General features: G+C 32.5%; 6 protein-coding genes across 10 annotated transcripts; 3 read left to right on the forward strand and 3 right to left on the reverse strand.

Moving 5' to 3' along the window:
- The first annotated feature begins 641 nt into the window (after positions 1-641).
- On the forward strand, positions 642-9,725 carry LOC133701919 (uncharacterized). Of its 2 annotated transcripts, XM_062126117.1 has the most exons (20): positions 642-933; positions 1,023-1,057; positions 1,143-1,264; positions 1,351-1,440; positions 1,525-1,644; positions 1,751-1,834; positions 2,140-2,217; positions 2,753-2,878; positions 2,961-3,050; positions 3,518-3,553; positions 3,651-3,706; positions 4,441-4,588; positions 6,845-7,289; positions 7,380-7,471; positions 7,582-8,131; positions 8,299-8,425; positions 8,633-8,674; positions 8,825-8,990; positions 9,178-9,261; positions 9,341-9,725. In XM_062126117.1, the coding sequence occupies exons 1-20, from the start codon at positions 704-706 to the stop codon at positions 9,479-9,481; spliced, it is 2,862 nt and encodes a 953-aa protein (XP_061982101.1). In that variant the 5' UTR covers positions 642-703; the 3' UTR covers positions 9,482-9,725. The 2 variants fall into 2 exon arrangements, 1 of the variants encoding a protein (XP_061982101.1); XR_009843634.1 differs by lacking the exons at positions 9,178-9,261; positions 9,341-9,725 and having other exon boundaries at positions 8,633-8,731; positions 8,825-8,954.
- An 11,055-nt stretch (positions 9,726-20,780) lies between these two features.
- On the forward strand, positions 20,781-26,214 carry LOC133701688 (uncharacterized). Its single transcript, XM_062125711.1, has 7 exons — positions 20,781-21,509; positions 21,617-21,927; positions 22,161-22,892; positions 23,276-23,404; positions 24,033-24,236; positions 25,139-25,339; positions 25,730-26,214. The coding sequence occupies exons 1-7, from the start codon at positions 21,230-21,232 to the stop codon at positions 25,850-25,852; spliced, it is 1,980 nt and encodes a 659-aa protein (XP_061981695.1). The 5' UTR covers positions 20,781-21,229; the 3' UTR covers positions 25,853-26,214.
- A 4,499-nt stretch (positions 26,215-30,713) lies between these two features.
- Positions 30,714-36,049, reverse strand: LOC133702204 (uncharacterized). The gene is made up of 7 exons (XM_062126474.1): positions 35,484-36,049; positions 34,305-34,440; positions 33,988-34,069; positions 32,966-33,141; positions 31,874-32,011; positions 31,663-31,802; positions 30,714-31,254 (listed from the first exon to the last, which is right to left on the reverse strand). The coding sequence occupies exons 1-7, from the start codon at positions 35,599-35,601 to the stop codon at positions 30,992-30,994; spliced, it is 1,053 nt and encodes a 350-aa protein (XP_061982458.1). The 5' UTR covers positions 35,602-36,049; the 3' UTR covers positions 30,714-30,991.
- A 13,447-nt stretch (positions 36,050-49,496) lies between these two features.
- On the forward strand, positions 49,497-54,709 carry LOC133702174 (boron transporter 4-like). Of its 4 annotated transcripts, none has more exons than XM_062126428.1 (14): positions 49,497-49,615; positions 50,182-50,287; positions 50,375-50,457; positions 50,972-51,164; positions 51,253-51,391; positions 51,496-51,661; positions 51,754-51,920; positions 52,062-52,235; positions 52,327-52,422; positions 52,513-52,629; positions 52,906-53,213; positions 53,551-53,830; positions 53,920-54,057; positions 54,239-54,709. In XM_062126428.1, exons 2-14 carry the CDS (start codon positions 50,184-50,186, stop codon positions 54,269-54,271), a joined length of 1,998 nt encoding a protein of 665 aa, XP_061982412.1. In that variant the 5' UTR covers positions 49,497-49,615; positions 50,182-50,183; the 3' UTR covers positions 54,272-54,709. The 4 variants fall into 4 exon arrangements, with proteins under 4 accessions (XP_061982412.1, XP_061982413.1, XP_061982411.1 ...); XM_062126427.1 differs by having other exon boundaries at positions 49,511-49,969; XM_062126429.1 differs by having other exon boundaries at positions 49,510-50,287; positions 54,213-54,709.
- A 451-nt stretch (positions 54,710-55,160) lies between these two features.
- LOC133702175 (BIIDXI-like protein At5g11420) lies at positions 55,161-57,455 on the reverse strand. The gene is made up of 3 exons (XM_062126431.1): positions 57,299-57,455; positions 55,992-56,504; positions 55,161-55,908 (listed from the first exon to the last, which is right to left on the reverse strand). The coding sequence occupies exons 1-3, from the start codon at positions 57,366-57,368 to the stop codon at positions 55,367-55,369; spliced, it is 1,125 nt and encodes a 374-aa protein (XP_061982415.1). The 5' UTR covers positions 57,369-57,455; the 3' UTR covers positions 55,161-55,366.
- A 6,932-nt stretch (positions 57,456-64,387) lies between these two features.
- On the reverse strand, positions 64,388-65,461 carry LOC133701363 (uncharacterized). The gene has a single exon (XM_062125254.1). The coding sequence runs from the start codon at positions 65,192-65,194 to the stop codon at positions 64,799-64,801; it is 396 nt and encodes a 131-aa protein (XP_061981238.1). The 5' UTR covers positions 65,195-65,461; the 3' UTR covers positions 64,388-64,798.
- Positions 65,462-71,039: the final 5,578 nt, after the last annotated feature.

Consider the following 71,039-nt stretch of genomic DNA (forward strand, 5'->3'; position numbering starts at 1 on the left):
TAAAAAAACAAAAGTCAACAGGTTGCAACCATGTTTTTGACCGGGTCAACTGACTTTTCATTTTCCTATTTTTTCTTAAACTTGACTCGATTCCAACCCCGAGTAGGCCAAGTCTCAGGTTAACCCGCCAAGCTGGGTATGGTTTCAAAACTATGCATATATGTTAACGCGATGTTAATACTGAAGAATGCATATATTATATTATATTTAAAAATTATAAGGATTCTATATATACATAAATGTATACTTATATAGTACTAATGTATATATCTCAAATCAAGTGTAATGATATTTATATTATATTTATTATTTATAAGAAGAAATAAATATAAAAAATAAATCTATACGTTTAAATTGATTTGGGTAAATAAGTATCATCCTGAGGTTAACTTGACATCCATGGGCAATGAAAGATGCTTGACATCTCTCTCACGGTCACGGATCGCTTTCATGCCCCCCCCCCCCCCCATCTCAAGGGCACATTGGCCATATACAAAAGCCCTCAAGGACATTTAGATGGGCTTGCTTTCGGGCTTTTAGCCTGTTGTCCTAGTCCTGCATAGCTCGGCCCGGCCACAAATGTAAATTTGAGCAGTTTCTTTTTTCTTCCTTTTTTTTTAAATTATTATATTTTCATTTTTTTTCATTTGATTCAGCATCACCGCCGTGCCTCAACGACACGCGACTTCCCTAGTGACGCGAAATGGGGAGACGTTGGTGGATGAAATGGTACAGCTGGGTGATACTGGTGGCTCACGTGTTTGCAATACTGATATTCACTAGAGGATTCTTGCTTACTCGAACAGAACTTCCATATTACAGCCACGGCAGCGACATATCTCAATCTCCCTGCTTCTCCTCTACCAGCACTAATCACAGTTGGAATAAACCAGTTGTGGATCGCCTTGTCATCATTGTTCTCGATGCAATCAGGTTCTTCATCTCAGTTATCAACCATTTCTTATTTATTTACTTCATTTATTTGATTATTGTTATTTCTTTTATTTTATTTGCATTTTCAGGTTTGATTTCGTTGCTCCGAGCGTATTTTTTCAAGGTTAGAGGAGCTCTACTCATTCCTGTTCAAGGTTTTTAATTAATTAAATCTATATTATCTTTGTGTTGATTTATTGTTGTTATAGAAAAGAAGGCATGGATGGACAAATTATCTGTGCTGCAAAAGATGGCATTTGCTGAAGGATCGTCTGCCAAGATTTTCAAAGCTATTGCTGATCCTCCTACCACTAGCCTCCAGCGTTTGAAGGTCTGCTTTTATTTTATTTTTATAATTTTTGAATTGCAATGCATCCTCCTTTATGTATTTATTGTGATGTAATTGTAATGTTTTAGGGTTTGACAACGGGTGGATTGCCGACTTTTATAGATGTTGGAAATAGCTTTGGTGCTCCTGCCATTGTTGAAGATAACTTTATACATCAGGTTATTTATTTATTTTATTGCCTTCTACAACAACAGTTTAATTGCCATGTTTGTTGTTATTGACCTGGTTGGTCTCACTGGCAGCTGGTTGAAAACGGGAAGCGAGTAGTGATGATGGGTGATGATACATGGATCCAGTTATTTCCTCATCATTTTAATAATTCTCATCCTTACCCGTCTTTTAATGTTAAGGATCTTCATACGGTATGCAATTTTTAACAATTTGCCTCGCTTTTCTCATTTCCAAGAGCCTTCATGATTAATACTTCTCTACACATTGACAACCTTGGTGAAAATCTAAATCTTTTAGGTAGATAATGGATGCATCGAACACCTATTTCCTGCCCTATATCAAGACGACTGGGATGTTCTTGTTGCGCATTTTCTTGGCGTGGTGAGATTCAAGATGCTTTATTTCTGCAAGTGACTAATATGTCTGGTCTGTTATTGAATTTATGTGTGCTATGAGACATACATTGTTATCAGCTTATGTTCCAAATATATTATGAAATTCAAAAGAGGGTTCTGGTTCGAGTTATGTACCAATTGAACTTTGAAAAGAGCACCATCCTAACCCCCCCATGATTTTCTTTCTAGCATCAAATTTCTCCATGTCCTCTTAAAACTGGAACAATTTTTTCATATCAGTAAACACACAAGCTTTGACTGGATCTGAATTGTGTGATCTATGTGGCATAGGATCATGCTGGGCATATATTTGGTGTTGATTCCATGCCAATGATAGAAAAGTTGGAGCAGTACAATCTCATGTTAGAGGTAATTTTCTCAATTATGATTATCTAAGTTGCATCATATACTTGATCTTGCAGCTTGCTTTGAATTATCCCACTGTTGATTTTGTTGGTTGGTTTGGCACTTTGCACCTCTGTGATAAACTGGTCAGATATTTTGAATTTTGAGTTTCTTGGACTGCCTTCTTTTTTAGATTTAGCTGGAGTAGGTGCATATCAGACTAGTGCTGTACTACATAAGTTATGGGAAAAACGATATGTCTACAACAATAAGCTGCAAATGTAACCTTTTAGTTATCCTCTGTGCATTTAACTATATGTAAGCTTTATTTCTTTAACTTAAACCCGGATTTAGGAAAATCAATTGATTGCTATTTAAGCCATTACACTAGTAAAAACTATATTTGCCTTAGTAATTTCCTATAACTACAATAACAATTGTAAAAAGGAAATAAAGAAAATGCATAATTAATAGTAGTCCACTTGTGTGTGATTGTGTGTGTAAAAACATATGTATGTATATGTATATGTATATGAGATGACCATGTTTTTTGCTTCAGAAAGTAATCAAAGTCCTCGGGAGCCAATCTGAACCAGGTGGCTTACATGAAAATACTTTTCTTCTGGTTATGGGTGACCATGGACAAACATTAAATGGTGATCATGGTGGTGGAAGTGCTGAAGAGGTATGCTATTTGTCTTGTTCTCAAAGAAACTTGATTGGCTTTGTTTTTGCTGATTTCTGAAAATTGGAATTATGCTATGCAGGTTGAAACGTCAATTTTTGCAATGAGTTTTAAGAAGCCTCCAACTTCCATTCCATCTGAATTAGATACGTCATCTTGTAAACTAGATTTGGTACTTCCGCACTCTTCAAATGAACGCATAAATTTTGCCAAGCACTGTATATATTAATGTCTATTTCACTTGAATCAGCTCTTCCTTCCACCTTTTGAGTTTCCACTACATTAATGAAGCATTATATTCCTAGTTGTTTTAGCTTTGACTATGTTACTTCTTCCTGATTACTCAACAATGAATAAAAGAGGGGGAGAAGAAAAGGAGCACGAATTGTTTCAAACAAGTAAACAGAAATGCAGCTTTGTGTTCTCTATACAGCTCTACTTATTTAGTGGCAAAAGTAGACTGGGCATCTTGCAACTTTGATAGACATGAAACTTCTTTCTAACTTGCAATGAAAGAATCTGGAAAATCAGATAGAATACCAAATTGAAAAGGAAAATAGGTAGAATTTAATCAGTACATGTGTCAGGATTCTTGTTGGTCCTTCTGACTGGATTGAGCTTTATGTATTCCAATTTCAGGATGGAAAGAAGAAATGTACCAGCTCCATCCAACAGGTAAAAACTATCATTTCAATTCTGTGATTCTATTGCAATTTCATTTCAATTATGTATTTACCTCATGATAAGTACTTATTGATGTCATTTTATGCAGCTTGATTTTGCAGTGACAGTGTCTGCTCTGCTTGGTATTCCATTTCCTTTTGGAAGGTGCCGTGTAAGCATGGTTCAGTTTTAACATTTGATCCATTGTATGTTTATAATATATCCTTATTGACTGATGGTTTTCTAGGTAAACGAGATCACTTTCTTTACTTAGTTTGGCAGTTTCTGTTCTCTCCAATATGTCGTGAAAGTCATTGGTGTTGACAGAATGCTACCATATGTAGATTATTCTTAGACTTTCTATACTGGAAAAAAAAATTTGGCCGCGGAGATGAGGTTGATCTCCTTTTCCATCCATTACTTTGATCTGTGATCTTTATTCCAATGAACACTTTTGCTTGTGATAATATTTTCCCTGATTGCTCCTTTCTGTCATTGTACATAACAACATAATAATTATTGCCAGCAAAACTGATCAGTGTATAATTGATGTGCAGACTAGCATTATTGTGTTGGTCTATAATCTCACAACTGAATGTCCAAATATTGGATGTTTATTAATCTTATTTTTTAAAAGAATACTACTACTAAGCTGTGAAAGATATAAATTAACCAGCTTTGCTCTTTTGTATTAACTAATCTCTGGCTTGTAAAAACTTGAAAATTTCCACTTGCTTCCAAAGTCATTTATCAGTTTTTTCACCTAGTAAAAGAGCTTCTTTGTCGCTTGGGATCACCTTTTCAAGTTTGAGCTATTGCCTGTTGTCATTTACATTGCTTTTATTTTGTTGCAATGGAATTTTCATCCAGAATAATGCTTGTAAGTTTTGTTTTTTCAGCATCGGACGAGTTAATCCTGAGCTATATGCTTTAGGTGCTGGTACATGGAATTTGGATGGCATAAATGCGAGGGATTCCTCTAATCTGTCAGAATTGGAGGAATGGTTACTGAATTATGTCAATGTACTCTGCATCAATTCCTGGCAGGTACATTTTCTTTACTGGTCCCGAATATTAAATACACTTAAATAGCATGATATAAATTACATTTTTTATTGCTAATCTAGTTATTTTTCTAAATTTTAAACTGCATGGTTGTTTCATCTATACATTCCAAAGGGATCATGCCATTCTTGTGTCTTCTTTCACTGTTACCTGAAAATTTTCAGTAAATTGAGGAAGAAGATAGTGAAATCTAAAAATAAAACAATGATAAGATATTATCCTAATATCAAGAGATAAGAAAAAAATAAGAAGCGTGTGCCATCTCCTTCAAGTATCTTCTAAAGACACCTAAAAGGGTTGTAAAGATGCCTCCATAGAGTTGCCAAAAACATATTCCTTGGCTTTAATTACTTGAGGAAAAAAAAAGTGTAGTCCTACCCACAAATCCTCACAAAAAAAAATGAAGTACATGTCTACCTTTTGTATCATAGGAGGGAAGAAAAAAAGAAGGATATACATATGAGAGCTTCTTCGGTTTGTAGCACTGTGAAAAAAATAATCGGTAAAGTAACATAGTAGAGAAAATATTTAGGAAAATAACACAGATTAACGAGTGGCAGATGCCAATTGCAACTGTCATTGAAGCATTTTTCATTACCAAGTGGAAGATTTAAGTAAAATTGTCTAAGAAAATGAGTTCATTTAGTGAGTCGCAGATGCTATATGCGACATGAGAGTTGCAGTTAGCATCTGCGACCTCTTTGAAGTATTATTCCATAAAAAATTATTTTGAAAAGGAGTTCGTTACTCACGATACAAGTTATTCCAGCAGAAGAAAATTCTAAAGTTGAATAAAAAATATAATTTACTGAGATATGAATTAAAAATTAATTGGTGTACGGTGCCTCACCACATAGCAATCACTTTTTTAGGTTTGTATCACAGTGGAGAGAACTCAGTCCAACAAATTAATTGGTGTACAGTTTACATAGTTTAAAAAATTGATATATAGGCAAGATGTCCTTAACAGGAAAGCCAACTCCTTTTTGGCCGACCAAACCTTAAAAAGGATAGAGCATGACAAATATTAAATTGCGACTCTTGAGTCATATATATCATCTACGACTTATTAAACTGTGTTATTTTCTCAACTATGCTACTTCACCAATTATTTTTTTTCACTGTGCCACAAAACATAAAATCTCATACGTGTGATATACAAGAATTTCTTTGGACTCGCATGAGCAATAGAAGTTATCATGGTAGCATTTTAAACATTTACAGGGGACTACAATTGTTAGTGACCTTATTAGATTTTGGATTCTGGTTTGGAACCCCCATGATTGGCTGACCAGATCCATGTAGTGATCGGAAAAAAAAAAAAGACTCCATTTGAATAAGTTGAATGAGCTCTGAACTGCTGTCAACCACTTTTCAAAAAGAGGTGCAGGTTTCTGGTAGTTCCTTTGGCCATGTGTTAAAAAGATACAGAATTGTGCATGTAAAAAATAATGAACAGTGTGTTATGTGGATGCACAACACTCTCCTATCTCAAAATATTTGTATGGTGTTATACTTGTGATATGTGGATGTTGTCAAAATGCATGATCACACTTTGACCTATGAGTAAATGACATCAATGGAATGTAATTCAAATATTTAATCCCATATGATTATATATTTTTTGCTGACATGTGTCAGAAGGTCTGATTTTATGTTTGTATTGTATAATTTGTATTTATATGAATTTGTACAATGGGATCTGAGCAGTTTGCATGTATATCTACCTTGTTGTAAAGATTCAGTTTTTAAGGAAAATGCCATAACCACTTACCTGACAAAGCTAAAGGCTGTACCCAAATCCCGTAGACCTTAAGTAGCAGCACATTTCCTCCACATCAGACCTGAGAAAATGTCTCATCATCACCCTCTCCGATCTTAGAAGGATATAGATAACAGAAAGGAATGCTAGACAAACAAGGCAGAATAAGTGTTATCCACCTTAGGTAATACCAATAGCCTTTCAATTCTCGGTATAGGAATTTTTAATTATTTGTTGCTCATTTGGTTGTGGATTAGCTGGAGGTGGTATATTGTCATCAACCGTGAAGATAATGTTTTTATCTTTGTTTTCAACCATTTATATATTCCTTTTCTTTTCCCTGTAGGGGATGGGGGTTGGTGAAATTCGAACCACCACTGTTGCCTGTTTTCCACTTTGACTAATACTCTCTTAAGGCAATCTTGGAGTTATTCACCATCTCTATTTTCCAATGTGATGTTAATTCTCTTCTGCAGGTGAAAAGATACATTGATGTCTATTCAGCTTCATCTGTCATTGGATTTTCCTCTGAAGACTTGTTGCACATATCAAATGCATATGTTCAGGCAGAGCAGAATTGGGCAAACAGTACTAAGAACTTACTATTGCATAGAAATGAAAGAAGCCACACATTGTTACCTGCTCTTACAAGGCAAATTGATTTTTATTTTAGCTTCCTATCAAATGTTTCAGAGCTGGCTCGCTCCAAATGGACTGAATTTAATCTGAAGCTGATGGGAATTGGTCTCGGGACCATGTTAATTTCACTCCTTATAATATTTCTTGCCATTCAAAGAGTGAATAATCTGTATACGACTTCTCTTTTGTCTCCTGGAGGTTCTGGAATTTCCTTTGAATTAATATTTGCCTTCTTTGTTGTGGCAATACGTGCATGTAGCTTCCTGTCAAACAGTTTTATTTGTAAGTTCTCAGCCTGGCCAGCTTTTTCATGGTTTGAGAAGTGCTTTTCCTCCTTTCCTGACATCCCTTTTTCTTAAACCATGATCTCAGTGGAGGAAGGAAAAGTGGCAAGTTTTCTTTTGGCCACCACCAGCATTGTCAGGCTACGTTCTTCAATCATGAAAAAGAAGATGCTGTTTGAAGTACGTATTGGTGGCCTTAAAAGTTTGTCACATTATGTTGATGTTTATGATCAGAAAATATATCATAGATTCTTTTTGTGATGCTAATTTTCATGGGCTTCACCTTGCAGGCAGTAAGTTTTCTACTGTTGATATCCATTCTCAGATTTACCATTGAAGTTGGGCTGTCAAAGCAGGCTGCCACTTCTTTATTCCTGAGCGCGTCTCCTTCATGGGTGCTTGGGGTTGCCCCAGGTCATCCACTGTGGACATACATGGCTGAAATTGGCCCAATTCTTGCCGTCATATTATTGGCATGCTTGCTATGCAGGACCATCGCCAGCAGCATTTTTGGGGGACTTTGGAAGTATATTACCATGGCAACCATTTTAAGCTATGTGCTTATAGCAGTTTATTGGGGAGCTGAAAGTAGCATACCGACCCTAGCACTGTTGCTTCAAGGAATGGCAAAAGGTCACATCCCAAGAATGATTTATGCAATTGGGCTGGGTCAACTGCTTTTATTTGCGGTTGCACATTTGTTTGATAAAGATAGAGAGTTAGATTACAAGAGGAGCTTGGTAGTGAAAACAGTATCCATTTTATCTGCTTGGAGTCCAACAATCATCATTCTGTCAGGAAAACAAGGTTCCTTGGTAGCATTGGCGCTGATAATTGGAGGTGCTTATTTTCTTAATATTCTTTTGGTATTACATCAAATTGCATCATGTTGAGCAGTTGTCTTACTTGAGTCCTTTGTTTTTCTTCTGTTTAGTAGTATTTTCATAATTAATTAGTGGTGCACTATTTTATAAAGGATTAGGCTCATAGAAAGTCTCTGTTTACAGGTTATTGCATAGTGAAGTTGGAAAGTATGGAAGACAGTGACTGTGATGCTATTTTTACTTTCAATCCTCTTGCTATTACACAGTGGAACCTCTTAGCTGTGTGTCTATTTTTTGCCACTGGTCATTGGTGAGATGCTTGTGATCTACTCTGATGCTTCTGCATATGTTGCGTATACTTTTGTCTTTAATTTTTTTTATTATTATTCGTGACTCTATGTAGTTGACTAACACTGGAAGCAGATTTACTTATCATGTAGTTTTGAAACTCTAATTTAAGCAGCTTTACTAATCCATCCAATATATATTTCATAACCTCACACCTCTCTCCCTGCAGGTGTGCATTTGATGGCCTGCGGTATGGTGCTGCATTTATTGGGTGAGTCTTGGGTATGGGAGTGCATGCAGACATATTGCGCGATTCTTAAAGTAATTGGTAATGATAATGCAGATGATGTGGTAGTGCACCATCTGCAGGGGTAAATTACCATTGCCAATTGACTTATTTTTAACCTATTCCATATTTCAGGTTTGATGAATTTGTCCTTGTTCGTCAAGCGATCCTTCTTACAATAGATACATTTGGCTTTTCTCACATTCTTCCTGTTCTTGCACTTCCATTTCTGGTTGTCTGCAATTTTTTGTTTGGTCAGAATGACCATGGGAAGGATTTTCGTTTCACCCAGTTGTCTCAGGTTAGTTAATTGCCTGAACATCACTGTTGGTCATGCTCCCTGTGATTTTTATATATTTCTGCCCATGATCACATTTTGAGATGTTCGCTTTTAAAGTTCTTGTGTGATTTTTATTTTTCTTCTTTTATTTTCAAGAATGTCATAACCAGTGGCAGAGACTTATTATAGATCTTCTTCCATGTTTCAGATGTATATGATGTATGGACTTATTACTGCCACCACGGTCACTGCCACCATAATATGCGTTACCATTCAAAGGCGCCATCTAATGGTATTGGATCGTTTAAACATTCCGTACTAGCCTGCATTGAACACCTACTGACATTTTGTTTACTTCCGACTCCATGCAGGTATGGGGACTATTTGCTCCAAAATTTGTTTTTGATGTGGTCGGCCTTATTCTTACCGATGCGCTGATTTGCCTAGCTTCACTTTTATACTCTGGTCGACTAGAGGATGATGATAGATACACAGGCGGTTCAGAAAACTGAACAGTAAATTTCTCAAAAGTCACAAGGGATTAACCACTGCCCACTCCATAGGGATTTATATGCAAGGTTAGTATGAGAGAGAGAAACATTAGATATCCGAGTCAAATTTACTTTATAATAATGTCTGTCAATCGGTCTGTTCATATTAACACAAGCATTCTTGCTGCTCCCTTTTTATACCTAGGAGCAGGTCCAATTTTGTAATGTTGTTTCATGGGATAATGAGATGGATGACTTGGCATACTGTAGTCTGTGTACGTGAACTCTGCTAGTAGTGGATTCCATCCCAGCCCATTATTAACCATTTCCAAAGGAGCCCAATCTACAACTTGCATAGATTAGAAATTGAGATTCTCAAGTGATAAAGCAGTTTCATGGTTGATTTTGAGGAAAAATCTGAGCTTCTAAAACCAGGGACAGCAGAAATGGTTCGAAAAAACTAATTTGTAGGATAATTTAATCAAGCCCGCCCCTGTTGCTTAAAAGAATCCGCCACTGCTTGAAACATAGAGCCTTTCCTATTATGATGCCTTATCTTGGATGGTTAGTTTCCAGCAGCCAAGTTTCGATATATATATATATATATATATATATATATAAGCAACTTTCTAATTATTTTTTTTATCTGGAACGGTGGATTCCCAGAGAGTACAAGGGACCTTGTTTATGGATACTTGACAGTTGACACTAGGGTGGTAAAAGATGCTCCCTCTGTCACGGTAACAAGAGCTAAAGGACAAAATGTTCGAGTGAGCTATTTAAACACTTGTCTCTAATAGTTGTTTTTGTTTTTTTAAGATGTTTTTAAATTTTATTTTTTTAGTTTTAAATTAATAATTTTTATGTTTTTATATTGTTGTGATATTATTTTAATATATTTCTGAATAAAAAATAATTTGAAAAATACCCCCAATTCTAAATACGCACTTATCCTAAACTGATTTGGCAGGTTAATGGAAAAACCTGGCGATCCATGATCTGATATTGATGGGGTAACTTTTCCTGGTTGATTTATTTATAATCCAACCGAGCTAAACCTAATAAATTGACTCAATGGCCAATATTATTTTCATACGAGTTGTCGAATCTAGTTTTAACAACTGTAACTCCAATATGAATGGATGACGTCATTCCTTCTCTAACATTCCCTTCCCAAGTAAGTTTTTGTTTTTGTCGTTGTCGAAGCACGTACTCCTCCAAAGGTGGCCGTGATGCTAAAAATCTTACCAAACAAGCGACGCGAACCTTTCACCAATCTCTATGCTTGAGGACAAAATCTTAGTATCCCTTCGAAGTTCATGTACAGCTCAACTACTTGTCGTTTTACATATATTTCGGTTACTCCACTCCACTCCACTCCAGTAATACATGCGCCTTGGCCAGCTTCAACACACCACAATGTATGGAAATTATTTTGAAATATTAATGTAAAAAAATAAATAAAATATTAGTTTAATATATTTATAAAAACATCTTCCATTATACTGCCATGATTACCGACAGCGTCAAGCACACCTAATATTTTCATTTGCAGATAGAAAATGACAAGCACACAGAGGGAGATCTTTCAAAGAGATTAGAGCCATCCATGTTAAGTAGAGGTCGACAGTTGATTAGGTCCTTGTTTACTAACTTAACTTTAACAATATGGACGGCTACGCCACTGGCCCCTGACTGCATCACTCCGAGCCTTTCCACCTCACATTGAAGGGACAGCTTCTTCCGACGAAATCTCAATTTCGCCTCTGAATATATTATCCCATTATCTTAATGTTAAACAACACCACTCTTCAATTCAATTCATCTGGAAGTTGAAACGTTACTGGAACAATTTTAGAGCCGTCGTTCATGGCAAATTCCCTCAACTCCCCTCCCTTCCTATCAATAAAGTTGACAAAGTGAAGCCATATTTATTATTATGATTTGACGATAAGATTATCTTTTAGGTATATTAAAGCTTATTTTTAGAATTTTTTATGAGATCATTTAATGAGCAATTGCAAATTCCACAAAATCTCTTAAATGTCATTCGATTAGGACTCCACTAGACGCCCGCTATAATGTTTGGTGGATAATTTTTTAAAAAAATATATAAAAGAAACATCCAAATGCTATTAACGTTTTTCTTGTTAAAAAAAATTAAACCATTTAAACATTAATTTGATGGAATTTAATTGACTTAATAGGTTTAAAAATAATTTGAATAACCAGTAAAAGTATAGTTTGATTCTAAAAAAATTCAAGACAATACCCGCGATTCAAGTCATAAGATCAAGATAACCTTATAAAAAAACCAAAATAAATCATGAAATCTAATTTTTAATCAACCTATAATAAATTATAAAATGCAATCTATAATAAATTAATTGTTAAAATTTTAAAACTATTATAATGCATGGGAGGGCGTGCTACCACCTCTTTTTTTAATTCATTGTTAATGTTAATTTTGTTGTTCGAGAAAAAAAAATCGGTGTAGAGGATACAAACGGACCGACTATACATCGAATACAAAATATAGTGCCTTTTTTTACACGCATACATTTGAAAGGATCCCACCATATCTATATTGAAACCAAAACAGAGATTACCTTATCAAGATACGGATTAACTGGACATCCTCATCTCTTTTGTGGGATCAGTTAATGCATTATTTAATTTTTAAACTAAAGTCTTGAGAAGAATGTCCATGTCCCAGCTTTCTGGATATTTTATTAAGCATATTTGAACGTAAGCATGCTTATAGTTGTTTTTTTAAATATTTTTTACTCAGAAATATATTAAAATAATATTTTTTTATTTTTTAAAAATTATTTTTAATATCAATACATCAAAATGATCTAAAAATATCAAAAAGTATTGATTTGAAGCGAAAAAAAAAAATTAATTTTTTTTAGAAACATTTTTGAAACATCAAAACAAACAAGGCAGTATATAAACATTAGAGATGACCTAAATGATGCATCTTTATTTATCCTTTTATTTTTTATTTTGGGTAAAAAAATTTGTTTTCGCGTACTCACATGTTTGCACCAAATTCATGGTTAAATGGCAATTAATCCCTACTTTTGTTTACAACTTTGATATGCAACAGATTGATCCATCCTTGTGTTTATATTGATGATCGTTTGTGAATTCAATGATCTTCCAGAAAATTCAAATTTAGAATAAACGGCTTTATTTGTTGAATATATATGAATTCTTTAGAGAATAATAATTCTAAAAAGAACTCCTGCATGTTATATTATTAGCTCTTTAGTGAAAATGCTTAGACAATTTAGGTGTTTGATAGTATGGCTAAAACATTATTTATAAAACCGAGTTAATTGTATATAAAAAAATATTATTTTAATATATTCTTAAATATTCTTAAATATGTTCATATCTAACATACCTTGGTACAACGTACATGACCCCAACGCAAAAATCAAATTCAGAACGTTTAATTAATCAAATTTATATATATTATAATATATTGCTATAAAAAACAAAAAAAAATGTAGCTTTTGTTTCGTATTGCACGAAGATTGTTCTTGTACAATGAGTTCAAGGATAAAATCCTAAGAAAGATGGTTATTGTCAAGGCTGCTGGGTGCAAAAGGCTCCCAATAAGCACTGGCCATCTGACGTAGTGGCCTAGTGAAAAAAGAAACTTGTTTTTATTGATTTTTTTGTATATATTTGTTATTACGTGGTGTTTTACTTGTTCACTGGATTTGTAGAATATTCAATGAACTCGAAGATTAGTCATGATACGTGTAAGTTGATCCGAATATTCCAGATTATATATATATATATATATATAAAGCTCCCAATGGGACCATTAAATTAGTGATTGAGTTGCTTGGCTACACATAAACGTATATAGCAATGAGATTTCTCAGCTTTTTTTGCCCCCCTCTTCTGTTGGAAGCAGCTGTAAGAAAAGGCCGGAAGAGTGGTAAAGTCGATTATTAATTTAATCGTGTACAGCAGGACATAAGGTCCCATAAGGATTTTTTTACGTTTTCAAGATGTTTTTTTTTAAATAATCTTTTTTATTATAATTTATTTTTTATATATTTTTAAATCATTTTAATATATTAATATTAAAAATTCTAAAAAAATAATCATTAAGAATCTATTATTTTTATCGAAATTCTAGTGCCTAAGCACTTGGAGCTAGAGATTTATAAGAGATGAGAGCATTGGCAAGCAAAAAACATGAATTTATATTTGAGGTTAACAAATTAAAATAATTTAAAAATATTAAAAATATATTAATTTAAAATAAAAAAATCAAAATTTTAAAAAATACTATAAGAACATAGTGACAAACACACCCAGCCTAGTCTAATAAACAGTGGGATTGTGACTTTGATATGGCTTGAATGTCAGCAAGACTACATCTTAATAGTCAAAAGGCATCAATTATTAAGATGCTGAACAAATCAATCCTCTTAGGAATTCAATATAATAAGCTTAAACTGCACTTCTTGGCAACTTGCTGGAGAAGTACTGCAATGTTCTCCAACATGTACTCTTACTGACACAAATCCTATCTCTAAAAGAAAAATTAAAGGATATCCGATAGATAAAATATTTAATATTATAATATCAAATATTTATTTGGTTGTATTTATTAAATTTATTTATTAAAATTAATTATTTATTAAATTAAATAATAATAAAAATAAAAACAAATAAAACTAGTTGAATAAAATAAAAAAAATGTTTTCTTTAATATGTTCGGAGGATGATGAAAACGAGTGGATCTCGTACTATAATTTTTTTAGTCGAAACTAGATTATTGATCCACACTACAATGCAAGTCAAAGCAAATATTTTCTTTTAATGTAAAAAAAATAGTGAGGCATTGCAGATGCTTTTTCTAGCAGAAAAAATAAAAACCATATGGGAACTGATCCCATATGTCTTGATTGTCTTTGCAGGTTTTAAGGCAAGCTGGATAACCAATATAAATATAATTTGACTCAAAATAAATATTTAAGATAAGATTGTTTTAATAAATATTGAAACAACAATACATTGAATTGATTCAAATCAATCCGGGTTAACTTGTTAATACGTATACCAAGTCATGAGATCATGATAAGCTCATGAAAAGCAAAATAAAACATATTACAAAACTCAATTTCCTATAAACCTAATGTTGAGGGATGAAACTGAAAAAATAATTAATTAAAAAAAAAGACAAAAAAATAACTTAAGTCAACCCGAGTTAACCTAACAAACCCGCGATCCAGGTTATAAAACCGGGATAACCCAGTAGAAAGAAAATTAAAACAAATTATGAAGTTCAACTCTCAATCAACCAAGTGTTAAAAGAAAAAAAATAGATTAAGAAAAGATAAAAAAAAAATTTACTCAAGTTAACTAGGATTAATCACCCGTTAAACCCGCGACTCAAGTCATGAGATGATGATAACCTTATAGAAAGCATACTGAAACAAATAAATAAACTTAATTTCTAATCAATTCAATATTAAAAGATAAAATTGAGAAAAAAATCAATTAAAAAAACTCGAATCAACCGAGTTCACCTGTTAAACTCGTGATAGGATATGAGTTTAGGATAATTTTACAAAAAATAAATTGAAAACAATTATGAAAATCAATCCCCAAAACCTAATACTGAAAAATGTAATTGAAATTGAAAAAAAAAAGATTAGAAAAGAAAAAAAAAAAGAAAAAAATATTATTATAATGAATAATGCTACGTAAAGAATGGTACAATAAAATATATTTTTTTTAATTTTTTTTTGTTAAGAATTGATTTGATATGTCTTAATTGTGTTGGTGGATTCAAAGACAACCTGGATAATCGATAAAAAGATAATTTGACTCAAAATAAATATTTAAGATGAGGTTGTTTTAATAAATATTTAGATGATAATACATTGAATTAATTCATGTCAACATGAATTAACTTGCCAATGCACATAACAAGTCATGAGATCATGATAAATCTATAAAAAACAAAATAAAATACATTAAAAAATTCAATTCCCAACAAATCTAGTGTTAAAAGATGAAAATGAAAAAAAAATCGATAAAAAGAATCAAATTCAACCCGAGTTAATCTACTAAACCCGCGATTCAAGTTATAAGATCAGGATAACCTAATAGAAAGAAATTGAAACAAACTATAAAGTTCAATTTTCAATCAACTCAGTGTTAAAAGATGAAATTATATAAAAAAAATCATTCAAAAAAATAAAAAAATGACTCAAGTTAAGTAGGATTAATCTGTCAAATCTGTGATCTAGATCGTGAGATGATGATAATAACATCATCATAGAAAGTATAATAAAACAAATTATAAAATTTAATTTTTAATCAATTAAAGTAGTTTGTTAATTATAAAAAATAAAATGAAAAATTAATATGTTTTGAAATAAAAAAATATTTTTAAGAAATAAAAGTTCTCCCGACAGAAGACACTTAGGCCATGTTTGTTTCTCGGAATTCATTTTCCGGGAAACCACTTTCCAAACTTTCATGTGTTTGTTTGCCATTAGGAAAGTTGGTCAACGGAAAACACTTTCCGGTCAACGGAAAACACTTTCTGGTCAACGAAAACACTTTTCGGTCAACGGAAAACACTTTCCAGTCAAATAAAAATTTGGTTTAATTTCTAGGAAAGTGTTTTCCCTTTTGGCTGTGTTTGTTTTCCGGAAAGTGGTTTCCGGGAAACCACTTTCCAAACTTTCCTGTGTTTGTTTGCCATTGGAAAAGTTGGTCAATGGAAAACACTTTCCAGTTAAAGGAAAATTTGGCATGGTTTTCAGGAAAGTGTTTTCCTGAAAAATTTGGGCGGAAAACACTTTCCGGAAGTTGTGAAAAATTTAGAAATATCATTATTTGCTGATTATATCAAATTTGATCCTCAAACTTTTGATTGCTATATATAATTTGTTTTGAATATTTATTTTTCAATTTCATCTCTTAAAATTTAATTTTTATATTAATTTTGGTCCTTATTTTTATAATTGCTATTTGCTTTTTTCTTATCATTTTTTTATTGAAATTTTTTATCTATCAAATTTGGTCCTCATTCTTTTGATTTTTACTTATTTTATTTGAAATAATTTATGAAATGTTAATTATTATTATTTTAATTTCTTCACCTTTCATTTTTTTTAATTTTTTAGATTTGATCTCTATTATTTTGATTATTATTTATTTTATTTGAGATAATTTATGAAATTATATTTTTTTTCAATTTCATTCTCATTCAACTTTTTAATTTGTAAGATTTGTTCCTCATTATTTTAATAAACTTGAAAAAATAAAACATTAATAAGTTATTTTCCAGCTCATTTTCCATAACATAACCAAACACTGGAAAATATTTTCCAACTTATTTTCCATTATACTACCAAACATCGGAAAATACTTTCCCGGAATTCATTTTCCTGGAATTTACTTTCCAAAAAAAAACTACTTTCCTGCAAACAAACGGGGAGAGGTCATTTGATATTTGCTTTTTTTTTTTCATGTCTTTATTTCAAAAGTTCTAAAAACAAAAACAAAAAAGTGGTTTTGTTTTTGTTTTTTTAAATGTGAAAGCTGACAACTGTTGTCAAATTTATTTTTAGAACCGGATAAAATCGATGGTGGTAGTCGGATTTGTTTCAAGAAAAACCCAAAAAGAAATAAATATAATTTAATGGTTTTTTTTTTTTTTTTGAGTTCTATAGATGATTGGAAAGGTGGTGTGTTTCTTACCCGATAAAATACGGGAAAGCCAGACAGACAGGGGCGGGGCCCACGGAACGTCATCTTCAGAGGCAGAAAGGACAGAGAATGAGTCACCTGCGATATACGTCTGCCATCTGCAGCTGCCTTTGTGTACCATTTTCATATTTTTGGTCTTCCTTTTGTCTCATACGCTGCCATGAAAAAAGCTTCGTTTCTTTTGACTTTTTCTGTAATAAAGGTCCGAAAAAATAAATAAAAATTATATATATATATATATATATATATATATATATATATATAGAGAGAGAGAGAGAGAGAGAGAGAGAGATTCATGTACTGAAAGAAACGACAAGTAGTTTTCATATGGGAAAGGACCACGACGGCCTTGAAAGTTGAAATTGAAGAGTTCTTCTGTATTTAATATTCCAGCCAATTTGAATCTCATCCCTCCTTTCCCCGATGATTTAGGTGAAATGATTTTTTTTTAAAAAAAGAATTAAGCAATCTTTAACTTTCAATCATTTTTACCCCAAGTTATCATCATCCAAATAGTTAGTTTTAGTGTAAATAAGGAAGTTGTTTTAAGGTGTTTTTATTTAAAAATATATTAAAATAATATATATTTTTTAAAAAAATTATTTTTGATATTAACAAAATCAAAATAATCCAGAAATATATAAAAAATTCATTTGAAGCAAAAGAAAAAATCTAAAAAATAGTAAAATAGCGGTTTAACCACAATGCCTAACAAGCCTCTGGTGTATTTGTTATTATGGTGCATACTATTTTTTAAAAATATTTTTCACTTAAAATTATATATTTTTAATTTTTAATATCAGTATATTAAAATAATAAAAAATACTAAAAAAATATTAATTTGACATCTTTTCACTAAAATATGCCTTCTCTATTAACTTTTGTTTATAGATTTATTTTGTTTTACTCTTTAGATTTATTTTAAAATCACAATGTGCATATAGTTGGTTTAATTTTGTTACTCATTTGAATTTTTTCTTTGTTATTTGAATGTGTTTTATTAAAAATAAAATTTGATTTGTAAAAATAAATTAATTTATATCAAATCAAAGTTTAATCTTACTAATTTATTTTAAATAAACTCCTATATCACAATAAACGAAACCTAAAACCAATCACAAGAGCCCTCCCTATATTTGGATTTTCTATTCATGTTCATAAAATATAAATTATAAAACTCAAATAAATAATTATATTTTATTTTGTCTTGAAATAATTCATTTGAATGCCAGAAATCAAATTGTATTTAAAAAGGTTCACCTACACGGTCTGTGCAATACCAACGGTGTGTTGGTTCTCGCGGGGCGTTGAATTTGAAAAAATGGGAACGTTGGTTTTTGGAAGCCCCATTGCACGCAGGCCTAGGACCCACATGGTTTCCGAGCTTCCACGTGGCAAGAACCCACAGGCTGCACGCTGGCCCAGGACCCACATGGTCCCTTCTGGCTCCATCCACGGTGATGGTGGTGGTGGTGGTGGTGATGTTGACGTGACCCTGAGTCAGCGGTTTAGATTTCTAGTTCCGACCTCTTTAACGGTAAACTTCTGTGTCACTCTTTGAATTCCCTTCATTAATTTTGTTGCCAATCATTATTAATTAAACTTTAATGTTTGAGAAAAATAAAAAAAATAACCGCAGCTTCCCACCACAGATTGCTCTGTTTTCCTTACGAAACTTGTATCTTCCCTAGTTATAGGTTATTCATGATTCAATAGTAACTGAAATGATAAATGCATTAATAAATTATGGCTTTTTTTATTTTTTATTTTTTATTAATGTGGATATTCAAGTCAGCTTGCGTGCATTTCGACTAATCTCACGAGCCTTGAAGTTAACGATCATATAAGTCTCCAGTGACCATTATATTAGCAACCATATTACTCGAACTTGAGACCACATAGAAGCAAAACTTCTGGTTTCAAGTTTTTATTACTAGATTACATGCTAGATGGTTCCTTAAATTTTATTATTGACTATATAAAAAAGACATGTCTGTTCACTTTATATAAAAATTAACCTCCAAAAAAACAATTGACCAACTATCAATAACAAAAATAATATATATATATATATATATATTCTCGCTTGAGTCGAATTGAATTTTTATAAAGTTTAGATTTATGTAATTTATACTACAATAATGAATGTAAGATATATTAGAAAAATAGAGTTTTCGTGTGACAAATTCATAGAACATCACAGTAAAAGGTTAATAATAGAAAACAAATACGCTGTTTGGAATTGCACGACCCTTTATAAGAAAATTGTTATTTTATATTTTTAAATTGTATTAATATATTATGTTAAAAATAATTTTAAAAAATAAAAATATTATTTTAATATATTTTAAAAAATAACTTACAGTATATTCACAAATAATAATTGATCAACAACCTCATTGGATGGAGGCGGAAGTCAAATACGCTTGGTTTTTTAGTCAACTAAGCAATTCTAGATCTATACCGCATTTTTCTTGCACATGTTCGTTTTTATTGACTTTTTTTCTTGTAGTGAAATATCGTACAGCATGAAGAGAGGGTATAACAAATAGGGCAGATGCATGTTCTCAATTGAAATAACTGTTGACTGTTAGAAGTTAAGGACCAATTCCAAACAAAATTTCAGAAATCTGGTGATTTTGTTTTTAGTTTGATAAAGGAAATTGATATATATAAATGCTTTTGAATATTTCATCAATAAATTTTGATAATAATATTTATTTTATGATGAATCAAATTCATAATTATTTTTCAATAAATTTGTTTTTTTGTTCGTTTATTGTCTAGAAAACCATTTCCTGTTGTTAGGTCTTGTTTGACATTGTCATTCAATTCTATTTTTATTTTTTTTTAAATAATTTTTTTGATATTTTTAGATTATTTTAATGAGTTGATTTCAAAAATAAATTTTAAAAAATTAAAAAAATATATATTTTAATATATTTTCAAGAAAAAAACACTTTAAAAAACAACTTTTACCGCCGTCACAAACATCCCTATAATGAAAATGCTAAAAATTTAATTTTGAGTGGTGTAGCTTAACTGGTTAGCCATATGTTTATTTATTTATCTGTAACATCTCAATATTTAACCTAATAATAATAATGTAAATCCGATATAAAATTGTGAAATTTAAATACATAATATAAATTTAATTTCTTCACATTTTCCAAGAATTCTAATTACCCAAAAGGAATATTTTTTAATTTTTAATTTTTTTGGTGCATAATTAATTAACCTTATGCTCAACGAACGTAGTATTGAAAAAAAAGAAGAAGAAAAAAGGTGAAAAGTTTCACCACAAGCCGAAGAGATGCAAAGGGCAATTCTGACAATAAAAGTAGATATTTGAAACAGAAAAAGGAAAGGAAAATAGAAAAAAACAAAAAAGGGAAGGGTAGTTGAGTCCACACAAGAACAACAACACAAAAAGCAAAGCTTGGCATGGAAGTTGGGTGTTTGTCAGGTTATGAGATAGATCTTTTTTTTTTTTTTTTACCGTTTTTAGAATATTCCTTTTTAATTTTGACTACCGCTTTCTTTTAATTAATCAATCAATTAATTCAGCGATCGAAACAACAAAAACACAAGAAGGAAAAAGAGAGGAGAGAGAGAAAAAAAACTCATTAAAAAAAAGGGGATTCAAACACAAATCCCAGGCGGAGAGATACAAGGAGCAGCACCACGGCAGACCTTTCAATTTCAAAAAAAGAAAGCCCGAAGAAGAAGAACGGGCGATCGCTCTCTTTCTCGCTCGATGCCTTTGAAACCCTAGCCAAAATTATTGATTAAATGGATTTTCTATTGGCCATTTCGATTTGAATATCCACTCTCCGGTGACATTGATCGTCCAAGGAATGGCCAGTAAACCGCCGGCTTATCAGAATTCTCCTCTTCATTCCCTTGTATTGGCTAGGGCTTCCTGTGCAATATTTTATTCCCAGCATAGAGAATCTCCTAATTAATTGATTACTTACTTTAATTAGTTTCTTTTGAGAGACGAGGAAGGTCATGGCGCCGGCGCCGAGAGGATGTTGGGGGGTGGCGGCGGAGAAGGCGAGGAGGTGTGTGCGGACGGTGATTTTCATGGTGGCGATGGTAGCGTCGCTCTTGGTATCATCGATGCCGGTGCTTGTGGCTATTGGCGACGTGGTGGTTCCTTTCTTTTTGGTGTCGAGTTTCACGTGCCTGACGTGTTATGGATTCAAAAGTCATTTGCGTAAATACTCTTTTAAGGGCTCCTTCACCGATATCCCGCTCGTTTCTCTTATCAGATCTTTCCTCATCATCTGTGAGTATTTTTTTTTTATTAGCTGCTTTCTTTTTTTGATTGATTGATTCATTAATTAGTTATATGGAGTTTGTGTTTTATTTGTGTTGTTTGATGATGATGAACAGGTGTTTATTCAATGTGTGATGCACCAGCACTATCACATGGACCTTACCTTGGAACTGTGACACTATGTTCTGTTGTTTCAATCGTGCTTCTTTCAATTAAGACGTGTGTTTTCACCGTCAATTCTCAAATTGAGGCTGAAGCTTCAACTTCTTCAATCTCAAGGCAGAAGCTTCATCTGAAGAAGTCATGGGGGATGCCTGTTTTGTTTCTTTCTTCAGTAGTCTTTGCGCTTGGTCACACCGTGGTTGCTTATAGAACTAGCTGCAGAGCAAGGAGAAAGCTTATGTTTCACCGAGCTGACCCCGAAGCTGTATGTTTGCACGCCAAATTTCTTGCCTTTTCCAGTTTGTTGTGTAGTCTCTTATCTTGTTTTGAATCAAGTATTTTAATGAAGTCATATGTCCAAAGGAAAGTGAAAATTGTTGGGTTTTCTGTTTCCAGTGAACACATTTGTTCTTGCTAGTTTCATATATTTGCTCTTGAAATTTTCAATAAAATCTAAAATCTTAATGTTCTTTTTTGCTGTTTAAATTGACTTACCAGGTGCTTTCATGTAAAAGTGTCTTCTCGGGCTATCAGAAGGTTCCACGATCTCCCACTCCCACAGCAGGAAGAACCCCTAAAAGTGACAGTGAAATGAAGCGAAAGCCTTTCGGAACAACTCGTGATGAAGGGGAACTCCCAGTCAGATTACTTGCTGACATTGACAGCCTGTTCATTACGTGCCGGGGACTTACAGTCCACTACAAGCTCTGCTTTCCTGGTGCACCCCCGTGTTATTTATACTCAACTGCCGCTCTTGAATCTAGTTCTAGCTGTAGCTCACCAAAGCTAGCACCGGGAAGGTTAAGACTTGAAAGGCAGCCATTTAGCGCGGTAGTAAAAACCCAGCATCATCTACATAGGAGTTGTAGCAATCAATTTTACAGCTCTTCACTGTATGCTCCGCTATTGGATAGTTCTCCAACTTCTGTTCTATCTGAAGAAATTCCTGTTCTCAACCTAGAAGATGCTGTTCAGGAGGATGGAATATGTGAACCGAAACCTGTGATTCCTGGTCAAGACATGGAGGAAAATAGCCAGTTAGGTATTGTTCTAGTTCATGGGTTTGGAGGTGGGGTTTTCTCATGGAGGCATGTGATGGGAGTGTTATGTCAGCAGGTTGGTTGTAAAGTTGCTGCTTTTGATAGGCCTGGTTGGGGGTTAACTTCTCGGCTGCGCCATAAGGATTGGGAGGATAAAGAACTGCCCAACCCATACAAGCTTGAAACTCAGGTACGCCGCAATGTTAGTTGATAGAGAATGAAGTCAAAGTTCTTTAAGCGTTTTGGATTCAGGAAACAATTTGATGTTTTTTCATGCTATGTGAGAAAAACAACAACGGAATGAGAAGCACCCTTTCCAGTGAAATCTTGTTCTCTTGCAGAAGTATCCATTTAGCTATCTTTATGTACTGTCACCGTTTACAGCTTTTAATTCATTGTTCTGTCAAGTAGATTTGTGTACTTTGCTCGTAACAAGCATTTTCACATACTTTGGGCATGTTATATGGCTTCGTATTCTGTCTTGCTTTGAAAAGTTGTCTTTTCATCTTTACCTGCTCTGTTTGGATACGTAATTATGTTTTTTAAGCTCAACTCTGCTCTGGTGTTTTTCAGGTTGACCTGCTTCTTTCTTTCTGTTCTGAGATGGGTTTTTCTTCAGTGGTGCTTATCGGTCATGATGATGGAGGCTTGCTTGCTTTAAAAGCTGTTCAAAGAGTTCAAGCATCAATGAATTCTTTCAATGTAAGTCTTTCAACATTTAAATAATGTGATGCTGCATCTCTATACAAAACCATATTGGAAGACAGTTGAATAGTAAGTAACTTGAGGAATGTTATGCATGCTCCTGCCACTCATTGGCTTTTATGGTTGAGATGATGATGAGTAAGAGGGTAATCCAGTTATCCAGTTATTAGTGTGGTTGCTTGAAGGATGGTACCTCTTTTTCTATCATGGAATTTGTTATGAGGGAGTACGGTAGTGCTTTTCTGCTACCAGAACATCCTCTTGATTAGTAAAGTTGTAGAATTTTTAGGATTTATTTTTCCAACGAAAGGAAACTTGATGGATGCTTTTAGCAAGCTCTGTCCCGTGGTTTAGAAAATTTGACTTTTGCATAAAATGCATTTGATGTTGTATGCATGCATGTGTCCTGTTATGATGGCATATCTCAGATAGCTGGTTTGTTGAATTTTGATGCCTCACTATCAAGTTATTCTTTGAAGTATGACTAAAACTCTAGAGTATTTCATCTGATTTCATATACAACAGTAAACATGAACTTTCTCATTATGGGCATTTTGTTAAGTGTCTGAAATTTGTGTGGTGGTTCCCATGTTTCTCATTATGTGTGTGTTTATGGATTGTTCAGGTTACAATTAAAGGGGTGGTATTGCTAAATGTTAGCTTGTCTAGAGAAGTGGTTCCTGCCTTTGCTAGGATACTTCTACGCACTTCTCTTGGGAAAAAACACTTGGTTCGTTCTCTACTGCGAACAGAAATTATTCAAGTGGTGAATAGGCGTGCATGGTATGATGCTACCAAGCTAACGACAGAGGTTTTGAGTCTTTATAAGGTATGTTTATGCCTCCTGGCATGGCTATTCTCTCATGTCATGAGTCAGTCACACCTGGGAAGCATATAACTTTGTCCATTAAGTATTCAAAATTGTAGAAATCCTCTCTCTGATACCATACCTCATACGTTATTATTTTACCATCATGTTGTGTTTTGGCTGCTTATCATCTAATCTAATTTTGTAAGCCATTAAAGGGCGAGAAATTCATGCACTTGGAACACAATGGATAGAGAAATATAGGCTGTCTTTATTGCTGGGTAACACCTTGAGGGTTTGATGTCAAATTGGTGTTGGTTGTCCGTGAAGCTCTACATGGAAAATATATTAGGAAATGGAAGTAAATTGATGGAAAAGGAACTTTACTTTTTATTAGTTTCACAAGAATTGAGGATACATGTTAAGAAACACGTACCTTTCTTCTGGATGCACATGATTTGATTTGGTGCGGCTAAGATTAATTTTCCATTAAATGGTGAGACATTCATGCGCTTGGATCACAATGGATAGAGAAATATAGTAATCTACACAATACTTTTTCTGAGGGAATTATTGCTTATTGATGAAGTGGGTATTATAATGTTCTGGGGAAGGTATGGATACAACAGCAATAATTCCAGCCAAATTCCCCTGTATATGCCACAAGCACTAAACCTGATTATCTAATCAAATATATCTATGATGCACGTCTGTAATTCATTTCCTAGTGCTCATTATGTTTGATCTGGTTTTCTTCATCCTCGATTAATGGCTGTAGTTGTGTATTCAAGTGAAAAGCTTAATTTGTTTCTAATGAGTAGATGTGCATGAAAGAAAAGACGCATATATTTTGTTACCCAGTAATTATGATAGTCTAATATGTCAACCTTGATATTGGCTTGGCTGACATGGTGCGGAATCAGGCACAATTATGTGTCGAAGGTTGGGATGAAGCAGTCCATGAGATAGGTAAACTTTCGTGTGAGACAGTCCTTTCACCACAAAATTCTACGTCGTTGTTGAAGGCTGTAGAAGGCATGCCAGTGTTAGTCATTGCAGGTGCTGAAGATGCCCTCGTTCCACTTAAATCTTCTCAAGCCATGGCTTCAAAACTTGTAAATTCTGTGAGTGCCTCTCTGTTCTCTACTAGAATCTTGGATTGGACATAATGAAATTTATCATGCAGCATCATTGAACTAACCAAGGTTGGGAAATTCAGTTGCCATATTGCTAATTAGCTACCGTAAATACATAGTGGTCAGAAATCCACATTCCAGTCGTTTAATGTGAACCACCAAGAAAACAGGAAAGAAAGTCTTTTTATACATGATAGATATAACCAACCATGATTTCATATGTAAAAACTGAAGCAATCTACTTCCTTTCTAGGATACTATTTAAAAATGGATATTGGTTCTATACAAGGGGGTTCAAGAGGAGAAGTTACTTGAGGAAACAAAAACTAGGATTTTTATCAATCAGTTGATTTTTGCTGTGGGTTATTTTCTATGCAGAGACTGGTCGCTATATCTGGATGCGGCCATCTTCCACATGAAGAGTGCCCCAAGGCATTACTGGCAGCTATAACACCGTTCATAAGCAGACTCTTGGTTGAACCAGATTTGGAAAACCAATAGAATACCTTTTTTCTTTCCCACTTATCCATATAGGCTTGTAGGGTTCTCTTCCCTTTTTTCTACACCCTTCTTTCCTAAGCAATTTACCCAGGAGGGTGACTAATGTCTTCCTCTTTTTGGGTATTTTTGATTTCTATTTTATAATAGCTCCTCCTTCATTTCTAATTTTTTTATTTCTGTTTTTAATTTTCCTCGGCCAGCTCTAATTAGTTAACTAAAGCTCGTTCGAACAGTTACTGCTGTTTTCTCTTTAAGGGAATGGGAAATAGCTCATATTTGTACATGTATCTGAGTGGAATGCATGCCTCCGAGAGTGTATGCTTCAAAAGTAACTTAATTGGCTGTGCCTCTTTTTCTGATAATTACTATTCTCGACTCTTGTACGCATCGATCGGCCTCTAGCAAACCTGGATGAGAAATCTTTCAATATTTTTCAGTTAAAATTTACATCACCATCAACAAAATGGTTTAAAATATTTACTGGACTTTTATTATATTTTAATTAATTACTGAAGAGTTACAATTTTGTTATTGAATTAACAAAAATTTTACCACCACCTTCCTCATTTCTCCTCGAATTAAAAAAAATCAGCATTGTATCTTTGTTCCTGACCATACCATTTGAGGAAAAAATATATTTTACTGGTCAAAATGTAATATTGAATCTATTTGCTTATTCTAAAATAATAATATGATGGAATTAAGAATGAATTTGGAAGTTCATCTAAATAAACAAATAAATGTTGTGCATCGGGTAAACCAGGCTAGTAGGCCAAACTTATGAATTGAGTTATGGACTCCACCAGGATTATAATTTGTTTTTTTTTCAAAACTGCTTTTTTTTTAACTATATAATAACAAAAATAGACGATTGCAAAAATAAAACACCAACCCAATACGAAGATGTCTTTTTTAGATCGCGATAACCTTCTAAAAGGAAACGAAACTTGTAAAGATTCTTGCATTCTTTGGTTTTGAACGAACTAAATCTGACTTATCGAAGATTAAATAGCTTCGTGGCGTCATTCGATTTCATTCCAATAGTGTTAGTGCCTTGGAACAAGTTTTGATTGTGTTACATTCCTATCAGATCTCTTTCGGTTTTCTAGGAGCAGATCTCAATCTTAATTGTGGGTTGTGTGACCATGTGATAATGAGGTTCACATTAGTTGATATCAAAGTTAGGTTATGAAATCAAGTTATATTTTTTTATTTCTTGAATTTTTGTTTTTGTCTTTCACGTAAATTTTTCTTTGTTTCGGGCTTGATCTTGTTTCAAATCAGTTTAAGTCAGATTGTCTTCTTTCTACGTTATTCTTGATTGATTGCGTTGAATTTTTTGGTTTTTTTTAAAGGTGTCATGTGAATGCAAGGGAGAGGGAACTAAGGTCCTTCTAAAGCAATAATGGAAAAAACTAAAGCTTGGTGTAGGGGTCTTAAAATGAGAAGTTGATAAGTGTAGAAGATTATTCTATGACCTTCAAGCTTCGATGAAAAAAGATTAACAACACTGCAAGCATGAAAGATAAAAGAGAACAACCATGATTATTATTAAAAAGTATGTGCGTAAAGTGATTAGTAAGACGCACTTATTTGAAATCGTTATTAACCACTATGTCCATACATTGTTGTTAGAGGCAAGTGTTACCAAGAAGAGAATTCTGAAGGCTTAAACAATAGGTCTATGAAGCAACCATTATTCCTATTAAAGATTCGAGGATGAATCTTCTTGAAGAGAGAGGGAATGATACGGTTTAACTATGGATTTCTCATTAAAGGCCTTTGATTTTATGCTTGGGTTTGATAAGGATGTCATTTGGCCAATATTGTATTTTTTCTTGGAATTTAGCTTATGTTCTATTTGGTCATGATGAGTTTTTGGCATGAGATGGTTTGAGTCAGCCTTAGTTTGTGTATAATGATGAGTTCAGTCTAATCTCTTTGATAGTTCATTCAGCCATATTAGGTTAGCCCATGTATAGGTCTAATTTGGGCAACCAAGTAGGCTTGTTGGAAGTTGTTTCAAGTCTGATTTGGGTTATATTAATGAGTATGAGTTTGGACCACATGAGATCCAAAGTTAGCTTGGACTAATTAAGATGTTGAGATCATAAGTTGTTAAAATTGTGAGTTAACTCTTAAAATCTTATGATTTTACGAGTCAACATGTATCTAACGTGTTCAATCGGATAAAAAACTCGAAACCAGTAAAATCGGACTTAACTAGCGCAAAATCGGTAAACTCGGTCTAATTTTACGAGTTTACTAAATTTGTGATATGAACCACGTCAGGTCCAAATTTGGTTTTAAAATGTTTGCTGACTAGTTTTTCGAAATTGAGCATATCTTTCAAACCGTATATTGGATAAAGCCGAAATCTTACAAGAAAATATTAGATATATGAAAATATATTGTGGTAAATTTTTAGGTCAAATGGAGATAGAGAACATAATATTTCAGAGGTTTAAAGTTAGTAAACTAATTATATATCAAACAAGACCTTCGTGTACTATTTGAGACATATCTAGAGCTACAGGTGGAATTTTGCTTCGATTAAAGTTGAGATAGAAACTGGACATCTAAAACTTTCCAATTATATATCGTAGGCTTAATAATTCATCAAAACGAGAAAGAACAATATGTTTTAGGGGTTTATTTCATTATTGAATTTATATTAGTTAATTACTAATTTAAACTCATTAGCTTGCAATCCAAAAGGGGTCTATCAAGACTTATTGTGATGGGAACAACCAGGTTGTCACTAGATTTATGTGTGCTTCCTACCTTTCAATGATTCCCGTGTATTGAGAAATTTTATTATGAGACTTCTTATTTCTCCATGTCATTAATTTATTCATTCATACTATCTATCTCTTTCATTTTATTTAGATCACTCATTGATTATAATATTGTTGACTCATTTTATTAGATTTTAATGTAAATTAATTTCTTTGCTAGAATTTTCAATATATAAGTAGTTAAAAAAAAATTACTTATGATTTTACGATTCGAGTTTATATTGTATTTTTCGTGTCATGTCAAAAAAGTATTTTTGACAACCTTGGTTGGGATCCTTTTCTTACAAGGATCAATAAAATATTATTCTATAATTGAAAGGGAAATTCGTTCATTATTGTCTCTTTTATTTAGGATAATATTTAGCAACAAAGAAGAAAGTTTCCTAGTCATGCAAAGAAACTAAAAGGGGCTATCATATTTGAATCCTATACTTGAAAGGATTGTTTATTGCTAAAGATAATCAAGGAAGGAAATTGATTTCTAAGATTATTTTTCATGTTCTGAAGGGAAATCATAGCTTTACAAAGAAAGAAGACTTCAATAATTAAATTCCTATTCATATAAGGTTTTATAGAATCTAAAGGACTTCAAAAGTTGATTAAGCAATCATAGAGTATCTAGAAAGATAAATCTTGACCAAGATTTATTTAAACTAGGGAATTAATATATTTTTTTTTCTATAATATACAACATCAACAAGCTACTATCTAGACTTGTTGTTTTCATTATTATTTTCATGTTTGAACTTAATTAATACTTTAATTTTTAGCTAAGATCCAAGGCTTCTTTGGATAAGGGTTTGGACTTACAAGTAAAGGTTTTGAGTAAGTTTTTGTAAGTGGATCAATTCAACCCACAATGGTAGATACATTAGGGTTAATTTTTCAGAACTATTTTAGGACATTTGATGAATAATACTTCTGAACTTTTCAATTTAATGTGTGAGAGAGATTCTTGCATTTTTTTGGTTCTTGAACAAACATAATTTGACTTATCAAAGATTAGCCGGCTTCGTGACGTTATTCGATTTGATTCCAATAGCGCTGATACTTTAAGACAGGTTTCCATTGTGTTACACTCCTATCATATATTTTTCAGCTTTATGGGATCAGATCTCAATTTTGATTGTGAGTTGCGTGACCACAAGGTTCGCATCATCAAATCACTAATGACTTTCTTATATTTTGGGAATCATAACATGTTGCTAGACAATGCACTTCATCTTCAAATATAAATTAATTAATTGTTGAATTGATAATATATTAAATTATTTAATTTATTTAGTTATATTTAATTAAAATTAGAATTTATATTTGAGCTAATATATTAATAACCTAATAGGTCATTCATATTAAAAAATATTAGTTAGAAATTAAGCATGAATGATTTAATTAAGTATTACTTGATTAAAATATATTTTAAAAATTAAAAACCAGAATATAATTAATACAAAGATTTTATTTCTAGATTTAAAAAAATAAAGTGAAGACGTGATTGAGTTAATGTTTAATGATTTTCATATATATATATATATATATATATATATATATATATATATATATATATATATATATATATATATATATATATATATATATATATATATATATATAGTTTGATGAACATGTTCAATCTTACATCTAGAAATTATATTTATGGTTAGCCATTTTTGTTTTTAAATTTTTAAACTATATTATGCGGTCAGGAATAATTAAATATTTATCCGTGTCCTTGATTAGAACAACAATTGTAATAAAATGTTTATTTATGCTCGTTAAATTGCAGTAGAAATGGAATTGTGAATTGTGCGCTTAGCAGATTTCATCTGTACCTAGTCCATATATCAAAATGAAATCTCATCACAACTACGTGAAGGACCTGGGAAATTCCATTCCATCTCCATTTAATGTTTCATAAAACTTTGCAGGTCACAATCAGCAAATCATCTTAGGAACCATTCTCTCCTCTCCTCTCCAACATTTATATTTATAAATAAATATCATGAATTCTAATGCATGACGTGCTCGATGCAAAAAAGCTTGTAAGAATTCGATAATCAATATAACAAAAACCTGTTGTAATATTTAGCAACCGTATCGTCCTTTTCTTGAAGTTCTACAAGATCATTAAAAAAAAAAACTAGACGTGGCTGGCTAAGTTCACAAAAGAAGGATTTCCCAACAAGGCAAGGCAGACAGAATTTTCTACTCGTTTTTGTTTTTTTTCTCTCCAAGTCCATTTTATTTCCACGGCAGACCAAACGCAAAAGAAGTCACATCCACATTCAAAGCAGAGACCGAACACAAACAAGTTGAAACCTGAAACAATACGAAGCCCAAGTCAGGCATCTGTTGCATTTCCCTTCTCCGTAGTTTTCCCTTCTCCGCTAATATGAAAGCCCTCGATCTTTTGGGCAACATCGTCTGCAGAAACATTCACTTTCCCAGTTGGTCCGTTCCCAGGAACAGAATCATTCTCATCATGACTTGCAGGGCCCAGTTGCCATATTCTGATGGTTCCATCTTCGGATCCTGATGCATAAGATTCTCCTCCAGGTGAGAATCGCAAACAATGAACAGGACCATGGTGACCCTTGTTGCATCCTGCAGATAAAAACCGCATGCAAGATGGTTAGAACTGAAACTTCAGATCAGCAAAGCATCACTGTAGAATATGGCCATATAGGGGCCATCAACCAATAGTACTAATAATCATATATTCAGCTCAGATAGATCATTTTCACATCCGGTTGAAGACTTGCAAAAGAACATGCAGCCCATAGCATTGGCGGTACACAGCAGATATTCTGATAGCTAAACTGCATCGAGTTGCACCTCCATGCATAACTCACATTAAAAAAAAATTGACATAAAAGTTTCACGGACCATTGTTTTTAAACTCTAAATTACCCATTCGACAAGAATATACAGCACAAAGATGCTAATCACCAACTTTTTGTGTTTAGATGTTGATTTTTTTTCCCAAAAAGAAGCCATAGCAGTTGCACATACCGATCTGTTCTCCTGTGTGGAAATCAAAGACATGGATCCACATATCTTCTCCTCCAGCAACAAATTTATTACCCAGTTTTGGTTCCAATGAAGCTGATTCCACATTGCATGGCATGTCATAGCTTTTCACCAATCCAAAGCTGGAAAACGAAAGGAAGAAATGTTAGAAGGGAATGCCTACGAAAAGGAAAGAATCCAAATCACAACTTACTGATTTGCATCCCAAAATTTAACTGTAGATCCATCTGCAGTAGTTATATAGCGACCATCCCGACTCACTTCAGCACTTGTTACAGGTGACTTTGTTTCAAGAGTTTGAACAATTTTGCCACTTCGGACATCCCATAACCTATACAGTCAGAGATCAAATTAAAAGAAGTATCAAGATACAATGATGAGTTGATGAAAGACTTCTGGCCAATAATTGAAAAGGAAAAGAAGAAAAACAATGGAGTAACTGTTCTTCCTTCCATGATGTTGGTGATAAAGATGATGAGGATCTGTACCAGTAGATAAAAAGAAAAGGCACACTTTCCAATAGAATGTTCAAGGTGAAACCATGCACAATATTGAAATGTTTTTCCTTCAAGTATGATAATGAGAATACCAGGACCGAAACTAAACCTACAGAGTACAGATGGAAATAATTCTAAATCAAAGGCATGCTACTGCAACCAATTAGTTCATCTAACAGCACGAGATAGCATCTTGCGGTTGCCTAAGTGCTGAATCTAGTGTCTATTATTAGTGAGCATGATACTGTAATTTATTGGGAGACCATCTCCGACTAACTTTACTGGAACAGTCTCTGATCAAAGCCCACAAATTCTTATCATTTGATCACTTTCTAATAACACAGAAATGCATACAAATGCATTAGCATGTAAGAGAATTGGATAACTCATCAAATTAAGTTTAGTTTGCATATGCCCCCCAAAAATTTCTATTTCCTATCATGCTTATTATTTAAGAGTATGACTATACAGCTCTAAATTTTGAGCTAAATAGTGTAAAACAAGTTTCATTAAAGATTTTATTGTTAAAAAAAATAAAAAATCAAATAAGCTTAATGCATTTACAATTACCTTCTGTAGGATAAGACAAGCTTGTATTCACATATCCTGTCTTTAGAAATACTAAGCTTAATGACACAGACTGTATTTTGATACTTCACAATGACAGAATCTCAGATATAACAAGATATAATACCCTGGTCCAACCAGTCAAACAAAAAAGAGCAAACACAAATAAAAGCAGGTAATTATATGACATCATATGGAATCAGACTTGATACTGGCCATACCTCACACCACCAATATCAGTACAAGAACTTAATATGGTCTGATCACTGTGAAGCCATGCAACAGTTCTGATTGAACCTGGTGAATTGTCAACTTCTCTTGGGGGTGCATCTGGACGATTCAAGTCAAATATACGAAGAATTTTTTCAACTCCACCAGTAAGTAGAAGGTGTGTATCCTACACAAAGAACAACTCAGATATTGCATTTGCACACTAGACACAAAGGAAAATGCCACGGAAACAGATAAATATTTTTCAACCAGAAACTATTTTTTTTATTAATATTTAAACAAACCCACGTAATTAACTTAAGTAATGCAAATAATACACAGGGATCAGATTATACAAACCTAGAACCAAATAATAATTTTCCAAAAAAGTAAAAATCAAACAGAAAGGATGTAAAAAGTAAAAATCAAACAGAAAGGATGTAAAAAGCAAAATCAAATGGATGGTATAAAAATACAATGGAGGAAAAGAGATCCAGCCGAAAAAAATCTAAGGTTACCTAGAAAGCAATTAAAAGACACCAAAACTATAGCCCGCCTGCTTATAATCCATCTCAAATTAAAACATCTTTGAACTTTGGTGCGCCAAAATATAGGAAGAAAAAAAAGGACACACACCTAGAACAAGGCCTAGGTTCATAGCATCCGGCAAGAAACCCAATTCAAACTAGATTGAGTTTGTATTTGTAGAGAATCAAAACTACATAAATCAATGCATAAAAAATCTGCGTAGTTAAATAACTTTAACAGCCATTGAGACACCATTAAAACTTTTGAAGGCACTTTCAAGCAAATAGCAGAAAACAACATTGTTATAACTGCTACAATCATTTTGAATTTGGTTTAAGCATCTTCTTTGATGGATCAATCATATGTTGACTCCTCTAACATTGATTATCAGGTCACTGTCTTTAAATGTGAAGACTATGGACATTTAAAGAACCGTAAAAAACAAACAAAATCAGACTCAAGGAATAAGAAAGTAATAGAATAGAAAAGGTAAATTCAATTCTACCTCTGAAAATGTGCATGCTCGAACAATATGCTTATGCTCAAAAGAGTGTAATTCATCTCCTGTCAATGCATCCCACAGTTTTCTGCAAACAATACACCAGACATATTATAGAAACTCTCTAAATTTATTGAGTTCATAATTTGTTGATTGTGCAACATCTTTGCACTAGCCACCATGGGTGCAAGCATGAGAGAGAGGGGGGGTCTTAAAGAAAATTGTCTTAATAGAGGAGTACACGGATCTCTTGAAAGGAATTCAAAAATTAATAAATATTCATGAATTTCAAAATATAGAAGGAAGGGACTTTAATAACATACGCAGAAAAATCAGCAGAGCCAGATGCTGCACGCAAAGCACTACTGTCCAGGCAGCAACTCCACACTGCACCCTTGTGCCCCTCAAATGTTCCAATCCAATCACCAGTCTCCCCATTTCTCAACATTGGACTAGAATCTGAATTTCAAAGGATAATATTATTCTGAAGTGAGGAATTACAAAGTCCCGAAGAATAGAGGTTCAACTCCAATTTTCAGTTAACATTTGACTAATCAACCATCATGCAAATCCTAGTTCAGTTTTTTCGTGACTAAGTCCACATTTGCACAAGGAGTTGACAAAATGATCCACAAACCTTTCAGGTTATCTTGCATTTGGAAGAAGTGGTGCAGCAAGGAATAAAAATAATGAGTATTTGATCCTTTGTTGCCATAGAAAATTAGAGAAAGGAACTTCTTTCATTTTCATTTTGTTTTAAACAGGGAAATTTGCAGATCCAAAACCCGATTCAAGAATAAATTGACACCTAATTTACACTTGGAAAAAAGTTGATCACTAATAATGTAGCCCTCATATTTTCTCATGCATCAAGCTTCATTAACAACTAAAACTTTCACTCTAAACAACTGCTTTCCTAATAATTATTCAGATAATAATCCACCTGTGTCTTCAAACGTTGGAACAAGCTTACCCTTAAGTAACCATGTAAGTAAATTGAAGCGACATTTCCAAATAACAAGACAAACAGCAAAACTACTTGAAGAATGCCTGATTTACAACTAAACTTGCAGTTACTTTAATCAAAATGTCCACAGGTGAAACATGGAAACAAGCAGAAGAAAACCCGATTCAGAATTACATATGGGATCCAAATTCTAGGTTAAACAGATAATAAAATAATCAGCGTTGAAATATGGGTTCCCAGTCTAAAATAACAAAAGATCACTGATTGACTATCTAAAAATAAATTCGACTGCAATCAAATTCAGGGTTAACACCAGTCAACAAAAGCTAGACCAAGCTTTCAACTAAGCCATAGGTAACAGAAATGAACTGATAACCTTGATGAGTAACGACTAAATGACAATGCAAAGGAAATCCAATTGCTTAATGGAATCCAAAACCACAGTTAACAACAGATGCCCAAATGAAAATGGATAAAATTCACCGCTTAAAACAACAGATAACCGTAAAAAGAAAGAGAGAGAGAGCAGGCATACCCTTGCTAGCACTGATGAGAAAGAAGCCATCAGGAGTGACAGGACTGTAAAACAAATCCACAACAGGACGTGAATGTCCATGGCACACTAATGGCACTGCCACCTTCTTCTTGTCCATTGTTCCCTCTCAACAACAGCAGCAGCAGCACAAATTCAACAAACCCCAAAAACCCTTATGGATCAACAATTCCAAGAACCCAGCCCCCAAAAGAAAAATGCTTTACTCTTTATTCATTTATTTTTTCTTTGATACACAACCAAAGCACTTGCACAAAACCCAATTCACCTGTTCAACTGCACAACATAATTTGATGTCAAAATTAATCTCCTTCTCTCCCCATTTGTAGAATGTAGAGGATGTTGCTGGCTTAAGCTATGATTTACTCTTGCTTAGGCTATGTAAAATGTTTTCTATGAAAAATTAATTTTACGAACACATCAAAAAAGAGGAAAAGGAAATGAAATGAAAATTTAAAAATAAATAAAAAAGATGGAGAGTAACTGCTCTGTGAGGGCTAATCGCAGAAGACTTAAATGAGATGGGGGACTGGATTTATAGGGTTGGTTTCCCCCTTTTCTTTTCTCTTCTTCTATTTTCCCGTTGTTTCATTGTTTTTGTATTTTTTTTAATTTATAAATAATATGAATTAAAGTAAAAAAGTAACGTTAACTAAAAGTAATTTGATAAATTAAAATTTTGTCATGTACATTTCCAAATCATCATGTTGTTTAATATCATTGTCATTGCTAGGCTGCAGTCGGATTACTTCTTTTTTTTTGACATAAAAAATTATTCAATTATTATTAATGTGTTTTTTAATAAGAAAAATTTTAAATTGATGTGATGTAATCTAGTTGAATTTACATGTATAAAGATATCTTAAATGATCAATAAAAATATAGTTTGAAAAACAAATCAAGATGATATATTTTTATAAATATTAAAATAAAAATATATTAGATAAACTCGGATCAACTCGGGTTAACCTGTTAAATTTACTATCCAAGTTATAAAATCCTAATAATCTTATAGAAAAAAAATAAAAAATTATTAAATTCAATTCTTAATTAATTTAATGTTGAATAATAAAATTGAAAATAAAATTTAACTAAAAAATAAATCGAGTCAACTTGGATAACCTATTATACCTAGGCCATGGAATCGAGAAAAATATAGAAAGTAAATCAAAACAAATTATGAAACTTAATTTTCAATCAACTCAATGTTGAAACATGAAATTAAAAAAAAAATCAATTAGAGAAACACAAAAAGCTCTTGAGTTATTTAAACAAATTTGTAATTTAGGTCATGAGACTAAAATAACATCATAGTGCAAACCAAAATAAATTATGAAATCTAATTTTCAATCAACCTAATATTAAAAGATGAAATTGAAAAAAAAAAGATAAAAAAAACCTCGAGTCAACTTGCCTAACCCGCTACCTAGGTCTTAAGATCGTGACAATCCATAGAAAGTAAATGAGAAAAATTATGAATCTCAATTACCAATCAACTCAATATGAAAGGATAAAATAAAAAAAATAAAAAAAATAACTTGAGTCAATTCGGGTTAGAAGACTAAGATAACTCTATAGAAAGAAAATAAAAAAAAATTATAAAGTTCAATTATCAATCAAACCAATGTTGAAAAATGAAATTGAAAAAAAAATATTCAATAAAAAAGAACAAAATATTTAATTATCAATTAACCCAATCAATCTGGCTAACCTGCAGAATTCGTGATCCTAGAAGATCGAGATAACCCCAAATAAAGAAAATAAAAAAATAATTATAAAGTTTAATTCTCAATTAATCCTTTGTTAAAGGATGAAGTTGAGAAAAAATTAATTAAAAAAATAACCCGAGTCAACATGATTAACCTACAAAACTTATGACTTAGACCATAAGACTAAGATAACTTTGTGGATAACAAATCAAAATAAATTATAAAATCCAATAATGAGTAAACTAAAATAAAGTTTTTTATTTTAGGACCAAAATAAAAAAGGCCTTAGCATTTCACTATTTATTACTATATTAAAATGCCAAAGTCTTTTAGATTATACCAAAAAAAAAAACCCAATGTAGGATTATTTTTATGTCAAAAAACTTGAATGATATGTAAAAGTATAATTTAACTCAAAATAATTATTCAAAATGATATTTTTTTTATATAAATTGAGACAACAACTTATTAGATCGAATCAAGTCAATCTGTATGTTGTGTTATGAAACCATGATAACCTTATATAAAGTAAATAAAAATAAATTATGAATCCCAATTTAAATCTAATGTTCAATGATAAAATTGAAAAATAATTCAATTAAAAAACACAAAAAATAACATGAGTCAACTTGGGTTAATATGCCAAATGATGAATCTAGTCATGAGACAAGGATAACCTAATAGAAAATAATTTGAAATAAATTATGAAACTCAATTTTTAAACAATCCAGTGTTGGATGATGAAATTGAAATAAAAAATAATTAAAAAAAAAATAACTTGAGTCAATCTGGGTTAACCCGCCAAACTCGCGACCCGAGTCATGATACGAGAATAACCTCATACAAGGTTGTTAAAATTGTGTTTTGACTCGTAAAATCATACGATTTTACGAGTCAAAACATGCTTTACGTATTGAATCGCTTGAAAAAATTGAAAATGGGTGAAATCGGGTGAAATCGCAAAAATCGAATGAAATCGCGATTTCAGGATCAATTTTGCGATTGTGCCAAAATGATGCGCTGAAACAAAATCCCCCCATGGTCCAGCTGTCAGGCGCCTATTGGCTGTGGAAATGCACAGTCATGCGACAATCAACTCAGTGGTCACTCTTCAGTCTTCACTGTCTTCAGTTTTCACAACTCACAACTCACAAAATACTCTTTCTTTTTTCCAACTAAACAAATCCCTAATCGGCTAATCCCTAATCCCCTTATCTAATTAACCAACTGGGCATCGGTAACCACAAAAGCGACGACGACGATCTCCATTCTCCACAAAAGCAGTCACGGTCCAGTCTTCACTCTTTCTCTTTTCTCAGTGCTCACGGTCGCAACTTCCTTTTCTGTTTATCGTGATTTTAACAGCGACAACAATCTCCTCAACAGCTCATGGCTTTGGGCTTCCTCTTCAATCTTCATTAACAGCGGCACGCCGATAACGATCTCCTTTCTTTCCTATATTCAACAGCAGTAGATGACATCGGGCCTCTTCACCAGCAGTCGTTCAACCATCATCATCATCGGCTCTTCACCGTAAGTTCATTTTGCCTTCATCATCATCACTGCAGTAGTTGATTTTGCCCCTGTAATAGATTTTTATTTTTCCCTGTTAACTGTTAGTCTGTTACCCTGTAATTATTAATTACAATTTTGATTTTGCCTGATCCTGTAATTTGTATATATATAATGTTGAATTGAATTGAATTGATCAGGTGAAAATTGGATGGACTGAATAGATCGAGTGATAAAATTGTTGAATTGAATGCCACACTGCCACAATATATATCTTGACTGAATTAATAGTATTAATTGAGTGAAAATTGGGTTGAAAACCGTTGAATTGGACTAAATTGAATGCCATTTCAGTATTATAGGACTGGATTGAATTAAATTAATGGGGTGAAAATTGGACTAAAAAGTGTTGAATTGGACTGAATTAAATTAATGTATTTTAAAATTCCTTACAATTTTACGATCTGAGTTTGTATTGTATTTTCCATGTCGTGTCAAAATCGCGATTTTAACAACTTCTATCTCATAGAAACAAAAACAAAACAAATCACAAAAGTTTAGTTCCTAATTAATCCAATGTTAAAGGATGAAAAAAAAAAAAACTTGAGTCAACTAAGTTAACCTGTGAAACCTATGGTCCGAAACATGAAACCGAGATAACCCCATAAAAAATAAATTAAAAAAAAATATAAAGTCTAATCCTCAATAAATTTAATATTGAAAGATGAAAATGAAAATGAAATTGAAAAAAAAACTATAAATTGAAAAAAAACCAATTAAAAAAAACCTATTATAGTGAATAGTGTTTTGTGAAAGGGGGACAATAAAACCTCCTCTAATTTTTTTTGTTAATGTTAATATTGTATTAATATTGACATTTCTGTAAAAAATATTTGATAATTTCTTAGTTGGAAGAATTTTTTTTTTTAAAATGAACAAATGATTATGATAATCCACTCGTGTAAACGATTTTGATTGCTAAATAATTATTTTGTAATGGATAAGGATTCAAAGGAATTACCAATTAATTGAAGCACAAAAACTGAAGTGTTAGTAGAACATCAAATGATTTTTCATACAAACGAAGATTTGAATGTTATATTCTTTAATCAATTCAATGTTATATTCATTAATCAATTCAATGTTACTACTAGCCTACAATTTCATGAAATGATCCAACCAGTATTCCATTATAATTATCTGTTAGTTATAATTAAATTTAAATTTCACTATGTCAAATTTTAAAAAGCTTTTAAATCCAAAATCAAATATATTTTTTTATAAATGCACTTTGATATTATTGATTGTAGAAGTAGATTCTTTGATATAAAAATGTATTATAAAGGTTTCTGATCACCAAAATAATTATTCTTAGTATTCACAGGTTCCTTGTAACGAGAGAAGTTTGATGATGGTTTTTAGATCCTTAATATTGTCTAAAACGAAATAAATCTAACCTAAGAAAAAAAAAAGTCTAACCTGATTTGAATTTGAATTTCCGGAATTTTTTTTGAGGGGGGTGTTTAGGTTGATGAATTGATTTCTAGATATTTTAAAGTGTTAGTAAGATGTTTTTGGGTTGAAATGGATTAAAAATTATTTGAGGGAAAAAATCCATTTCTTTGTTTTTCCAGCCACCATAATGGTGTCTAAAATTTGGGTTAGCAGATGACAAGTCGTCTATCTTCATTTGGGCTCCTTTTTGGCCCTTTGTTTTTATTTTATTTTTTATATTTATGTTAAATATAAATTTCTTTTAAAAAAATATTGAACCTTGTTGAGTCTATAACCTGGATCGTATGTTTGATGAGTTAAACTATAATGTCTAAGTTATTGTTTTTGTTGTTTAATGCATTTCTTGTCTCACAAGTTAAAAAAAATATTTTCATCATTTTTTATCGATGATTTATTTCTTAGTTAACTTAAAACTAAAAATAAAAAAAATACAATTTCACTCTTTGTTATCAATGATTTACTTTTGCTATCTCAATATCACACACATGTCTTGGTTTTTTTTTCTTCAAAAGAATATTTTGTACAAAAAAACTCTCATGCTCTTTATTGTCATATAACTAAATGAAAAATAATCTTTGAGATAAAATAATTATTAAATCTGATGAAGTGTATGACTTGCGTTGTGAATTTGACTGATTTACTCAAGTTTATTGATTTTTTTTAATTAAGTGTTTTTTTTTACCAATTTTATCTTCAACATTGAGTTAATTGGGAATTGAGTTCCTAATTTGTTTTATGCAAGATTATTCTCGTGAGTTTCACATGTCAACTCAGGTTGACTTAGATAAATTCAATATGTTTTTGTTTCAATATTAGATAAAAATATCATTTATAATGCAACTGATTTTGACCTCATGGCTAAAATCTATTTCTTGTTTAGGAGACATGTTAGTGATGTCTAGACGTTTTCTTTTAGTGTTCAATTTTTTTTTAAGAACCGCGACGTAGAATGGGCTAATTTTATTATTATTTTTTCAAACAAAGAATTTATTCTAATAAACAGAGTTATTAAATACATAGCCCGTGTTGCGAGATCAAATTTCTTGATCTATATTTATCTCTATATTTCTTGAGTTTAGTTTTTAGTTATTATTAACGATTTTTTATATATTTTATTGGGATGTATAATCCTTTAATTAAATAAAAAAATTATTCAAAGAAATAGATTTATTAAAAGAACTGGGTGAATGACCTGTGTTGTGAGATTAAATAATTAACATGTATCTCTTGATTTTTCTAGTTTAATCTTTACTTATAATTAACAACTTTTTTTTTATTTACTAGTACGAATAATTATCGATTTGTTTAATTATATATATATATATATATATATATATATATATATATATATATAAAAGCCTTTTGATTTTTGATTAAGAATTTTTTTTTCTAGCAAAAACGCGTTGAAAAAACTTCCAAGCTCATTTTTTTTCTCAAAATTAAAATTATTTAAATAGTAACGAAGCAAGGGTCAATAACTAATGCTTATTCCAGAACATGTTAATAATTCGTGAGATTTTCATATTGTCGAGGTTGGGTTGATTGTTTCCATTGAGACTGCTTCCATTTCCTCGAGTCGAGATTAACTACCACAAAAGACCCTCTCTAGCCCAGATTAATCCTCCGAAACCCACTCTCCCTGGATTGCCAATCGAACTTCCATCCACATCAAGCTTGACAAACTCACCATCGGGTCACTGCCATGAAAATTCAACATGCACATTAGCCACCGAGCTAGACCTGTTCCAAGCCAAATGAAAGTCAGTAGCCGCCCAATATATATTCTTTAGGAGCCAAACGTCTCCCTTATACTATCCAAGGACAAAACAATTCCTCTGCCTCCATATCCACCACAAAGCCGCTAGGAACAAGAACCCATTATCCGAATCAGCCATGACCGTAATCCACTCTACAATGGCCGTGGTCCAGAAGTTGGGAGCAGTGCATATCCCCAAGGTTGCCTTAATTCTTCTCGGCCCAGCACAGTCCCCGCATACAATGGGCTGTATCTTCATACGCTGTGTGGCATCTCTTACAGATTGCAGTACAAGCTAAATTGCGTGCGCCACCATAAGGGAAGCAGGAGGTAAACTTCCGTGGAACACAAGCCAGAATAAGTACCTGATCTTTTCTGGAACTATTAACCGCCAAAGCCATCTCCATTTATGTTCCGAATGAACAGTCCTAGCTAGAGTGGGAAGTTAGCCTAGAATAGGCTACTTTCGGAGTATAAACCCCATTAGCTGCTAAACCCCGATTAGAAGCTTAATTGATTGATGAAAAAATAAATTTGGAAGCCTAATTTGGGTTTAATTAAGAAAATTAAAATTTTAAGAGACTAAATTTAATTCTTGTCAAGTCAATTAATTGAAATCAGGGGTAAAATTGCAAGAAAATCAAAGTTTTGGGGTTAATTAAGGGTTAAATTGAAAAAATTCACTGCCAATGATCAATCTGCAAAAGGCGCCGAATTATGAGGACCCAATTGATGAAAATCAGGGGTGAAATTGAAGAAAATTGAAAGTTTAATAGTCAACTGAGGGTTAAATTGCATAAATCCAAGACTAAGGACTAATATGAAAAAGACACTAAAATTCAAGGTTGATATTGTAATTTGGTAGGGGCAAAATTGTATTAAATTAAAAGTTTGGAGTCAATTAGAGGTACAATTAAAGATATCAAAAGTTGAAGAACCAAATTGAACTTTGACCAAAATCCCTAATTCAAGGTCAAAACGTGTTGCTTTTGAATAGTAAAAAAAGAGAGAAACCAAACGACACTACGTCTGGTTCACTGTTCATTGTCTTCTTTTTTTGACTTGAAAAAGTTGCTTTGGTAGTTACTTTTCAATGACGTTTAATGTTTCATTTCTCAATCAAACCGGAAACACCATACACCACCATGATGGGCTGACATCGTACCACACCCCATAGTAGGTCATGCAGACCAATTGTCCTTATAGCTACCGCAACGCCACCCCAAAGTGGCCAACCCGACTAACATTTGGCAGCCAACTTTTTCAGTCTATGATAGCAACTTTGAACCAACGGTTGAGATCCTTCTAAGTTGAATCAAGGGCTAAGATTTAACACCACTAAAGACAACATGTCCCTCTTCCATCTCCTATAAACAAGGGTGGATTCCATGCTCCAAGCATGAAGAAAATTGGGTCCACATTTAGTGAAAAACCAAACTTCCCCACCAATTTTTCTTTCCAGACAACACTTCTCTTTGTTCTTTCTCTCTCACTGCCAACTTTCACCATTGCAACCACCAGCTCCACGACCAAGCCACAAGTATCTCTTCCATGCTAGGTGAGCTTGTCTGCCATCCCTTTCACCCTTCTCTCTTCTTCTTCTTCTCCTTCTCCCCACGTCCACTGTTTATGCATGAACAGTGGATGTGAATTATAATTCATGCCCTGTTCATGCGTTGCTTCGGGCCGAACCAGTTCTGTCCCAACCCAAATGGCTAGGTTGGGTCCGGCCCACCTCCTAAAAAAAGAAGAAAAGGATTCGTTGGGCCGAACTCGGCCCAAACCCTTTTTTAGGCTGATTTCAGCCAAACCCATTTGGGCTAGTCTACCCAGTTCGGTTGGGTCCAACCCAAAACTGGGCTGGCCCAGGCATTATATTTTATAATAATAATAATAATAATAATAATAATAATAATAATAATAATAAATATATTATATATATTAAAAAAATGAAAAATTAAAAAAAAATCAAGGGTCATTTCAAAAAATTTGTTATTTTCTCATATGTTTTTCTACCAATTTTGCATAATATCTGGCTGTATATTTACACTGTAAGATATAAATCCAGTATTATAATACACAGTTTTCTTCGAATGTTTCTAAAAAAATTTACAAAATCTAAAAAAACTCTAAATTTTTGAATTAATTTCCTATTTCAAAAAGCAAAAAGCAAAAAATATTTTGTTTTCATACATACGGTCAAATCCTAAAATTTTTCCAAACATATTTTTCATAAAAAACAAATATTGCATCTTTCGCATGTTTTAAAATGCAAAATGAATATCGTAACCAGTTTAGAATTATACATTGAGATTTAGCCAAAATATTAAAAATCCTTTACCCAATCATTTTATTCACTTTATATTTAAAGTATCAAGATTTAGTTGCAGTCTTTAGTATATGAGGGTGTAAAACTACAAAATAGAGTATACCTTTGATATTAAAGATATAAAGTGAAAAATAAATGTGATGTTAATTTTGGACCTTAGAATGATGCCCAATAAGATAGAGACTTTTTCATGAAGAGAAATCTACCTTAAATCTTAAAAAAAGACCAACGAATAAAAATCCGATCTAGAAAAACAATTAAATAACAATGCAGCTTACCTGATATGGTGCACAAGGAGTGATGCACAACCAATCTCTTATCCACACTCTCACAAACAATAAATTTTTAATAACCATAATATCATAATATCAGGCGTGGCGGTGTTTTTTTGTAACAACATTGGCAGCTAAACAAATAAATTAGGCAAACGTTAGAAATGAATATTTAATGATGTTTGTCATCCTCCGCCACAGCTCAAAAAACCATGAGTGGACGACAATATGAAATATTTTTAAGTGATCCTTAATCTACTCTCTTCCAATTTGTCTGGAAAAACAAAAAGAATAAAACAATTGGGAGTCATTGATTGCGTCAACTGTAAAGATCTTTCTCCTGTCGGTAACTCAGCAATGAATATTCGACAGTCATTAGCAAAATTTGATGACCGACTAGTCAAGTGTAGAAGATACACGTTGCATGAAAGTGTCCACAAAAGGGAATATATAGTCAAATCAGAATTCTCTTTGTTGTCTCGAAAACTCTCTGCTTTTTGTCAAATGTGAGGGGAAAAAAACAAGAACTGCAGTACCCTTTTAGAATTAATTATGTTTTTCCAGGATACAATCAATATGTTCTTAAATTGTCAATGAAAACACTGCTCTCTCTCTCTCTCTCTCACTCTCTCTCTCTCTCTCTCTCTCTATATATATATATATATATATATATATATATATATATATATATATAAAAAAAAAATCTACTATTTTTTTTAGATTGATTTAAATTCATTGGTACATATTTTTTTTTGTTTTTATTTAAAAGGGTCCACACATCAATCTGCTATATATATATATATATATATATATATATAATTAATTAATTAATTAATTAATCTTTTGTCTCTTCAAGTTCATGTATCTTTAATTCCTGACAACTAATAAGATAATCTCGATTATTGTATATATATATAAAGAAGAACCCACCATTGGTCCATAATCCTACACATTTGTGTGTATGCATGTGTTTACTAATTTATACCGTGTATATTTTCCTTGAAACCTTGAATAATTCGGCATCACAACTTGCAAGGAACGCACTTCATATTTTCTTCATTTTTGTTCTTTGGCTACACCACAAACGATTAATCATCACCATCAATTTCTTATGAATGAATGGAGGTAATATTTTATCTGAAAGCTATCAACTTGCATAAAACTTTTGTTTTTTTCTTGTTTTTGTTTTTTTTATTTCATATGAACTTGGAGGCTCCAACTAGGAGATGATACAGATTTTTGTAAAGTTGCAAGTGTAACTTGAGTTAGACACCTTTGGTCACATATAAGCGGTGTCTAGGTCACATATAAGCCACCATAAACTAGTGAAAGACAATGAGCTAATTCTTAAAACGCTTGCTAATTAAAACTCCTTTTCTTATGAATGAATGGATGTAATATTTTATCTGAAAGTTATCAAGTTGCATAAAACTCTTTTATTTTTTATTTTTTGTTTCATATGAACTTGGAGGCTCCAACTAGGGGATGATACAGATTTTTGTAAAGTTGCAAGTGTAACTTGAGCTAGACACCTTTGGTCATATATAAGCCACCATAAACTAGTGAAAGACAATGAGCTAATTCTTAAAACGCTTGCTAATTAAAACTCCTTTTCTTATGAATGTATGGATGTAATATTTTATCTGAAAGTTATCAAGTTGCATAAAACTTCTTTTTTATTATTTTTTGTTTCATATGAACTTGGAGGCTCCAACTAGGGGATGATACAGATTTTTGTAAAGTTGCAAGTGTAACTTGAGCTAGACACCTTTCCCATATAAGCCACCATAAACTAGTGAAAGACAATGAGCTAATTCTTTTTTTTTTTTAATTATTAAAATGCTTGCTCGTGTTGATGATATAACGACAAGCAACCTACCTGGTTACCTAAAGGATACGGTGAGTGATGAATCAACATTTGTTTTTTAAGATTCTTATAAATAGAAATACTCTTAAAAAGTAAATTGTGTTTGCAATCGTGTTAAATTTTAAAAAACTTGGGCTTGATAGTTAGTTAAGTCTAAAGTAGCGTGAGTTTGATAAATATGCCAAACTCTCACTCTAACTTGAAATTGACAGTCAGCTAAGCTCAAGATAATGTGAGTTTGACATGCCAAGCATTTGGATTCAATCATTACCAAGTTCTAAGGTCATATGCTTGATCGTAGACGATTCCTTAAAATAAAAATATTGAAGGCATGATAAATTGTCATGTCTCTTCATCCAGAATAATCATTCATATTGATACAATTATTTCTCTATACTCATAAATGTATACAAGGTCTCTTAAGGGATCTATCGTACTTAGTATCTCATTAATAATATATAAGAGATATTTGTCTCTCATTAATATCGTCGAAAGCATAAGACTTTTTAGTCCTTCCCTTCTCTAAAAACGATAAGATTCAAGAGGTATAAATACCTCCTGAATCATCTAGGTAAGGGTTCAAAACTTTTTCTCTTAAGATAAACTCATAAAGATTTCAAAGCATTAAAAAATTTAAGGCTCTTTTAAGTTATTTATTGTCTTTTCTATAAATATACTAGTTAACTTTATCATTGGAGAGTCTTTAAATATCCTTGATTGAGACTATTTTTACATGTGCTAAATTTTTTACCATAAACCTGAAATTCTCTAGACTAAAAAGAAGAAATCGAAGTACTTGAATATATTGATTAATCACTATCCCAAACACTAAATAACTTATTATTTATATATATTAAATTTTAAAACATCATCAATAAATGATCAAGATTGGACAAGATAGAATTCTTTGGATAAAATGTTTTTGAACTTTTTCATTCCCAACTAAATAGAAGATAATTTAGGTTATATAAGACCATTTGATAATTTTGGGCCAATTAAAAATATGAGAAATTTTCACGCTAGTACTGATGGGTGAGATCCTTAGGAGAAGCATACTTGTTATCAATTACATGTATATGCAAACTAATTTAGAAAATTGTTCAAAACATTCGTGCTCAAGGCTTTATGTTAAGATCTCTATCCAATTCTTTTTTCATATTTATTCAATACCATAAATTAATATTCATACATCTTGCTTAAAAAAATCTATATCCAATGAGTCCCTAAATAGTGTTGTAATCTTTATATATATATATATATATATATATATATATATATATATATATATATAAAATTTATTGGAATGAAATAAAACTAATAGCTCCTAGTCAGATTTCTAAATATTAAACATATGGAGTCATATTTTTTTATAAATATGTATAAAAAAATTCCACTTGGAGCTTCTCTCGGGCACTGTGGGGATAATCAGCAGGATGGTATATGTAATATTCGATTTTTGTTAATGCAGTACCTCATCATAATAATCTTCTCAATGCAGCCCCTCTGCTGCATGTCTTTCAATTGCTTCAGTTCCTCTTACAGTGTTAAATGGGCTCTTTATTTGGGATGTGTTCATATCTTAATGCTTAAACTGAACTATATATATTTCGAGAGAGAGAGAAATAATAATTATTGCTTGAAAATCAAGATTTTAAGCTCAATAATAAGTCCAAAGTTCAAATTTTGATGCTTGATAAAAAAAGAAGAAGGAAGAACATAAAAATGTATATGTAGCTTGATTCTTCTATCTCAAAACCGATTCTCATTTAGAAGAATCATCTTGATTGGTAATTGCAATCATATCATTAGTAATTGCTTGCCACAACTCCATGGATGTATATATTGGGATGGAGCAAGAAAAAAAATAATCAAGAGAGGTCAAATTAAAAAAAAATAGGTCTTTTTTGAAAAAAAATCAACATTGACTCTGGATGACGCAGGGAGGGGCTGGGAAAAAAAAGAAAAGAAGTAAAGAAGTAGTTAAAATTTTAATTATTTTATACAAAAAAGAAACTGAGAAAAATTTCCTTGCAAGTACCGAGCTCCTGCCAGCCCCCCCCCTCTGCCACTGAATTTGCCGCCACCTCCAGCTCAAAAAACTCATCATCCAAGTTATTTTCCTTCACCAAAAAGCTATAAAATAATTGGGATTGGATTTGATTTTAGTATAGGATTAATCTGATATCAATTATGTGGTGTAAAAGGTTTTTAAGGAATTGTTTTTTAATTTTTTTTCTATTTAGTTTAGGAAATTAAATAATATACTCAATAATTTTGTTTTTTTTCTTGTTTATTTAGATTGATTTTTATTTTATTTAAGAACTTTTAAATCTTTAGAGAGACAGACTGCTTAAAGAAAAATATTAACAAATAAATTTTGGATTAGAGTTTTTATATGGTGGACCTATTAGCATAATTTTGTATTACTTGTGTTAATTGTCTTTCTTGTATTTTTTTTTTATATTAGTTGTTATCGGAGCTTTGCATCAATTAGTATTAGCCCTTAACAATTTCTAGTGGTTTTAGTTGGATGTCTAGAGGATATATATTAAAACTCAATGATTTATATTGGTCAGTTGTTGTATGTTGTTAAATAATCTTGATTGAAAGATATCACAGAACAAAACTTGCTTGTATAAGAGGGGATGAGGGGATTCTCCCTTGAGAAAAAAAAACATTCTAGAACTAGTATGTTATTTTTGTTTGCATTAATTGTTGTTATTAAAAATTATAGTAGAAGAATATGTAATAGAATAGTCCTCACAAAAATGTTATGTTGAGGATCCATAATGGAGTAGCCCACATAAAAATATTATTTTTTTCTTGGGTTCAAAATAACTTTTTATATATATTTTTAAATTGTTTAGATTTGTATATATCAAAAATAAATCTTAAAATAATATTATTTTAATATATTTCTTATACTTTTAAAAAATAGGTATTTTCGTAATGACAAACAAAGCATCGGTAAAAATCAAAATAACTTGGTCTGTGTTAAAAACTTAAACGACGTGGATAAGGTGCGACCGTGCGAGGGCTGCATCAATGTAAACGAGATTGCAGAAAAGTCCTCTACAAGAAGCCGCCAACTAGAGAAGAAATGTTATTCCACAGAAACGCACATTTGGTCTCTGTTTCTCCATCGAAATTCCTGGTGAACTTTCCTCTTTGGAAGGAAAAGCCAGCAAGCTTTCTCTCTGGCATTTCTTTCTCTGAATCTCTCTTTCAGTACTACCATTTTACTCATACAAACTCGCACATTTCTGCGCTAACCTGAGCGTTTCTTGTTCACTTATTGGCTGCATGTTCAAGACTTGATTGTTCTGGTTTTCATGTAACCTTGTTTAAATTCTGCTTCTGGGCTTCCCTTTCCTTTTCTGTTTCCTGTCTGTGAAAAAATGAAAAGCGAACGTCTGGTTGTTTCGGTTACAAAATCTGTGGTTGGATGCTGATAACATGCAGGACAAAGCAACAAAATTATATTTCTTTTCTCTTGATTTCCTTCTTTGTAAGTAAAAGAAGTAATATTTTTCTCGATCAATCCTCCTGAATGTCATCACCTCAGCTTGGAAGTGCAAGACATTATCTTCTTTCTTTTTTTGTTGTCAAGATTTCCTCGTTCACCCACACCCCTGTTTTTTTTCCTTCTCTTTTTTGAGTTGATTCGTCTTCAGTATCTTTTTTTTCCTATCTGATGCTTAATAATATCTTTTAATTCAGAGATGGAGCACATTAAAACTCCGTTTAGAGGTATTCTAAACGATGTTAGAGGAAGAGCAGCCTGCTATAAACAAGATTGGGTTGCAGGCATTCTTTCTGGATTCGGGTATCTATTAATTACTCAACTCGAGTATAATATTTCCATCCTGTCTTTGGAATTTTATCTAAATTTTCTTTCAAACTTTTCTGACAGTATACTGGCACCAACTACATATATCTTCTTCGCTTCAGCCCTTCCTGTTATTGCCTTCGGCGAGCAACTTAGAAGAGATACAGGTTCTCCTCCTCATGTTCTCCTAATCACGCTTCTTTAGAAAAGTATAACCCAGCAAAAGGTGGATATTCTCACTTGTAGAAATTGTAGTGCTTCCCTTTTTTTTACTTCAGACAGTGAAAGACTAGGAAAGTAAATGGTAATCCTGAAAAGCACAACATTATTTTGCCTATGGTAGAGTGCAGGATTTAGGCACCGTTTGGTTTTTTTTTTTTAGCTTAAATTTAATTTTTTTTATTTTAATATTGTTTAATTTACTGATATTAAAAATGTTTTTTTTAAAATAAAAAAATAATAGTTTAATGTATTTCTAAATAAAAAATACTTTGAAAAACAACCACTGCGATTAATCTATTAAGCGTGGTGCATAGAAGGTAAATCCTAAGGATATATTTGATTTCTTATTAACTTAATCTCCTTGCACTGTTAGCTGCAATTTTCTATCTTAATCTAAGGTCCATGATTGCATTTAAGGAGTTTGAAAGTAATGTAATTTCTATAATTTGCTGTTTGTAGATGGAAGCTTGAGCACAGTAGAAACTTTAGCTTCTACTGCTCTTTGTGGCATCATACACTCAATACTTGGTGGGCAACCTCTATTAATATTAGGAGTTGCAGAACCCACAGTTATAATGTACACTTATCTGTACAACTTTGCCAAAGAAAAGGAAGAATTAGGGCAAAAACTCTTCTTGGCGTGGGCTGGATGGTATTGGAAATTTGTTTTGTTACTTGCTTAAAATTGTTTCTTGTATTTGGGTTTTTTGATTCATTCATTTTTCTGGTGACTGCCGCAGGGTTTGTGTATGGACAGCTCTTTTGCTGTTCCTTCTTGCAATATTCAATGCGTGTGCTATAATCAATCGGTTTACTCGAGTAGCAGGCGAACTTTTTGGCATGTTGATTTCTGTTTTGTTCATGCAAGAGGCTATCAAGGTGAGTACAATCAATACAAAAAAAAAAAAAATGTTTGAGTGAGTGAATAGCAACTTGATGAGGGTGATGCTACTAAAATATGTCGCACAATGTTTGGATCACAGGGCATGGTCGGCGAGTTTGAAATTCCCAAAGCTGAAGACCCGAAGCTAGAGAAGTATCAATTTCAGTGGCTTTACACTAATGGAATTCTTGGTATCATATTCACTTTTGGCCTTCTTTATACTGCATTAAAAAGTAGAAGGGCAAGAGCATGGTGGTATGGCACAGGTTTGTGAAGCAATCCTTAACAATTTTGCATTTTGGTTAGAAATTAATACGTGAACACAAGGAATTTGAAATTGTTGCACGATGGTGTCCAGGTTGGTTTAGAAGTTTTATTGCAGACTATGGTGTTCCTTTAATGGTTGTGGTGTGGACAGCACTTTCATTTAGTATACCAAGCAAAGTTCCTTCTGGGGTTCCCAGAAAACTTTTTAGCCCTCTTCCATGGGAATCTGCATCGTTACATCACTGGACTGTCATCAAGGTAACCAAAACTTGATTGGAATTTCTAAGGCAGCAATTTAGCAATGAATCATTCTCTTTTTTATTTACTTGTTTTGTGCATGACCGTTTTGTCTGCTTCTAGACACTTGCAGCTAATATCTATTGTCGCATCAAATTACAGGATATGGGGAATGTTCCCCCAGCATATATCTTTGCTGCCTTTGTTCCTGCTGTGATGATAGCAGGGCTCTACTTTTTTGACCACAGTGTTGCATCCCAGATGGCACAACAAAAGGAGTTCAATCTTAAAAATCCTTCTGCGTATCATTATGACATCTTGTTGCTGAGCTTTATGGTACATACCATCCACATACGTTAAAGCTGGCTATTCTTTCCATTATGTTTCTTGAAAACTTAATATTCTACTGTTGACTGATTGATTTCAGACTTTGCTTTGTGGATTAATTGGGCTACCTCCTTCTAATGGTGTTCTACCACAGTCTCCTATGCATACTAAGAGCCTTGCTGTCCTCAAAAGACAGGTCAGATTACAGAATCTCGAAGGAGAACTTCTTAAGGTAATTAGATGAGCAGCCTCTAGATGCTTATACGATCTGTTTGATCATTTACAGTTGATTCGAAGGAAGATGGTGGAAAGTGCCAAAGAAAGCATCAAGCAGAAAGCTAGCAACTCTGAAATCTATGGCAAGATGCAGGATGTGTTCATTGAAATGGACAGCAGTCCAATTGTAAGTTCTATGATCAGTACAAACTTAATCATCGTGTTGAAAATAACATTGTAAGGCCTCCGACACCCAAAAACATGAGCATTTTCTTACAAATGACTTGTACAAGTTGCATGTTTAAAAATTCTAAGAACATTAGTTTGTCTCCAGGAAGATGGTAAAGTTCCCAAATCCTCTCAGCACATTAATGCCAACACCATGATTTTCTGATATGCAGACTACAGTAGCCCAAATCCTCTCGGCACATTAATGCCAACACCATGATTTTCTGATATGCAGACTACAGTAGTTAGAGAGCTGGAAGACCTGAAGGAGGCAGTCATGAAAGGAGAAAATCCAAAGGATACATTTGATCCTGAGAAGCACATTGATGCCTACTTGCCTGTCCGAGTTAATGAGCAGAGAGTAAGCAATTTTCTGCAGTCACTACTTGTGGCAGCATCAGTGAGTGCTGTGCCTGCAATAAAGTTGATACCTACATCAGTCCTTTGGGGATATTTTGCTTACATGGCAATCGACAGTCTCCCCGGGAACCAGTTCTGGGAAAGAATGCTACTTCTCTTCGTTACACCTGGCCGACGCTACAAGTAAGTTCTTTGTTATTCTGAGTTGTTAACAATTCAACTAGCATTTTAGAATTAGAGCACAGTTTTCTCGAAATCTTGTTTTTGTGGAATCTAAAAAACTAGATCGAACCAAAATTGTTCTACTTTTTCTCAGCATTTCGGAAAATTTATATTTTTGGGGTAAGAGAATAAACCAGTACTTGGACCTTTTCCTTCAAGATATTAAATTCATTATAAATGCTAATTGTTTTAAGAAACTTCCTGATTGCAAGTAAATACTACATCATTCTGACATGTATTGTTATTAGCTGCCTATGATTTACCAGTTACATCTGTGCCTGACATTCACTTTTGGCAGGGTCTTGGAGGGGGTTCACGCTTCTTTTGTGGAATCAGTTCCATTCAAATACATTGCCATATTTACAATCTTCCAATTCGTGTATTTCCTGTTCTGTTATGGTGTGACATGGATTCCGATAGCTGGAATCTTGTTCCCTTTGCCGTTCTTTGTTCTCATCAGCATAAGACAACACATCCTTCCTAAGTTGTTCTGTCCAAATCATTTGCGGGAACTAGATGCAGCTGAGTATGATGAGATTACCGGCACCCCACGACTTTCTCTCAGCCTCTCTTTCAAGGCATATTATTCTCCAGATCTATCAAGATATCTTCCGATACTTTGTAGTTTTCGTCGAGTTGATACTAAATTCATGTGGCATTCTATCAGGAAAGAGAAGCGCATGTTCTTGGAAACGAGGAAGGGGAAGTGGAGATGTGTGATGCTGAGATATTTGACGAGCTAACTACAAGCAGAGGGGAGTTGAAAGTTAGAACTGTAAGCTTCAGTGAAGAGAAAAATACTCAGGTATTCTGGTTTCTTTACTCCTGAGAAGTACAAGGAAAAAGTATATCATGTTCAAGAGTAGGACTATTGGTGCTATGCTACATCTGGGAAGCACATGTTTCCTGAACGCGCACAAGTGCGTTTCAAATTTCTATATAAGAATTTGATGCTTAAAGTTTTTTTTTTTTTTTGGTCGTTGCAGGTTTATCCCGATGGTGCTGTCCAACCAGAATGAGAAGATAAACCATCTTGGTCAGGACTAAAAAATTTAAAGAGTGATAATGAAAAATGATACTTCAATAAGGAGAAAAGAATCCCATCATGATAGTTACAGAAAAAGAAAGACAGAGAGAGAATAGACCTCATTCAAAATGTTCTTGAAAGAAGCGAAGCCAGCCAAGAACAGATCATTAAGTTGTCCATAAAAACCACCACATCCTCTAATTTCTGGTCCCTTCAATATTCAACTCCAAATTAGCGTTGTAGTAGAACTACAAGATTCCAAAGGTGAAATTCTGTCGCATCAATACCATCTCCATTATACAAAGAACAACTACAAACTACATATTTTCCAGTAGCGAATACAAGCAACGGCTGGATTTCTAACTGAAAATTGTTATTATTGCTCTTACTTTGATGTGAAGTAATCGATTGCTTATTCACTCTTTTCTTCCTTCATTGTTTAGTTATCTCCAATTTCCCTGCTGTAAAACACTCGGGCTTTGTCAACTGCCATATAAAGGAAAAATGTAGAAGTTAAAAATGTTTTCTGTGATTCATACAGAGAGGCTTTCAATTGGTTATGGGAGCCACGGCCCCACGACAATGAAAAAGGCGCATATTACACGCATTCCCCATTTCTATCACATGAGGTTTAAGCTCCATTTCACTAATCAAAACATCACCTTATGACATATTGTGCAAGAGAAACATTGCCATGGTGTTTACTCTCCGTGTACAGATTGCGTTGTTTATGACCATCACACCTGGAAAACAGAAACTCTCGATTCCCCAATGGCAGTCACCAATCATAGTGGCACAATGGCAGAAAGCGATATCATCACAGTAGCTCTTCCAACACCAATCATGATTCTCTCATAAAAGAAACATTCTAATTACACTCATTTCGAGGAACCAGCTTCTATCATATATATTGAGTTGCAGGAAAAACACAGATACTTGGTACATAGAAGGAACATCATAATTAAACTCATTTCAAGCTCCTCGTGTTTCCATCATAGGAAATCTTATAGTATATAAAGATATATGATGATCATCTAAATGGATGAAGATTGAACAATGTAGTTGCACAAGCAATGCAACTAGCACATTATGCAAGATGACGCCATGGATTTCGAACACTAACCAGCTTTACATCATCTAATACTGGACCACATAGAGAACCAGAGTTGTCACTTTTCATGGTGTAAAATGAGCTAAGGAAAGTAATTCTCGTGTGGTTCGATATGGCCTTGAACACGAACTTGGCGTGCTTGAACCCTCCTTTGCCATTAGATTCATAAGGAACTTGAGTCTTATCCTTACCAGCATATACCTCTACTACCATTGATCCCACGCATGAGTTGCTAGTGTCCCCAACACTGAATGTGAGGGCATATATCTTACTGATTGTGGTTTTTACAACTTGTGAGATAGCACTTTCTTTTCCTGCCACAAGTTCAACGGCTCTTTTTCCTTCTGGGACTGTAAAGTGATCGCTATCTATATATTTTACTGCCTTGAGCGAGTCAACCATCCATCCAGGTAAAGGGCAATGGTCATCTTCAATGTTGGGAGGGACAAGGACACCCCAGTCTGCGTTAGGAAACACGTAAGGACCCTCTTCAAAATTTCCATTCTTTAACAAGTTGTCTGCAAAACAAGGAATCAGCGTAATCAACCAAACCATATTGGACTTTTTTTAAAAGAAAAATCATAAACATTAGTATCATTACCTTTAGGACGTTTAGGATTGGACAAAAGCTTTAACGCGACAGAATCAATAAGTGGGCCGCAAGCAGCATCCTCCTCTACACCTGGGTTATGGATGGAGATCTCAACTTCAGGCCCATCAGCTTGGAAGGCCCACGCATAAGCATCCCATCCATTGCTACTATACATTGTTTGCATGGGCAAGATTCCCCAATCTCTTGGTTCCGAATTTGGTGAAACAGAGACGTTTAATTTCTCCTCCTGGGCACAAGTGCGAGCCACATTGAAAGTTAACGAGTAGAAGAGGCCTTGAGTGACCTTCACTCTTTGTTTAATCGATGCTTCGTTCCCTAATCGAACTGCGTAGGCTCCAGCAGGCACTACCAGCACCATGTCACCTTGTTTATGCCCTGATTTTATGTACTCGATGAAGCCAGAAATTTCCCAGTTAGGAATTGCGTTCTTGGCTGTCACCACTGTTCCTTTCATTTCTGATGGCCTGGGGCCCTGCTCGAAGTCTCCATTAGGCAATAAACCTGAAATTAATGGCCATTAGTTAGTTTCAAGTTCTTGATGTGTGGTAGCAATAATTCATCTGTCATGTGCCATGGGATTACGATGTATTTTTAAACCCATAAAGAAAAAAGAAATGACAGCAGATGTTTGATTACAAATATGTTCAAGAAGATGCTCTTTCTTTCTTCTTCTTTTAGTTACCTCCTATATTATATATATAAAATAAATTCTTTAATGAGAATTTTACAGCTACATACTTTTTTTCTCAAACCGGTGCTCAAACAGTGGATTTGGAATTTATTATCTCGAGAGATACGAAACGATTGAATATGACTACAGCATTGAAGAGAGGCAGAATTCATTGACCTAAACACTAATTAAAGAGGTAAAACATCAATGCTTGGATCCTTGCAGATCCCTTCAAGGAGTGGCATTTTGGTTCGCAAATTGATCTCACATAATTAAAAGGATATTTGGAAGAATGGTAATAATTGTTTTTTATTTAAATTTTTTATATATATCAACATGTAAGAACAATAAAAAAACATAAATAATTATTTTATTTTTTTAAAGCATGATTTTAACTGTGTTCCTGACATATAATGCTACCAACTAGTTGATCAGCGTACTAACATAAGCAAACAAGATTAACAATATATGTTAATCAGGGGAGTTTTGCATAAAAGATCTAGCAAACAAGATTTGGGCAAGAGGTGGACTACTAATTAATCAAATTACTTGCGAATCAATTAGTGTTTAGTGGCAAGCAAGCAAATATTTGTGCCTATACGAAAAAAATACTCGGAGGACTTACCATCGGTGACTGACGATGCAACCTGCGAGGTGATGCAAAGGGTCACTAACAGCACGGTGGCTCTGTACATTGTGGTTGATTTACAGATAGAGAGGAGGGGGGGGGAGGTGGAGGAGAGGCCTGGGAATGTTTGGCATGGAGGTCACTGAAGGTGTGCGTCGGGTTTTATTTGTTTCAGTCCACGAGAAAGACACCGGGCTTGATCAAAACTACACGAATGCCACTACAGCTATCGTCAGCTACGCATTCATTACCAGGCACAGAAAATTACAAAACTATTCGTTGGTCATCTTCGTTGAAGATAAAGTAATTACAAAACGATTTTCTTGGGTTTGGAACTCAATATTAAAAAAAAAAAAAAAAAACTCATGCATTAGAAAATCTTTGATGGAGAAATCTTGTGAATTACTCTTGAAAGTCCATGAAGAGATAAAGTGTCACGTGGAAGTTTTTTTTCTACCTGTCACCCTTCTTTTTCAAGCAAAATGCATTATTTTCTGAATTTACTTGGTTTTTTTATTATTTAAAAAAACAGTTATATACACGATCATGTTTATAATACAAGGATCGATTTTTTTGGGTTTGGAACTCAATATTAAACTCTTGGATCGCTCTATTAGAGGTTTGAGAGTTTTAAGATTTAGTTGTCTTCTGGTGGAGGTCAAGACACAAGGTAATGAAAGCCACATGGTATTATTGGATTGTTGTTCTATTGTCGGTCTGAGGATATTCCTTCCCCAGTTTAATCATCACTCTCGGGGAAGGCTAACGCGGTGGGGCTTGCACGTTTCTTCCAAGGGTGTCGAGCTCAAATATTTTTCCGTCGTCACAATCCAGGTATGGTTGAATGTTTTATGTTTGTCTAGGTTTAATGCATTATCAGATCTATTATATTTATTGATTCAAATATAATATATAAATTTTTATTTTTTTTATATTATTTGATATATTAAAGTCTCTTATAACATATTATATTTTTATCTATTAGCTGGATAAATTATGTGAAACATAACTTTCAATACAAAATTCATTTATAAGGGTAGAATAACTTTTCAGCAATTCAGTACTCTAGCAAAAAAAAAAATTCAGAAGATATAATTACCTCATGAATCATCAAGGTGAAGGGTTTAGAATATCTTTATTCTCAATATTTTTACCATATATATTTAGAGTTTCTCTCTAAAAAATATCATTGTATTTTCTCTCTTTAAAAAAAATACTTCTTTAAGTATATATTTGAGAGTCCTCACTCCATACATATATTAAAAGGAACATTTTACATGTACCAACTATCAGTCATTTTAGCTTATCAGACACCATGTATAAGTTATTAGTCACCTTAATTAGAGAGAATAGATCATATTACTAGAACGAAGAGATTAACCAATTATCCAACACGGAAAGAGAAGCAAGGGATTTAATGTGGGAGAAGCACATGGTTTTGATAATGTTGTGTTGTCTGTATGGGAAGCTGACTGGTGTGACCAAGATCTAAATGATGCATCTATCGACAAAAATAACCTTGGCTAAAAAATATATTAATGCGATGGCAAGCAGAAATATATGTGAATGACAAGTCATATGGATTAGAAAAGAAGATTATTCAGATCTTATCTCATAAAACCCATGTGCTACGAAGCATTTTGAATGAGTATGCATGCAGCTTCCTGACACACCCAACTTCGTTGATACTTTTTATTAAAAATAAAATTTCCAGTATGGTTTTGCTCCTTTTTGGTCGGCAATCGTAGATTAACTTATTGGTCAGTGGCATGTGCAGGCAGTGAATGAATGCATGGCGATTGGGCTGAGGGAGGGCATTTTACGGTTCTTGCAGGAGTTGCATATGACTTTCGTGCATGCATCGCATTGATTTTTTTTTTTCATAAAATTATATTTTATATTTATTAAAATGTTGTACCTTGAAAAATTAACCAAGGTGAGAAAATGAAAATCCCTTGAATGCTAGTAAAAAAAAAGTTTGTTTTTAAAGGTATTTTAGTTATTTAGTAAAAGTAAAAATTCAAAAATCCCCTAAACATATTTAAATAAATTTTGTTTTTAAAAATAATTTAATTATTTTATTGTGTTTTTAATAATATAAAAAATCAAATTATTCTCTATCAATCTGATAATTATTAATGAACCTTGCTAAAAGATTGTATTATTCTCAATATTAACCAGTTCAATGGTTTTTTTTAAGATTAAAATTATTATTATACTGTTTTAATTTACAATATATAATGAATATATATATATATATATATATATAATGAAACTTTAATTTCTTTAATTTATGTTTTTTAAATGTGGTTGAAAGCATGAATCTTGATGTTAGCGAGCAGAGCTAAATTATCATCCCAAATCTTAAGATATTGGGAATCTTTGCGAGCTTTATTTGGAGAAGTTGCCGGCACTAGGATGACAATTTAACTTAAATTTCATACATACCGAATATGGATCAGATTTAAACAGGTAAAGAAGTTAAGGGTTCTTCCTTTGACCTGGTTTGACTGTGGTATTATTCAAATAAAGACAGTAGAATCTGACTCTATATAGTTTTTTTTCCACTTTCTTTGACGATAAATGAGTATATTTTAATAGTTAATGTATTAATTAAAACTAAATTATTCCTTAAACGACGAGGATCGATGTATCATCACATCTTTTATATTAATTTGATGCTCTTTTTTTTTTTTGAAAAAAAAAGAGTAATTCCTCTAGATGCAAGCTAAAGGAATATGAGTTTGGACAGATTCATGTCCTCGTTCTTCGTAGAAGTAAGATGCTGCCCAAATACAAAACATTAAGCCCATGATTTTGGACAGATTCATGTCTAGCCCTTCGAATCCAGGAGAGCACAATTGCCTGAAACAGGTACCTTTCTTTGGATATTTCCTTGCTTCAGCTTCCTCTTCCTCTAGTTCAGCTTAATCACAAGTACTTTCAGTGTTTCTGTGTGTTTTTTTTCTTGTCCTGTATAGGCCTCAACAGGTTACAATCAAAGCTTAAACAGTCCCAGAATTAACAGAGCAGGGGAACTGTATTATCACGATAAAAACTGAAATTGTCACCATCACGAGGTTGATATTCTTTTTAGTGATGTTGTTTTAGACTTAAATAATTTAAAACAAGGATTTATAAAAGTTTTAACCAATCATGATGTGATTATCATTTTCTAGGAAAATCTTTGCACTTTATTCTAGGGGTGAGGAAAAAGACTGAAAAACCGATTAAACCAAGAAAATAAAAAAAAAAATAACTGAAAAAATTAAACTGTGAAAAAAATCGATTAAACCGATTAAATTTTTTTAAAAAAGCGACTAGTTTGGTTCGATTTCGATTTTATAAGTCTAAAATTAAAAAAATCAAAATTTAAACTAAAATACAACTAAGTTAAATTTAAAAAAATTAAACCAAACCGAATTATTATATTCATACACGACTACGACTAGAGAGTTTACTACTACCGATGGTTTGGGATGAGACCTTTTGGACAGGGTCCATGTCCTAATACTAGAATAGGATTATTATTATTATTATTGCTATATATATAACCTTTCCATAATCGGGCCTAGCATTAAGCATCTAAGCTAGAGATTTCTCACTCAGGTTAAGTATCCACCGACTAGTGTTGAGGCTACCTTATAATCCCTTGTGATTTACTAGCCCGCTATTGAGACTCCATAATCATGCTTAGGTCTTGAACCTCTCCTACTTTGGGAAGCCCCCACCTAGACACTACTTGCAAAACTACATATTTAGAAGAACCTTCAAGTAGAGAAAAAAGTATGTAACCTTGCAAAATCCCGAGGACTGAATTTTGGTTGAATAAACAAGAACAACTCATAAAAATGATCCAAACCCTCTTAAAATGCTAATTTAAAAGCTATAAAATGTCCCAAAACTTTTTGATGTGGATAGAAAGCAAATAAAAAGGGTATTTTTATGGATTCGGGGTATGTTTTAGTGATGGTTGCTGGTGAATTTGCTTCGTCATAAATCTCCTAGCAAGATAGCTAGAAAAGTGAACGGAAATGGTGGGAATAAAAACGGAAGCCAACTTATAGCCTTATATAGGTCTGTTAAAGTGGTCGACCATAATAGATACCCATGGAGAGGACCCAACCAGACAAGAAGAATTAAAATAGAAAAAGAGGGATAATTTCATTGCAAAAAACAAGTAATTGATGCAATGTTTTAGAAAATTAAAGCAGGATTCTTATAACAATAAAACACAAAGGTAGCGTTTGGTTATTGACTTAGGATACAAGAGATGAAAACAGTGAAAACAAAAAAAAAACATATTTCCTTGTATTTTGTATTTTAAAAATATATAAATTCACTTTAAAATTGTTACAAAAACAAATCAAACACGTATCTATCTCTTTTGTAATTTTCCTTTCTATCAAACAATCAAAGGGATATATATTATATGTATAAAAAAAATATTATTAAAAAAATTTAATTTATAGAGAAATCAGATTATGACCTGAACATAATTACGAGGCACAAAGTCTTGATTTAAATTTTTCTAATTACAATTAATTATCATAGAAATTATTAGGTACTTCAACAACATTATTCCTTCGCACACTAATGAAAGTGAAACTTACCATGATAACCATGCATGGATGATGTATTATTTTGAAATTACCTAATACTTCCCCTAATTATCCAAAGTTAACCTTTTTTTCATGTGCCCTAAGGAATTCAAAACCCAACTTGGATTGCTTACTGGTGAGGCTGAAAGTTTATTGGTCTGAACATTAGGAGTTGAACTTCCAACTTTGTTTCGGGGATGATATCTTGATTTAGATGGTCTATAAGTTGTAGGTTGCGCTGATAGGCTTAGAGGTTTGTAAAGCCTCTAGTCAGAGATTGGTCTGAAAGACCCACCACCAGGTATCGTTCTCTCGTTGTTTTTTTTTTTTTTTTTTTAAATGGATCTCGACCCTAAAAGCAAAAAGTTACAAGATATTTGACAAGTATTTTAATTTGTGTATCAAGATTCATAGAGCGTTATAGTTTCATCTTAAAAGTTTAGTTTGTATTAATCAACCCCATTTCCTCTAACCCTTTGTGTTACTAATAAAATATAAATGTAAATATCAATGTTCTCAAAATTAACAAAAGTTTTAAAAACTTTAAGATACATGAATTGAAATTAAAAAAAAAAATACATTTTTAGTATAACAATTATGTCCAAGCATGTGCTTCCTTGTGGGTATAATCAAAACTCAAAGACTTCAACAACAAAAAAAAGTGAGCATCGCTATTTTTTTCACATGAAATAAATTTTTTGAAATGGAGATTAAAAACTTGATAAATATATCAGATAAGATTAATTGACCATCATATATGTTAATAAATGAAAGAACAATAGTGCGGCTTGTTCGACGTAATACGCCAAGAGCAAACTAGTTGTCCTATTCAAATGGTGTTCTAGATTAAAAAAAAAAATTAGTGCCCCTGTCGTTTTAAACCCAACCTAACTATAGCTCAAATGTGAAACAACAAACTGTCAAATGATTAAATTGCAAAAGAAATCTAAGGATCAAAATTAAAAGAAAACGACACATTTTATTGACTTGTGTTAACCTGTAAAATCAACAACCTGAACAATAGCCACAACCACAATGAGTTAATCTGGTTGGATAATCTGCCTCTTTCTCTTTCCTTCCCTTGTTCTTCTCCTGGCTAAACATTGATTGGATCTCAACTGACTTTAAATGTTAAAGGACAAAACTTAAATGCTAAAGGATGATGACATTGAAAAAACATTAGCCTAAAAAAAAAAGGAAAAAGGAAAAAAGGAAACACATGTGAATCTCCTAGACCGAAATTAATCATATAAACTTGCAACCGGTGAAATTCTAGACTCGATTTCAATAAAAAAACTCAATTCCAACCAATTTAATATTGGAGAATAAAATCATAAAATAAATCTCAATTAAAACTATTTTCCAAAGCAAAACGAATTGCAACAAATAAAATAAGGACTAAAACACATAGGAAATAAATTGAAAGAGGATGACATTTTAAAAAACTTCAATTCTAAAAATCATCTTAAACAAAAAAAATGCGGACAAATAAAAAATTAGAGAATGAAACTAGAAAATAAATAAATGTTAAACGATGAAATTAAAAAGATATTAATTTAAAAAAAGAATAAGAAAACCAAGGAAAACTTATGTGAATCTTCTAAACCTTGGATTAATCCCTCAAACTCTTAGTTCAATAAAAAAAACTCAATTCTCGATTAATTTAATATTAGAGGATGAAATTATAAAAATTAAATATAAAAAAATATGCTAAAGCAAAAATATTTGGAAAAACAATAAGAATTATATCACATAGAAAAAATAAATTAAAGGAGGATGAAATCTTAAAACCAACTTTCATTAAAAAAATTTAAAACAAACAAATAATAATTAAAAAAATAGAGATCTAATCTTCTAATAAAAAATAAAAGGAGGATGAAATTGAAAAAAAAATTCTATAAATCATTTTAAATAAAAAAAATTCTAATTAAATAAACATGGATAAATCTAAAGAAAAAAATTTTGAAATGCTAGTTTGAAATTTTAAAGTTTCATGCACGTGAAGAAAGAGGGGAAAAAAACAAACAAAAGCCCTCATATACAAACTCAGAGCTCAAAACACCGCATGCGCCATCTTAAAAAAATGATACATTAAGACAAACCTAACCACACCATGAAAGCTTGTCACTGAATGCCAAACATCGTTTAAAGGCATTGAAGTCTCTATATACACATCTATAATTTTTTATATATATTTTTTTATTAAAAAAACAAAATTATCTAAAACTATTTGAAATTAAAAAAATAATTATTTTTCAAAATATTTTTCAATATTTTTTTTAAAAATTATTATTCAAATTAAAACAATCTAAAAATACTAAAATAAAAATTAATTTAAAATGAAAAAACCATTTTCTTTTTTATAAAAACATTTTCCAAATTCCAACCATAAAATTACGTCAGAATATACCATCCTTAAAAACAAGCTCATTGATTTTTCCTTGATTTTTCAGTAAGGCAAAAACATCAGTGTAGCGATGAATAATAAATTAGAAAGCCTCGCCCTTGATATTTTGTGCTTCTTATAAGAAAACAAAACAAAGGGTAACACGTGCTTGAATGAGCACACGATGCACGATCCACAGACAACACATCACACATAAATTCTTCAACATGACAGATCACGAGTTTGCCATGTCAATTCATCCCCTATCATCAACGGCCAGGATCTAACAACATTTTATCATGCCAAGGTGACACATCCATTAGAGCCAAAGCATCAGATTCACAAACAATTCAACGGTCCGACACTAGAGGTACAACCAAAATACTGTTCCTCGTCCAGCATAACAAAAAAACAAAACACACATTCTAAGTATATATTTCGACAAATATGTGGGCCCCACAATAAAAACGTGGGTCTTGCCAGATATGCCCTGCCACCTGGAGGTCCGGATTACTTCTCGGGCTGACCCGATCCATCTGAAGCCAAACGAGACGCGATCGCTGAGTGATACATCATATCGTGAAACGTAATGCCCTCCACTGTCTTCCTTCTAAGCCGCCTCGCTTTCTCTTCAGTGAACGACCCAAGGGCGAACCTCGATCTGGGGCGACCTGGTTCCTGATCCGAACCCAACACCCCGGATTCCTTATCGGGTATATCATCGCTTGTGCTGCCACCAGCACTGCCGCTGTTAATGTAATCCGGAGAGGAGGACCAGCCAAAGAGCGGGGCCCACCAGGTTGAAGAACCAGACTTCTTGCCATACGGGTCGGGTTTCCTGGAGGATCCGGATGATGCTCGGACAGGTGCTGGGAGGGAGCAAGCGAAAGCGAGTGTGGAAGCCATGATGAGAAGAAACTAATCCAAGTTTCTGACCTTTTTCCTGGAGAGAGAAAGTGAAGAAAGAACTGAGAGTTTTAGAGATAGAGAGTGTTCCGTTGAAGACAGCGAGAAGGATGGAGCTTGAAGCAGGTTTGAGTAAAATTTCAAGGTGGTCGGTCGTGATCACCTGCGGTTAAGTGTACGTATTATTGTGACCCTAATGGCTTCAAGGACGTGTACGGTATCGTTTTGAGGGTTACGGACCTATGGTACGATTCTTAAAGCGTGTTTGATTTCGGGGTGAGCGTGGAGGGTTGTAGAGGATTAAAAGATGGCGAGTAGTGGATAAGATTGGACACGTGGACGGTTGTTGGAGTTGGGGGTTCAAATTTCGGGCTTTTTGCCTTTTCAGGTCGTAACAGGAAAAAGGTGGTGGTGACATGCGTAGCGGAGTTGCGAACAAAAGAGCTAATATTTGGACGTACGAGCGTGCAAGCATACAGAAACCAATTATCATAAATTATGTGATGCAAGTGTTTAATGCAATGTGGTTCGTCGTTACGTGCATCATGGATCATTAGTCTAAACCAGTAGAAGAAATAAAAACAATTATGCTTTCTTTGTTTCTCATAAACTCGTTTTCATGAAAGTTATGTTTAAAAACTTACTTTTTAAATTTTTCTATATTTTTTTATTATTAGTAAAGTTAGTCAATAGAAAATACTTTCCAGTCAAAAAAAAATTTAACTTGGTTTTCAGGAAAGTATTTTCCTTTTATTTTGAGTGGAAAATACTTTCTGCAAGTTATGAAAAAATTAGAAATGTCATATTATTTGTTGATTATATCAAATTTGGTCCTCAAACTTAGAATTTAATTTTTATATTAATTTTGGTCATTTTTTTATAATTGTTATTTTCTTTTTTCTTATCATTTTTTAATTGAAATTTTTTATCTATTAAATTTGGTCCTCATTCTTTTGATTGTTACTTATTTTATTTGAAATAATTTATGAAATGTTAATTATTATTATTATTTTAATTTCTTTATTTTTTATTTTTTAGATTTGATCTCTATTATTTTGATTATTATTTATTTTATTTGAGATAATTTATAAATTATATTTTTTTTTCAATTTCATTCTCATTCAAATTTTTTAATTTGTAAGATTTGTTCCCATATTATTTGAATAAACTTGAAAAAAATAAAACATTAATAAGTTATTTTCCGGCTCATTTCCCATGACATAACCAAATACTGAAAAGTGTTTTCCAACTTATTTTTCATTACACTACCAAACATCGGAAAATAATTCACTTTTCCGGAATTCACTTTTAAAAAAAAAACTACTTTCCAGCAAACAAACGAGGCTTTAATGACAATATTGATGCTTTAAGCATTATAGATTATATTACTTTAATTACTCCAAGGATTTTTCTATTTTAGACCCTTACCGACACATGCTTTGCTACGGATCGAGTCAATTATTTTATCATCTAAAAAACAATATTAAAATGATATTAGTTTATTTTAAAAGTAAAAGAAAATTTTATACCTTGAGTTATAGTATTTAATGTCAAAGGAAAGAGAAATTGAAAAAAAAAATGTCTGCCATAATCTGAATTAGTATTGGTGAACTTGTGATTTGGATTTGTGAAGTTGTGACTTCTTTATAGAAAGCATATAGAAAAAAAAACAAAAAAAAAACTTAATATTTAATAAACTCAAGTTTGAAGACAAAAATCAATAAAGAAAAGAGGTGTTAAAAAAGAAGATTAATGTCAACTTAGGGTTTACATCTTTTACCTATGACCTAGGTCATGAGACGAAGATGACCACATCTAAAAGAGTAACAAAGTTAAATCCTCAACAATTCAATGTTGAAAGCTAAAAATTAAAAATAAAAAATAAAAAAATGAAGAACAAACTTGACATAAAATAAAAAAAAAAATGATGTAAAAGCCTCAAGCCAATCTAAGCAGTATGACAAATGTGTGACCCAGACCACAAGATATCGTCATAGAAAGAAAAATAAAAACAAAATAAATATACTTAATCTTTAATAAGTCCAATCTTGAATGATGAAATTGAAAAATAAAATTATTGAAAAAACATACATGAAAAAAGATCAATATCAATTCGGGTTAGAATTTTATACTCATGACAGGGTCATCAGACTAAGATCACTGAAACAAAAAAATTAATAAGCCCAATTCGATGCAAATCAAATATTGAAGGATGAAATTGAAGAAAGAGAACCGATTTGAAGAAAGGAATGAAGGAAAATAAATAATAATTAAAGAATAAGAGTCAAATCTCATATAAAAATAAAATGATAAATGATGAAATTAAAAATAATTTTTTTAAAATATAATAATTAAAATAATGATGATCAAATTTGATATAAATACCAAATAGAACAAAATACTAAAGGATGAAATTGAAAAAGAAAATAAAAGAAAATATTAAAAAAATAAAGAGAAATCAAAAGAATAGGGGTCATAATTGAAATAAGAAAATGAAGGATTACTCTTAATTTTGGTTGGGGTGGCATGTTTTCCAAGAGGAGAAGAGAAAAAAAAAGAGGGGGGGGGGAGAAAAAATTCAATTGTTGCTTAACCACCATGATATGGCTTACACACGCCACCCCCATAGATAGGCCTCAACATGATCCATCAGAAAGGGAGAAAAAATCATCACTCTTATACCTTTTACACGCAAATAGGTGTACGATGATCAAATAAAGTTTGAAAAAAAAAATAAGGTGACATGGGTAGAGAAAATCAAAGTGGGGAACAAGGTGAGAGAAGACTATCTATCAGATTCAATCGCAACTTAAAACACTTCTCCCATTACTTAAAACCATTCGACCAACAACTTAAACCATTCGGTCACTTCTGAAACAAACCCAAATCTGGCCGAGAGTAGAGGCAAGACCCGAAGAGTGAAGAAAATAAGTGAGCGAAGTGTGAATTATGTGGAAAAACTAAAGAAACAACCTAATTTTTATGTTAGAGAGGGTGAGGTTAAATCTGTCTATTATTCAAACCAATCAATATTCCTTTTTGTTTACAAGGAAGTTTATTTTAATACTAACGAACTTGACCCTTTTATTCTTAATGTTTGTGTATTTTTTTTTTGTAGGAGTTTGATGATGTGTTTTCTAGTGAGATTCCTAGTAGATTGCCACCGATAAGAAGAATCGAACATCATATTGATCTTATACCTAACGCATCAATTCCTAATTGACTAGCCTATTGAAGTAATCATGAGAAAATAAAAGAGTTCTAAAAATAGGAAGAAAAGTTGATGACAAAAGGTTATATTCATGAAAGTATAAGTCCTTGTGTTGTTTCTGTATTACTTGTGCCTAAAAATGATGGAACTTTGAGAATGTGTGTTGATTGTAGAACAATCTATAACATAAATGTGAAATATAGACATCTTATACCCAGGCTTAATGATATGTTAGATGAATAGTATGAGTTGTGTATATTTAAAAAAATTTATTTAAAAGGTGAATATCATCAGATTAAGATGAAAGAGGGAGATAGGTGGAAAACTTCATTTAAGACTAAGTATGGATTATATGAATGGTTAGTACGTAATGTAATGTCTTTTGGTTCAACTAATGTACTTAGTACATTCATGAGGTTAATGGATCATGTGTTGAGATCATTAATAAGAAAATTTATGATTGTGTATTATAATGACATTCTAATCTATAATAAGAACTTGAATAAGCATGTTAATTGTATGCTAATCTGGAAAAAAAAAAGTGTAGTTTTTGCATGAATAAAATTGTGTTTCTTGGATATGATGTAACTTCATAAGGCATCGAAATGGATGAAGCAAATGTTAGGGTTATCTATGAATGACCTACATCTAAATATATGATTGAGGTAAAGAGTTTCTATGGATTAGCTAGCTTTTATAGATGTTTTGTTAAAGATTTTAGTACTATAGCTGATTCATCGAATGAAGTTGTGAAAGAATCTACTGGTTTAAAATGAGATAAAGAACAAGATTCAACTTTTAATATGTTCAAAGAAAAGTTATGGTTTGCACAAGTTTTAACTTTACCTGACCTTACTAAGGCTTTTAAAATTAAGTGTAATATATCCAAAATAAAAATAGCAGTTGTTTTATTGCAGGATCAAAGACATATTGCTTATATAAGTGAAAAGCTATATGGCAAAAAGAGTTTGTAATCCATTTAGACTATAAATTCTTAAAACATCTGAAAAAACAAGGTAAGTTGAATAAAAGACATGTCAAATGGGTTGAGTTCATAAAGACTTATCTTTATGTGATCAAATACAAGCAAGGTAAAGAAAATATAATGGCATATGCATTTTCGCACAAATATGTCTTTTTAAACACTATGAATATAAGATTGTTAGGATTTAAGCATGTGAAGGAATTGTATGTGAATGATTCTGATTTTTCCGAAATATATAATGCATATGAACTTTTAGACTTTAGTAAATCTTATTGAATAAATGATTATTTGCTTAAGAAAAATAGATTATATGTACCTGATAACCTGATAGTTATATACATGAATTGTTTGTTCATAAAGCACACAGGGATAAAAAATATGACATTTTGGTATTGTCAAAACTTTAGATGTATTGCATAAACATTTTTATTGGTCGAAGATAAAAAGAGATATGCAAAGAATATATGAGCAATGCATTGCATTTAGGAAAGGAAAATCTAAAGTACAACCACATAGATTGTACACATCTTTACTTGTACCTTCTGAACCATGGGTAGATATTTTTATGGACTTTGTTGTAGGTTTACCTAGGTCAAAGAAAGATAGAGATTCTATTTTTGTGGTGGTTGATAGATTTTCCAAGATATTTCATTACATGTTATAAGACTGATAATGCATCTCACGTAGCAAATTTGGTCTTTAGAGAAGTTATATATTTGCATGGTATTCCTGGAAGTATAGATTCAGATTACGATGTTAAGTTCCTTAGCTAGTTTTGGAAGATTTTATGCAAAACATTAGGTACTAAGCTTTTATTTTCAACAATTTATCATCCTCATACAGATGAGCAAACTGAGATAATGAATAAGACTCTATCACAACTTTTGCGTGTTATTATTAAAAAAAAATCTAAAAAACTGGAAAACATGTTTTGCCTTTCATTGAGTTTTTTTATAATAAAATTATGCATTCGACTACTAATTTTTCTCCTTTTAATGTTGTTTATGGATTTAGTCTACTGACTCCTATAGATATTATTGCTTTGCTTATGGAAGAAAAGCAAAAATTGAGAGAAAAAAATATATGCTTCCAAAGCAAACAAGGGTTGTAAGCAAGTTATTTTTCAACCAGATGATTGGGTTTGGGTGCACATGTGTAAGGAACAATTTCCTAAGCATAAAAAAATAAAATTACAACCATATAGTGATGGTCCATTCCAAATTCTAGAGAGGATCAATGACAATGCTTACAAAATTGATTTTCCATGTGAGTATGGTGTTAATGCTACCTTTAATGTTGTTGATCTTACTTTATTTGATTCAGGTTTTAACTCAAGGTTGAATCTTTTCGAGGAGAAAGGAGATGATGCAAATCAATCCACAAACACCATTAAATATCCATTACATGTTCCAATTGAGCTAATCATAAGGTCTATAATAAAAGCATTGAAGGAGGCAATCTATGGGCTTGTTACAAAGGTTTTGGCTAGGGTTGGAGATCTATTGGAGCATCAAGAGGAGGTTCTAATCCATTTAATTCAAGTGCAAGAAGGGCCTAAGCCCAATCCATCTACAACTTTAAAATGACGACAATTTCTCCTTCCATTACAAGGAATATTTGGAAGGAAAATAAAATAGTTTTTAGATACC

This window comes from Populus nigra, chromosome 8, assembly GCF_951802175.1.
Source record: "Populus nigra chromosome 8, ddPopNigr1.1, whole genome shotgun sequence".
NCBI classification, from domain to species: domain Eukaryota; kingdom Viridiplantae; phylum Streptophyta; class Magnoliopsida; order Malpighiales; family Salicaceae; genus Populus; species Populus nigra.

What these genes read in the sequence shown, in the direction of transcription:
- LOC133701919 (XM_062126117.1), top strand. Translation starts at nt 704, where the DNA reads ATGGGGAGACGTTGGTGGATGAAATGGTACAGCTGGGTGATACTGGTG. An exon ending in AGTACAATCTCATGTTAGAG is followed by an intron (nt 2,218 to 2,752) that starts GTAATTTTCTCA and finishes TTTTTGCTTCAG; the next exon opens with AAAGTAATCAAAGTCCTCGG. An exon ending in GTACCAGCTCCATCCAACAG is followed by an intron (nt 3,554 to 3,650) that starts GTAAAAACTATC and finishes CATTTTATGCAG; the next exon opens with CTTGATTTTGCAGTGACAGT.
- LOC133701688 (XM_062125711.1), top strand. Translation starts at nt 21,230, where the DNA reads ATGGCGCCGGCGCCGAGAGGATGTTGGGGGGTGGCGGCGGAGAAGGCG. An exon ending in CAGATCTTTCCTCATCATCT is followed by an intron (nt 21,510 to 21,616) that starts GTGAGTATTTTT and finishes GATGATGAACAG; the next exon opens with GTGTTTATTCAATGTGTGAT. An exon ending in CATACAAGCTTGAAACTCAG is followed by an intron (nt 22,893 to 23,275) that starts GTACGCCGCAAT and finishes GGTGTTTTTCAG; the next exon opens with GTTGACCTGCTTCTTTCTTT.
- LOC133702204 (XM_062126474.1), bottom strand. Translation starts at nt 35,601, where the DNA reads ATGGACAAGAAGAAGGTGGCAGTGCCATTAGTGTGCCATGGACATTCA. An exon ending in ACTGATATTGGTGGTGTGAG is followed by an intron (nt 32,012 to 32,965) that starts GTATGGCCAGTA and finishes CTGACTGTATAG; the next exon opens with GTTATGGGATGTCCGAAGTG. An exon ending in AAATTTTGGGATGCAAATCA is followed by an intron (nt 31,803 to 31,873) that starts GTAAGTTGTGAT and finishes TTCGTTTTCCAG; the next exon opens with CTTTGGATTGGTGAAAAGCT.
- LOC133702174 (XM_062126429.1), top strand. Translation starts at nt 50,184, where the DNA reads ATGGAGCACATTAAAACTCCGTTTAGAGGTATTCTAAACGATGTTAGA. An exon ending in GGCATTCTTTCTGGATTCGG is followed by an intron (nt 50,288 to 50,374) that starts GTATCTATTAAT and finishes CTTTTCTGACAG; the next exon opens with TATACTGGCACCAACTACAT. An exon ending in ACACCTGGCCGACGCTACAA is followed by an intron (nt 53,214 to 53,550) that starts GTAAGTTCTTTG and finishes CACTTTTGGCAG; the next exon opens with GGTCTTGGAGGGGGTTCACG.
- LOC133702175 (XM_062126431.1), bottom strand. Translation starts at nt 57,368, where the DNA reads ATGTACAGAGCCACCGTGCTGTTAGTGACCCTTTGCATCACCTCGCAG. An exon ending in TGCATCGTCAGTCACCGATG is followed by an intron (nt 56,505 to 57,298) that starts GTAAGTCCTCCG and finishes CATTAATTTCAG; the next exon opens with GTTTATTGCCTAATGGAGAC. An exon ending in CAATCCTAAACGTCCTAAAG is followed by an intron (nt 55,909 to 55,991) that starts GTAATGATACTA and finishes CTTGTTTTGCAG; the next exon opens with ACAACTTGTTAAAGAATGGA.
- LOC133701363 (XM_062125254.1), bottom strand. Translation starts at nt 65,194, where the DNA reads ATGGCTTCCACACTCGCTTTCGCTTGCTCCCTCCCAGCACCTGTCCGA.